Source organism: Neltuma alba, unplaced genomic scaffold, assembly GCF_004799145.2.
Source record: "Neltuma alba isolate B1F8T4 unplaced genomic scaffold, ASM479914v2 tig00012581_pilon, whole genome shotgun sequence".
Classification (NCBI taxonomy): Eukaryota; Viridiplantae; Streptophyta; class Magnoliopsida; order Fabales; family Fabaceae; genus Neltuma; species Neltuma alba.
Genome location: NW_021637033.1, coordinates 90,879 through 151,371, shown reverse-complemented (window position 1 = coordinate 151,371; position 60,493 = coordinate 90,879). Strand labels below are relative to the sequence as shown.

At 32.1% G+C, this 60,493-nt stretch overlaps 3 protein-coding genes, 1 long non-coding RNA gene and 1 pseudogene across 4 annotated transcripts in view; 1 reads left to right on the top strand and 4 right to left on the bottom strand.

Annotated features, from left to right (window-relative positions):
* Positions 1 to 11,721: 11,721 nt before the first annotated feature.
* LOC114728910 (MADS-box protein AGL24-like) lies at positions 11,722 to 15,249 on the bottom strand. Its single transcript, XM_028915865.1, has 3 exons — positions 15,147 to 15,249; positions 12,277 to 12,339; positions 11,722 to 11,975 (listed from the first exon to the last, which is right to left on the bottom strand). The coding sequence occupies exons 1-3, from the start codon at positions 15,247 to 15,249 to the stop codon at positions 11,722 to 11,724; spliced, it is 420 nt and encodes a 139-aa protein (XP_028771698.1).
* A 1,515-nt stretch (positions 15,250 to 16,764) lies between these two features.
* LOC114728902 (uncharacterized) lies at positions 16,765 to 28,788 on the top strand. Its single transcript, XR_003738692.1, has 3 exons — positions 16,765 to 16,775; positions 21,773 to 21,781; positions 28,657 to 28,788. It is a non-coding gene; the product is annotated as an uncharacterized LOC114728902 (long non-coding RNA).
* LOC114728901 (MADS-box protein SVP-like) lies at positions 21,021 to 28,851 on the bottom strand. Its single transcript, XM_028915859.1, has 8 exons — positions 28,670 to 28,851; positions 23,590 to 23,665; positions 23,093 to 23,120; positions 22,833 to 22,872; positions 22,637 to 22,736; positions 22,079 to 22,120; positions 21,241 to 21,279; positions 21,021 to 21,154 (listed from the first exon to the last, which is right to left on the bottom strand). Exons 1-8 carry the CDS (start codon positions 28,849 to 28,851, stop codon positions 21,041 to 21,043), a joined length of 621 nt encoding a protein of 206 aa, XP_028771692.1. The 3' UTR covers positions 21,021 to 21,040.
* Positions 28,852 to 36,197: 7,346 nt separating this feature from the next.
* LOC114728909 (U3 snoRNP-associated protein-like YAO) lies at positions 36,198 to 40,763 on the bottom strand (annotated as a pseudogene).
* An 18,344-nt stretch (positions 40,764 to 59,107) lies between these two features.
* Positions 59,108 to 60,493, bottom strand: part of LOC114728908 (MADS-box protein AGL24-like) — an 8,010-nt gene continuing 6,624 nt past the window's right edge. Inside the window, exons 3-4 of the mRNA XM_028915864.1 lie at positions 60,121 to 60,162; positions 59,108 to 59,221 (exon numbers count right to left, since the gene is read on the bottom strand). Of these exons, the coding sequence (XP_028771697.1) occupies positions 59,108 to 59,221; positions 60,121 to 60,162 (156 nt within the window). The remainder of the gene's footprint in view (positions 59,222 to 60,120; positions 60,163 to 60,493) is intronic.

Genomic DNA, 60,493 nt, shown 5'->3' with positions numbered 1-60,493 from the left:
GATGAATTTGGGGTTCAGATAGATGTTTTTCGACATAATTTGTGCATTTATAGAGTTTCGTAATCACATATGGCAGTGGTGGAAAGCATACACTAGGTTTGGGGAAGAAGTAAGCGAGCTGAAAGTTGGTAAAGTGAGTTCGTTGCAATGAAGGCCATTATCAATTATCCATTGGTACGAATTCCAAAGACTTGGTTCACTGTGAACAATGGCACAATTTTGCACAAAGTAAAATTTGAATTTTTTGGCTTATATGATGACTCTAAACGTCATTTTTCATTATTCTAAATCTCTGAGATGGCTTGCGCTCAAATGAAGGAGCATGAAGGTTTTATAATGTGAAAGTTTGGTGAAGGTTTTATAAGTTTGGTGTTAGAGGGGAAAATTGGGCTATTACTAGTTTTCACTCTCCTTCCTCTTCCTTTTCATTTACTATTTTTTTTAATGCGTGGCTTGTTATGTGCCTTGATCATTGGAATGCTTATCATGTATAACTAAATCTATGCTTTGGATGATTATAGCTTGATATGGGTTAGTGATTGATTATTTTCATATTTGTTTGCGTTAATGTTATTTTTGTTTATTTAGTTGTGTGTTAGACCATCAACTGAACCATATTGGATGAAGTATGTTTTGTAACTAGACAGCTTAATTGGCTTGTGATTGACAAGTTTGATTAAGTAATCACCTAAGGAGATGGAAGTTAATATAACTGGAAAGTTCTTGGTGATTTGTAAGAATCTAATGAATAATTAAGAGACATAAGCTAATTAGCTTTGATTACAATTTAGAGGGGATAAATGGACTTCTAGAAGTAATTGAAGCTAAAAGAATGTAAGCCACTGCTTCATATCCGGGATCACCACTAACATTGACAACAATTTAGATTTGTTTTCTGCTTATAGGTTAGATTTTATTTTTGTTTAAATTTGTGTTGTGTGTGATTTGCTTGTGTGTGTTAAAGAGTACTAATAATTACTAAGATATCAGATTTCATCCTTTTATATTACCATTTTCAAGTGAGCGATCGAGTGTGAGGTGATGGAAAGCATTGCATGAGTGAGCTTGAAGGCTCTATTGTGTTGCTCGAGCATATGCCAAATTATATTTGCTCGTCATGACCCTAGTATCGTTTTATGTTTTTTTCCAGCATTTTGAGAATTCAATCCGTATTCTAATGGTTTCTCATTTATTCTAAAGTAATTGTGACTTAAAGGAGGCCTTGATTATTCTCCAGTTAGTTAGCAACAATTCTAAACTATTTCTCCCATCGCATTTTATAAAATATTTCAGTTTTGATAAATGCTTGATTAAAGTCATAAATGAAGTCTCACGTGCATTGGAATTACTTATTTATGATAAGTTGTAAATGTTTACTTGATGCTGAGCTTTCAAGTTAATATTATTTATAACTGTTAGGTAATTGTGTTGATTGGACTTTGTATAGTTTGGGAGGAAATGTCTATTTCAAGTTAATATTATTTATCACTGTTAGGTAATTGTGTTGATTGGACTTTGAATGGTTTGGGAGGAAATGTCTAAGCCCCTGTGTGTCGTTTAATTAGGATCCTTAAACTTTTATTGACAAGTAGTAATTGACTGTTAAGTATATAGGTCTTATGGTTGAGTACGCTTTTTATATCAAAGTCACGATGCTCCATGGCTATTTGACTGTTCCAAAAGATATTTTCCAAAAAGATTTTTTTAAAAATTTTTTTTTTACAGAGATCATGACAATTTAAACATAACAATATGTGCAGTTTCTTTTATTTAAGTTTAGAATTTGTTTTAGTATTTTATTGGGTTCATTTAATCTTTGGTCTTTTAAGTTTGCACGAATTTAATTGATAGTCCTTCGAGTTTGAAACTATAGGTTTTTGTTTCTTAGAATGATCCAGCTTTTTATTAACTCAAGTGGACCAATTTTTTAAATAAAAAGAAACTTGAAAGGCCAAAACCTGTAGTTTGAAATTTGAGGGACTAGCACTAAAATGAAGGCAAATTTAAGGGATGATTTTGGATACTTATCAAGGTGATGAGTACTCTAAGCTTGTCAAATTTGGACCGTCTAAATCTGATTTGGATAGTTCAGATCTGATAACTTTTTTATTCTTATTTTTAAAAGATAATTATTTTAATTGTTATAAAATTTAAAATAAAGATAATCTCTTAACAATATTTTTTCAAATAATAGTAATTTCTATTTAAAAATAAATAATTAAATATTTTAAGTTTGGACGATTCATATTAGATCTGGACGGTCCAGGTCTGATGAGCATCCAAATTGGTTCCAAAAATTGCATTAACCTTGTATATTTAATTCAACTAGTGTCCTTGTAGTATTCTACATTAGAGTGAAAAATAACAAACACACGAAGGGCTACCTCAAACCCATGTCACCTAAAAGCAATTTTGCTATCTTGAGGGAGTTGCAGAAGTTTGTCTTAAATGTTAACGAGGGAATAAAACAGCATGAGGATGAGCTACTGACAATCAGAGATCAAGAGTCATCAGCATACAAGAATGGCCCCTCTAATGAGGAAGCTCTTAGTGACCAACAGTTTAAAGGTGGCAACCATATAAGCAATGTAATAGGAGATAGTAACAATGCATGTTCTTAGCACCACTTTACACTTATTACTCAAGTGAAGGAGACCTTTAGAAAGTTCAATCCTCCTGTGCTCAAAGGTGAATTGAATTTGTTTGAGGCTTAAGAGTAAGTGGATAGGTTAGAGATTATATTCTAAGTGGTAATTTGTATCTCCCAAAAAAAAAAGTGCACACTAATAAGCAATTACTATAGGATGCAGAAAAGAAATGGTGGGGGTGATGTCAGGCCTATTAGTGAGGCAAATATTACTTAGGAGTTCAAATAGAATTTTTTCTTAACATTAATTCACTAACGCCTTAAAGGCTAACATGGCAATTAAGTTCTTTGCATTCAAGCTTGGAAATTTGAATAAGGAAGACTTTATAGCTTGTTTACTAAAGTTGGCCAAGTATACCTGTGCCTACCTCTAGAAGCACCATGATGCCAGGTGGATGCTTGAGAGATTAATTGTTAGAGAAAGCTAGGTCAGAGACGAAAACAACATTCTCTTGAATTTAGAACTTAGAAAAGATGTTCACTAAAAGGATGAAGGCATAGGAAACTGAGAAGAGAAAGGGTTCTAGTGTCATGGTCCATTTATGAGACTTATTTGAGGCATCAGTAATAAGAACAATCATGTCTCTAGTGGTTCAAGGAAGTAGTTTGATCAATTCTTGAGAAATCAATCTAATGGACTTCTAAGAAGTCATTATAATGAACCTCTAAGGAGTCAATTCAGTGGGAGATAAAGCTAGGGGCTATATGGCTCCTATCATAAGCTAGCACAACAAACAACTGAAAGTGTGCTAAGTGTGGAAGAATATATCAAGGGAAATGTCTAATCTGCTATAATTGTGGGAAAGCAAGTCACATTTTTAGATTATATGAGAATGGCTTACAAGAGGCCAATGATGCTAAAGTTATAATTTTAGGTAAAGTGTTCATGCAGTCATAGTAGGAAGCTAATATTGTACCCAATCTAATTGAAATTATTTTCAAACTCCAAGACTATGAAATTAAAGTTCTATTTGACTCTAGTAAAATGCACTCATTTGGGTCTAGTGCTCATATGCCTTGATTAAATTTTTGTGTATGGGTTAATGAAAACTTTTAAAGTTTACTTGAATTATTCATTTGAATTTGATAGTAGGATCTTCACACTATATTTGGTTTGTCTACACATGAAGGGTATTGATCTAATAGTGGGAATGGATTAGTTGTTTATGGATGATGTAATTTGATTATAAAAGAAACATTGTTTCTCTATCGGTCTCTTTTGGAAGTATTGGTGGGCCCCAAAAATTGTCTTTAATGTAGATTGGAAGGTGTATCTAAAAGAGCACTCAAGCCTATTCGGAGTTATTCTCTATTCAAACAGAAATAGAAGAAAGAGTGGAAGAGATTGCAGTGGTGAATGAATTTTTGAGATGACAAGTTTACCTCCAGAGAAAGAAGTGATGTTCTTTATTTAGCTCATACTCAGGATGGAGCTTATCTCAAAAGCTCCTTATTAGATATCTCTATCGAAGTTAGGAGACCTAAAGAAGCAAATTGAGAAGTTAATAGAGAAGGGATTCACTAGGTTCAGTGTATCACATTGAGAATCACTTGTGTTGTTTGTTAAAAAGAAAGATGCAGGAGTATGGGGTGGTGTATTGACGACAACCAATTAAATAAGGTTACCATAAAAAAAACACAAGTACCTTTTACTTAGCATTGATTACTTCGCTTGTTGACTCGAGCATCCATATTTTTTAAGATTGATATGAGATTAGGTTACCACAGGCTAAGTGTCTACGTTGAAGATATCCCAAAAATTACATTTAGAAATGAATATGAGCATTATAAATTCCTTATTATGCCATTTAGGTTAACCAATGCCCTAATTGTCTCTATGGGTTACATGAACAAAATCTTCATGAAAAGGAAATATTTGCTTAAGTAAATGACATTCTATTGAGTCATATCTTGTGTGCCATTATTTTAGGTGGAATCTGAACATCACAAGAACATTCATTTACATATTTTGGCTGATTCTTGTGTTGAAATATATATAAGTTTGTAGTAGGTAATATAGCATTGCATTTTACACTGAAATTTGGGTGTGGGTAACCAGCTGAAGTTTGTTTGCTACATCTAAGCCAAGCCATCACTATTAGAAGCATTAATTTGAGCATTATTTTGGTTAAAGATCGGTTGCTGTACATGTCGCTTAATGAAGTGGTTTCAAATCGATATGCTTGGCAAAAGTTTTATTCCATTGTTTTGTCAAGCTTGAAAACATAATTGGATAAGAAATACCTTGATTTCAAGACTTCTACTAAAAAGAATTTTGATTCCCAAGTGAAATTGTTGCTCAGAGTATGTAGATGTCTTTTTTACCACAACAATAAAACACTTGACCAGATTTTATTGCACCTTATTTTGTGCATTAATCATAGATTTGTGAATTTGAGTTTGTGCATTTGCATTTTGTTGGCCCTGGCAAACTCGTAGTGACATAAACAGGGGCTATCACAAATTGTATTTTGAAATTTGTTCTAAACAACGCAAGAAAAAAAATTCTAATGCTTAGCAAACTTTTTTGGTGACATTTATTGCACAACCATCTTGTTGCACTTTGATTCATATGTGATGCACACATTGTTTAGTTGTTGAACTAAGTATCTTACTGAGCTTCCATTGCTTCTCAATTGTGCCTTGCTGAGAAGCACCCACTTTTGGGTTAATTAAGTGTTCTTGCATAATATTTTATTTTCACCTGTAATTTGCATATTTGAACACACTTACTAAAGTAGGTATCTATTTCAGTTGCATAATCACCTTGAAGATCATTTAATTGTCTATGTTTGTTGTGAATTGAGGTTGAAAATTTAAGCTTTGCAAATTAGAACATGTGTGCTAACAAAAAAAATTTGGCACTTCTCCTATGACTTGCACACACTCATGGCTGTTCCTTGTTTTTTCTGAGTATGAAAAGGTACTCCACAATAGAAATTCACTTATTGCTTGCATTAGTTGATATCCATCCATATAAGCATGATTTGGTTTAATGCTTGAAATGAAGTTAATCATGACTCACCAATATGCCTTTGCTTTTTTGCAGGACATCACATACTACCTGCTGAATCCTTTGGAAGGTATTGTGAGTCATATCTTTCTCTAATGGTTCCCCAAGAACCACACATGATAGCATAATTGTAGGACACCCTTCAAGCTTAATTGAATGAAATGGAAAGACAATCACATTCCTCGATACCTCAACCCCAAATGCAATGACTTAGTATACCTCAACCATATAGGGAGTCCCACTATTTAGATTGCAATTCCATATCTTATGAAGCATATGAGTGCCCTCATAGGTGTGACAATGAGAGATCCCACGCAAGAAACTTTCAAGACCATCACATGCATCATTCATACCTTAACCATTATAGTACCAACTAGATGAATCACCGACTTTTTGAGCCACACTTTAACTCTTCATCCTATGAGTAAACTCTAATGAATTGACTCTCACATGGTGTGCACTAACTTAAGGGTACTCCAATGATGAGTCTAATGGAATAATGGATCAAATAAAGAACCAATTGCATACCCTCATGAAAAAGACAAACAAGGATATGGTGGATGATCAATTGGAATCCTAAGTGAGGGACAAAGTAATTAAAGAAAATGAGGGGTTGGAGGAAGTGATTGAGGAGTTTTCACGAAGGTTTTCTAAGTGAAATACTCCATAAGACATTCATCCTTCATGGCCTACATGTTCCACAAGCTTAGAAAGTAAATAGAGTCTGGTTCCAAACTTCTAGAGGATTCTCTTATAGGTAATAACTTTTCACTCTCTTGGAGTTTATCCCACTCTTTTATATGCTGATTTAAGTAATGATATGCATGATAATTCTAGTGTTAGAATTACTAGTTGTTCTGATTTGAACAACTCCAGATCATGGTTATGTCTTTAGTATTATATATGTGTGGAATATTTTGATAAGAAACACCACTTTGTTATTGAAATGCATAAAAAAGAAATTAGTGAGTTGTATAACTCAAATATTGACCATGGTGTATCCTTCTGTTGAAAATGATAACATGAATGTTCATGAGAATTGTGTTGACCCTAATCCTTTGAGCACTAATATTTGCTAAGAAATTGAGCATGTTTTACTTGTATTATCTTAGATAACATTCTCACCATGAATTGTCTCTAAGACCTAGTTATATGTATAATATATCATCTTCCTCTTCTTTGCCTACCCATACATGAGAAGATGATGTGTTGTGCTCAAATTTTACATTGGATTTCACACTTTCCACTTCACATAAGAATGAAGATAAAGATGTTGATTTAAATTTTCTTGCTAATCTGGATGATGATGAATACTTTCCTAATGAGCCCATAAAAAATGCATTTAGGATAGATAGTCACATCTAATTAAACTCCCTCTCATCTTCTTCCACCCTCTTTAAGGTGTTTGTGAAGTCCTAGTTGTGGCGAATGGTGCTCGTAGTCCCCCTCATCCTTTTGTATCCCTTTATTTATATGGTTTTTTTTAGTCTAGTCTTGAGCTTTTAAGTACTTAAATTGCATGAAATCATGCTAATTAAGTTTAATTGTGCTAAACGAATTAATTAATTAATTGGTGGGTTTAATCACTTTTAATCTTCCCAAGTGTTTTATCTATTTGATAACATGATATTACCCTTATATGGTTTATTTTGTAGGTGACATTTAGAGGAAAAAGACATGAGATTATCAATAGACCGCTTAAAATGCATTAGGCATAGGAGTTACAATATTATTTATGAAGCTGTAATTCTGCCAGTTTTCCATTTTCTAAAGGATCTGACTTTCCATTTCAACTCTCTCTAATAAGGGATCACAATTCCTTTCCATCCCATCTTACTTCAGCACCCAAACAACTCTTTTTTAGCCCTAATTCCTCTCTACCCATCAAGATTCATCCATCTTGGCCTTCGTTTTCATTTCTTCCTCATTCATGAGCACATCTGTCTCCTCTACATACTCTAATTCCTCCATCCACCCAACATCACCATTCACCATCACCTCTGTCACTCACTTTCGCCTATCACTGACATTTGATTCCTCTACCTCCATTGGTTATCCATCCTCTTTGCATCTAGATCCACCTTCGATTCCTCCATTTACAACTTTATCTCTATTTGTGACCTTCACCTCTCATTTTTTCCTTCTATTACTTCTATTTGCATTGCTGCCATGGTCAAGTAGAGCTTGAGGTTTGGTGAAGCTGACTTTTCTGTTATGCATGGCTAACCTTTCTTCTCTTAGGAGTGACTCTCGAGCCGGAGTTCAAGAGCTATATTAAAGAGTTCTCTCATCTTCCTCTCATTTTTATAGTTTTATAGTTCTCACCAGCTTAGGTCTAAGTGGTTGAGACTTTATTATGCAATGATATGCAATGATGAGTATACAATTAAGTATTTCATAGTTGAGAGGTTACGCTTGTAGTGAAGATTGATTTGTGATTTGGTTGAGGATTTTGTTGTAGACTTGTTTGTCCCTGGGCTTTTTGGATGATTTTGGTTATATGATTCAATGATTTATATTTTTAGGTTTTGCTTTGGATTTGATTGGATGATTTTAGATTGATAAGTGTTCTAGTTGGCAGCTTCTAGAGGGTCCAAATTATGAACTAATATTCATTACATCCAAGTGGTATTTTTTAAGAGCATCATGTTATAGCTAAGATTGGTTCTATGGTACTATGATTGATTGGTGTTCCGTTATCCTTGAGTTCAGATGGTGCTGAGGATGTTAGCAATTAGACTTGGTTAAGTGTATTCCACATCCTCCCTATTCCTGGACCTTACTACCTTTCCACTGTCATTGTTGCCTCCTCCCCACGTCCTTGTTGTCTTCATATAAGAAAGAAGTTTTGGAGGAGGCCACCATCATTGATGAGGCTTATTCGTATCATCCTCAATTGAATCTAGATTACCACTATGTAGGATAGGGTAGACTTGGTTGCTCTCTTTGTAGAGCTCAAATGAGTAAGGATTAGGATTCAATTAAGTGTCTCTTGTTCGTTGTAAAGGTAAGAAGAGGATTATCTAGGATGTACCTAAGTAGAATTGCATTAAAATGAATCCCAAGTCACTAATTTTTTTTTCTGGATTTCATTTGTTTTATAATTGAAGAATGTTTGTAATGAAAGGACAGACGCAAAGGTGCTCCTAGAGATAGTATCTCAAGCTCTCATAGCTCACTAATGGGTCGGAGTTCACTAAGACCAACTCAAGCTCTAAAACACTCAAATTACTAATTGAGTTCAACATGAGAGGGCATCTACCAATCCTAAAACCACAGAATTAACATCAACCACAAAAACACCCTTGAACATGCTTGGTTTAGTTATGGCAGCGAAGAAATCTGAATTAAAACTCAATTTCTAACAACCATTAGAAGAGGAAGGTCAAGTAGGTAATGGGAAGGAGGATAGATGGAGACAATGATGGAAAGAAAGCGGGCGAAGATGGGGAGGGCTGGGGATGGGTTGTCATCGCTAGAGGTGGGGTGGATGATGTGAAGCTTGAAGGTTAGCAGAGCTAGTGATATAGCTAGATGCACATCGAATTGAAATCTTTGGAATGTAGATTGGAATTGAATTCCATCAATCTTGATAGAAATTCCATTATAGCAAGCAAACTTCTTGATGGAAATGAATTCGATTTTCATTTTCATACCCCTAATTCCATCATACCAAAGAGGGTATAAGTTGTTAAGTTGGGAATTCATATTTCCAAGGGAATATTGGCTTGGAAACTTGGATTATATGTTATGAGTAACCTTAAATTGATTATTGGATTAAGAAGTTTTGGTTGGATTGTAAGTTATATGGACTTTTAATTTGAATTTATGGGACTTGTTGTACGAATTTTTGAAGTATTTTTAGTACAAGTAATATAGACCTTATTTAGTTAGAGTTTAATTTATCATTTTGAATCCTTGGATAAAATTGGTATAGTGTCTAAAATTTCATGGCGTTAGGATATGGCTACGAGTATTTTTAAGTTTGGTTGAAATTCTTACTCATGAGAAACTTTTTGATAAATTGTGAAATGGGTACTTGTGATCTTTGCGTGAATTTCAAGGTTGTTATCAGACACTTGTCTAGCTTATTAAGTGTGACGTTGTATAATTTTCATTGCATATTATACTTGTTTCTTTGGCGTGGATTTGGTTTGAAACTTACATTGTTGGATTGGCGGTGGTATTTCGTTGGCTTGCCCTTTCTCCGTTCTAATTTAAAGGCCGAGGTAAGTGGGATTTTCTTTTCTATCCTTAATATCTTTTCTTTGCATAATGACAAATATTTGGAATGGATTGATATGATGATGAGTAATGAATTTATAATCAGTAATGTCTTGATTACTGATTTTAGCTGGATATGTCAGTTTCTATATCACCACGTGGTAATGATCCATTAATTCTAAACTACTATCTCATAGCTGGGAACTAGAAGGAGAGTGTGACCGATTGTAACCCTTTACTAAATTAAATCATATCCGATCGACACGAAAAAGACTGGTAATTGTGTAATGCGGAAGGTGAAAGGCAAGCCCAAACATAAATCCCCAACCATAAAGGGCAATGGTATGAGATGCTCCTCAGCCATTATGGATTCATGGAAGGAAGAGTTGTAGGTGAATGCTTTAATTTACTCGTCACAAAAGGACAGTGAATTAGTAACAAAATCTAAGGATGAAATTTATAAATTCCACCTAAAAGCCTTCACTAACTAATTAACGAGAAAAATTTATTTTTCTAATTTACTGCCTTTTTGTAGTGACTTTTGATTGAAAAGTTTATATTAGAAGTTTTCCCGGTCATTAGGATATTTGTATCTTATCTTATTTCAACAATTTCAGGTGGTGCCTCTTGTGATGCTGGGAGAGCATAGTGATCTTTCCCTTTTTTATCCGCAAAGCCCTTTGTTGTATGAGTTTTTCAAGGCAGGATCCTGAGTGATTGATGTAAACTTCTTGATTTTTAATTATATTTAGTTGTGTTATGTTGTTTGATCAAGATTTTTTAGAGGATGCATGTCTCTATAATTAGTTATTTTTTCGCGCTTTATGTTTGAATTTTTCAGGGGTGTTTCATTAATTACATTTGCTTAAGAGTCAAGACTTGTATTTACCTCTTTTTTTAATTTTATAAAACATTTATCACTTTTTATCTTGAATTTTCAATCATGCATTTTAATTTCTTCTTTTTGTGCCATCCAATCATGCATTTTTTCCCATTAATATAAAGTTTTCAAACATTTATGTTTCAAAAATTATACTATGTTTAGATGTCTCTTCTTCTAACGTGGACTATGGAAAAATATTTCGATCAATCATCATTATATATATGAAAAAGAATTAAAATCTTATTGACTGACAATTTTTCTAATTAAAATATAGCAACATTCTAACAAGAAGTTTGATTGCCAAATCAAGCATCAGGTATCATTCCTATATCCTGTAACCTTCCCCTCTTTTTTCTTATTTTTCTTGCAATCATAATATAACAAAGCCTTGAAAATTCAAAAATGTGCTTAATACAACATATCCATTCAACTTGAAACTCTCCATCACGATAAGGTTCATTGGCATGAAGAAGATAAAAGAAAGAGAATGAAAAGTTTTAATGAGTTTGATTTAAAAACTTAAAAAAATAGAGCTAAAAACTTTTAACTAATTTTGTTTGTTATTTTATTTTACATCTTCTCTTTATTAAAATTTTACGCTCTTTTTTTTAAATTTTTTTACATTGAGTTTATAAAATGTTTTACTTCTCTTCATTTTTTTTAATAATAAATATAACAAACATTTGTTATATTTTCCTAATTTATTCATTTTCATTTTCATTTTACAGAGGTTAAAAAAAGCTACATCAGACATTTGTTATCACATGGTTTCGTACAACATTTGACTGATCAATTATGTCCTTCATAATTATATGAGAATCCTCACAAGTTTTCTCAGAATCTATAGTATATTCGTATGATTCGACGGAATAAATATTTTCCTCTTCTCTTTCTAAAATAACCAAGGAAAACATTCGAGAAAATAATTTATTAAATCAAGAATTTGGGCCAGTTTCACCTAAAAAAACTAATCCTGGTTTTTATAGATGAAGCAAATTTGGAGAGAGAAGGAAGTGACCTTGTGCTTGCATAGTCATGGAGTTTTCCAGTAGAAGAAAAGACGATGAGACCAATCTCAGCATCACAGAGCGTAGCAAGTTCCTTAGCTTTCTTGAAAAGCCCTCTTCTTCTCTTTGAGAATGTCACTTGCCTCGCTGTTATGTTATCGATCTTCCTTATCTCTATCTTCTTTCTCGTCATTTCCCTCTCTGCATAACAACATCAAATTATTCACAGCATCATCAAAGATCAATCCGTGAGCATTAACTAAAGAAACCAGAGAAAAAGCATCAGATCGAATCGAGAACAGACAATTTGCTTGCGGGGAAGGAAGGTATCAACATTGTTGCTGGTTCTTGATGATTAAATTAACCAACGAGAAAACTAGGAGTAGGAAAGTCTTGTTATTTATCAGAATCAAAAGCTGCAGATAGTTATGAAAGATGCGGAAAGAACAATTACAAGAAAGAGGGGAAAGAAAAGTGGGATGAAGCGAGGTAAGGGTTTTACTGGGTTCGGCCTTTGACAATGCAGGAAGACGGAAAAGCCAGGGCTTTGCCGAGAATCTGAAATCTGAAAGATATATCAGTTAACTGAGTTATACTGTAACATGAAATGGGAAATAAAAAATGAAAGATAGATCAGAAACATGGCCAGAAGAATTCTGGTTTCCTTTTTCGTCACTTACTTTTTTCAGATTCTCTTTCCTTTTGTGTGCCTGAATGTTGGAGCTTAAAAATCAGAACAAAATCGCCCACTGGAATTCAGAGAGAGAAGGAAGAAAGGCGCGAGAGAGAGAGAGAGAGAGAGAGAGAGAGAGAGAGAGAGAAGGGCAGATGATAAGATAGTATACGAAAAAAATCACTAGATTAGATAAAGATGTGACTTAATGCAATAGGTTCAGAATTTCCATTTATGGGCAAGCGAGAAAGCTGGTGTCTTGTCTGAAAATTTTCTCTTAAAATACTAATAACTTTTTTTTTTTTTAAAAAAAGGGTCAAGCTTCGAACTGAACTTTATTTTATTACTGGAATACGTGGGTAGCCACAACCTAGGCTCTCTTGTTTTTGGCCAAAAAAAGAAAATCTGGGCTCTCTTAATTATTTACCGTCATGTTTGCTTTACAGTGTACATAGACATGCCTATTGGTTACCTTAGACTGTGACATTTTCTACCCTCGTACTCTTCGAAACTCCGGTATCTGCAATACATACTTTATTTTTCTTATTAGTTTCATTTTAATTAAAATACAAATGCAACTAGTAATATATTTATTGCCATCAATTCATCTATTCTAATCACTTCTGGCTAGTCTCTGTTGCTTTCAAAGACATCTATGCTTTCACAATTACCCACGTAAGTATAATTTTAGTTTATAAGTATTAATCAATGCATCGTAAAGAGAGAATTGGTAAAAAAAAAATATTTCTGTTTAAAAATTTAATTAGCTAAAAGGATCTAAATTTGAATATGTGTAAATATGATCTGTGTGTATAACATATCTTTCGCTGTGTGTAAATAACTTCTGTATTGATGATTATTACATATCATTGATGATATGTTGTACTCTACGAAGGATATGTTGCATTTACAGACCATAATTACATTCGCTCAAATTTAGATTTTTTTAGCTAATTAAATTTTCAAACAAGAACTTTTCTTTGCTAATTTTTTCTACAATAAATATATTTTGAGAAAACAATTAATTTTTTTAGTTCTTATAGCATTGAATCGATTTCTTAAATTTCGACTTGGTGCAATTCAATTCCTTTTCCTATCACTAATACTTGAGAATCTCTCACCATTGTATTTACTACAAGTCTCATTCTTTAATTAATTTGTCAAATAAATATTTTAAACCAATTTTCTTAATCTATAAAGACCTATAGGCTAATTTTCTCAAAGATTCAATAATAAAATACCAAGAACTTTTTTTTTACCAGAATAAAGAACTAACGTTAATATTATCAACATAAGATATATAATAAATCATGCGTATTATAAATTAGTTAAAAAAAATGTTCATCCATCAAATTTCACGCACTACATTGTTTTTTTTTAAAAAAAAAAAAAACTTAGACTATTCTCAAGTAACTTTGGACTTTAGACTAATCTCTGTCGAGCTGAAAATGTTAAGGTTAAAATCCTCCCAACAAGTGTACTTTTTTAGATCATGGATTACATTGGTAATTACATATGAGAATGCTTAATTGAATATAATAGAACCTCATTTGTATGTGATGAATCCTTACTTATATATGATTGCATATAATGAATCCTCACTTGCATGTGACTAATCACATATGACAGATGCTCACTTGTATTGTATATGATAGACGCCTATTTGTGTATGGGTTTATTGCTTAATACAGATCCTGATTACATATGATAAATGTCTACTTGCATATGGTTTTACTGCGTAATATGGATACTCACTTGTATATAACAGATGTGTTCACTTACATATGATGAATACCTATTTACATAAGAGTTCTCATTGCATGTTACTCCTCTAGTCTAATTTATAAGACAAAGAGAAGGTTTTTCTTAATCTTACTTATAAGTTATCTTATTAAATTTTTAGTATTAATGTACTATTTTTATCCTTTATTTATTGCAATGCATATGTTTTTTTTTTAAGATGTACATATTAAATAGGAATAAAATTAAAAAAACTATTATACCCCTCCGGTCCTTAATATAGGACCCAATTCTTGAGTTGGTTTTGGTCCTAAATATAAGACTCATTTCTCATATTTATCAATTTTCTCTAAATTACCCCTATAGATACTCCTTCAACCATAATTAAGTAAAAGAGAGAGGGGGTATTAAGTGTAACACCCCGAATTTTCTGACTCAGGATGAGCAGAAAAGAGAGAAATTCATTAAAATTATTTATTTGCAAAATAAAGTGGGGAAAATTATGGAATATTGATTTTTAAGATTTAGAGACATATTGGAAAAGGTATTTCCCCAAAAATAGCTTAAATAATTTTAATAGATAATTTTAAGAGAAAAATGGTTTATTTTCTCTGAAAATTATGGAAAAATACTTAGAGATTTATATTTAATCTGAAATTTTTAGGGAAGTTATTTTATGGGTCAAAGAAGCTAATGGATAAGAAAAATCCATTTATAATATTTTAGTTTAATTTCTGGATATATCTTATATTTCAGAAAAATAGGAGAGGGATAAGATTGGAGGAATAAATATGTTGGAGGGCAAAATGGTCCAAGAACTTTACAACACACGTGCTGCCTTCTCTTTTAGCCACCTGATTCACTCCTCCACTTAATAGCTGATCACCCATGCGGTTAATTCACTTCAGACGGTGTCCAGAGAAAAAGAGATAGAGACGGAGAGCGAGAGAGGAGAGCACGGGAGAAATAGCGTTCAGCGAAACCGGAAGAGCGATCGGAGGCTGTTTTACTACATGCAGTCTTGGATTCTGAGTAAGGTGGGTCTCCTAAACCTCCTCCCATCTTTGTTTACTTGGATTGGTGACTGGTTGGAGCGTTAATGAGGAACGAAGCTTAAGTTTCAGTGGGAGAAACTTTCGATTAAAACTGGAACTTGATGATGATGATAGCTTAATGCTTGTTGACGATGATGGTTCATGGTTTCTAGCTTGCATGTTGATTTTTGTTGCTCCAAGTAAAGGGTGCTCTGTTTTGGGTTTAATCGAATAGGGATTATGTTTTTGAGCTAGGAGGGTTTTTCTTTTGTTCTTGCCGAACTGAGGAAACGTGGTTGATATATGCGGTTGCATGTGTGCTTACTGGTTGTGTGTTGGAATGGCAGAACCCAACCCCCTGTTTTGATGAGTTTAGCGTTAGAACTCTAGGTGAAAATGGAAAGACGGTATAGGTGATTAAATGTGTTGGTAGATAAATATATATATATATGTATGTATATATAAACATGGCTGTGCTGGGCGCTTACTGGTTGATGCTCCTAAATGACTAATGAGTAATATAGAATGTTTTGCAGCTCAAGTTGAAGTTGCTGTTTCGGGGGTTCAGTCTTGGGTTCTAGAGGAAGAATGAGTGGAAGTTCGGATATTTAAAAGGAAGTGTATGAGGAATAAAGGTGAATAGAAGCATGTGTATATGTGTGTGATAAAGTGACGAGAGGCTCATGGGAAAAGTAGAGGAGACCGAACTGACACGCACACACACACACATATATAGTTTCGGTACATGTGTATATATATAGAGATATATGGAAAGTATTTTCGGGCAAGTGGGTTTCAAGAGGAACTGTAATTTTAAACTGGGGACTTTCAAATGGTGGATAGAATGATGTTTATGAAGCTGGAATTTCATATCAGTAAGAAAGGAATGTTGTTATTATAAATTATAAGCACGCTGAAAACATTCAAGGGTGCTAATTCATTGTTGGAAGAATTTGAACTTGCTCGATTTGAATTCAAATGATTAAAATTAGAAGTCAAAGATAGAGGACATATAGTTAAGTTTTCAAATGTAGAGAGATATTAGTGGGTTGAATTATGAATGTTCAAGTATGTTCGTAAATTTGGAAAATATTTCCAGATTAAGTGCAAGGTTATGTGAATCATTGGAGATATAAACATACATGTGTATAGGGATGTGCTGTAATGAAAACTCAATATATAGTTACTGTTTAGTATCTCCAGATGTTGAACAAGTATTGTAGGTTATTAAATTGAGTTTAGAAACTTCAAATGAAGTGGTGCTGGTATGTTTTAGGGACGTGGCATAGTTTGATTGAGATGCTAGTTACTAAGTAAGGTAATACTATGGGTTGAGATAAGGAAGGAAGCGTTCCAAAGATAATAGTTCAAATAAGAAAAATTGTCCAGGATGACCAACTATTAAGTAAGGGTAGAGATTGAAAGAGATTGGGATTTAAAGAGAGTTATTTAATTTATAAATTATGTTGGATCAAGTATTAACCAACCCTTACTAATATGATAGGTTTATATATCTGCTAAAGCCTACCGAAGAAGCTAAGAGAAAGGAAACAAGTAAGGTTTGATTTTGAAGCAGAAGGTTCAGGTAGTAGTTCTTTCCTCCCTTACACTTGTGTATGATTGTTGCATGTCTGTTTGTGCCATATTACTTTTCTAAAGCATGAGAACATGTAATCCTTAATTCCTTGCATAGATTTTTAACCGTGACCACGTGCAGCTGATAAACGTGGGGCAGTGATTGCCAATTATATGTGCGGCAGTGATTGCCAATTATATGCGCGGCAGTGATTGCCAATTATTTGCGCGGCAGTGATTGCCAATTATATGCGCGGCAGTGATTGCCAATTATTTGCGCGGCAGTGATTGCCAATTATATGCGCGGCAGTGATTGCCAATTATTAGCGCATTATTTATTCAGCTTGTCTAATAGACATGGGGCAGTGATTGCCAGGTATGTGCGCATTATTTATTCAGCTTTTATATCTGTCATTGTGCATAAATGCTTAATTGCATTAGCTTGCAAGGTTATGTTCCACTTTGGCTTGTTTTGCATTCTTTATGTAATCTGCACATTTGTTTGATGGAAATTACTACTACGGGGATTCTTCGGAATCTCACCCCCCAATTTATGATGAACAGTGAAAGCTAGTAGCCTGAAGGACAAGGAGGTTGTTTAAGAAGAAGGTGGGCTGGTTGAAGAGCAGAGATACCTGTTTTAATTCTGTAAATTGTATAGCAAAATATATGGGCAAGTAACTTTACTTGCTCTATGGAAATATTATTTTGTATCCTTTAGAAGAAGGAAGTGAGCATTGCCAGGTGCACGTATATGCTGTCAACCAAGAGCGTTGCTTTATTTTAAATATAATATTATAAGATTGTATAGTATGAAATTATTTTAGATGATAATAGATTAAGTTGAAAGCAGGGTTGATATTGGATCACTCATCAGTTATCTGAAGCTTTGAAATATTTGATCAACGGATTCTAATGTTAAAGGATAAAAAAAAAAAAAAATCCCTGTCTTTTCTCAGGACAGAAACCTGGCGTTAGTGATTCACAGACGTTAAAATGATCCTATTAGTATATAAAAGTGAGGTGTTGCATTAAGAAAGATGATTATGGTGTTTTAGGAAAAATGAATCAATTTTCTTATAATTAACTAACTTACCTAACTTCCTTAATCTAATCAAATTAGTTAAATGGGTCTTATATTAAGGACCGGAGGAGTATTTTAAATGAGAATTAATGTGGTTTAAGATTTTTTCTGTCTATGTAAAACATACTAAAAATTAGATGTCCTATAAGTATAGGACCAAAGGAGTAATTACGTACCAAAGGTGCTAATTGCATATCAAGAATACTCACTTATATATAACAAATATTTGCTTACATATGACAGATACCTACTTGCATATGAGTTCTTATGTTATTTCGTTATATATATACTAATTACATATACAAGTAAGCATTCATCATATGCAAATTAATCGTATGCAATTAGCATTCATCGTATGCAAGTGATGATATGTTATATACAAGTGAAGGTCCATTATATATAAATGAGAATCTGTCATATACAATTAACATTCGTCAAGGCAACGTGGTTTTTTCCTATCACACTCACGACATTTAAGGACCACACAACTTTACATTTATTCTAGACCCCATTTCTCAATTAATTTGTCAAAAGGGAATTTTAACTAATTTTTCCACATAGAATACCTCAATTTTGAATCAATGATTGTAGTTATTTTGTTGAAATTGGGCCCTTATAATTTGATCCATTAATTCTCCAGCGTAAAACCCATTATAAGTTTAATTTATAGGATTTAATGGATTTTTTTTTGAAAAAAACTCATTTAATTTAACGCCATTTTATTATCCGTGCATAATCATCATTAAAAAGCAAGTATAATTCGGGATTTAGTTGAGCGGTCTTGAGCTTCAGTATACGAAGTCCTTAGTCAATATTAAAGTCTTCATACTTTTCGCGCATGCAATTAGTCAACTTTAGTTGAATTCACGACGTTTGTTGCTTGACTCTTTTTTTTTTTAAATACAAGTCTATGTGAGAATTACATCTCTTGTCACTTTACTATTATGACAATCCGCATTTTTGTCGTATAAACAATTAGAAATAAATAACTTCTTTAATTAGGTTTTTAATAAGAAGATATTTGTACTTACAAGAAAATAACTACTCTAATAAGATTAAGAAAAGTTTCTAAATAAGGGTATAATTAGAATAATATCATGATCTGTACAAATAAGGAATGGTCTAGTTTGCCTTAACTCATAATCTTTTCCCTAATCTGTACAAATAATTGCTATCCATTTTATGTATACAAAGCCTGGTTAATTTAGAATGTGTTTCTTTGTATCATCTGAGTATGAAAAGCGCTCTTCATTTGAGGGTTTTTCTTTTATAAAAGAATTTTTTTTTTCTTTTATAAAACTGAAGGGTTTTTCATTTAAGGGCTTTACTTAATATCATTTTGTTCTGTTTATGAAAAACGCTTTTTCTTTTTGGAAAAGAATAGAAGAAGTTTGACTGAACAATCTTTTCATAAGAAAGATCTATAATGGTTGGACTATGGCAGTGGGGGTTTTACCTTGCTTGACGTCTAACACATTTAGTTAATGGATTAAGATGTGAACTACGAAACTTTTCTTACTGGATTAAGAGACATCAAATCGTTTGTACTATAAACTGGCCCAACCAAACTTTGTTTCACTTTCGTGAGTAGTGGGCCGTATGGTCTCAACATTGATCTTAGGGGGCTCATGTATTGTAGGCCCTATCTACCATTTATATTGATAATTTTTTCCCTAAATCCTTTGATACTACCTCCGATTTTTAATATAAAAATTATTTTAACTTTTAACTTAATTTTAAATATAAAATTTTAATATATTTTATCTCGTATATTTATTTATTTATTTTTTAGTTAATCTTTGTAATGGTCGCATATATTAAATATTTTGTCAAATGATATTTTGAGGTTTCTATCTAATATATATTATTAATAAAGGTATTTTAGGGAAGATAATACTTATTTATAACATGGCTAATTTTCTTAATGTACTTAAATTAGTCAACTAACTCTTATATTAAGAATTAGAGGTAGTATTAAAGAAAGTTAACTTACAAATTTTGATACTTTTAACTTATTTTTAACTAGGTTCTGGTAGTTTTATTTAATCATATCCTTATAAGTCATGGTTTTCTATAGTTTTTTTTATTAGTAACATGAAATTCTAGGAACTTAGTTAAAAATTCCCTGAAACTATGACCATATGATAAAACACTTTAAAAGAAACAACGATTAAAATCATATAAAATTATAAAGAATTGTTTAAAAACATACAGGGATTCAATTAAAATTCAAGTTGAATTATATACAAATTTCAGAAAGATATAACATCAAAATCTAATTATCAACTTAGGTGTCCTATAGATAACAGTATGGTGTGAACAATGAAATAGAAAAATAAATAGCATAAAAAATAGTCTTTTTAGATAAAAACTGTTATTTGTGGGTTGGCGTAATAAAATAATTAAAAGACACATTGTTACTATTATTGAATAATTATAATAAGAGTTAATACATTTTTTTATTTTATTAATAAGGTTATAATATGATTAGAAGTGAATTTGCTATAATAAAATTGTGATCTTTTAAAAAATTTATAATATTATTATAGCAAATTTACAACTAATTTCTTCAATTTTAAAATTTCACTAGCATAAGAAGATTTTTTTTTTTGTTTTTGTCAAATAAGAAACTCCATTGATGATTGTTTTATTAAGATTTGTAAATTTATTATAGATAAACCATAACCAATTTCATTTAAGATATACAATATATTTGCATTTAATTTGAAGAAGAATCTTTTATTTTTGGAAACTGAGCAATTTTGGGAGAATGGCATTTAAATCCTAAAAGAATGAATTAATGACAATTAGGTGTTTTAAATTTTTTTCTGAAAAATTTGTTGTAAATGTCAATTCAGATAATTTACAAATAGGAATTGTAAATGGAGAGTTAAATTTAAAACTAAAATAGCTTATTTGTAATTACGACTTCTGAATTCACATAATTATGCTTGAATCAATGTTCATATTTTTTGCTTTCAAAACTGTTTGTTGATAACACGATTATTGTTAATTCAATCATTTGGGACCTTATTATCATTCTCTCAATAATTTTATTTCGCTGTTACGGACCAAAATAATTGACTTTCTCAATTGATTTTGATCCAATCATTTTCTTCTAGATGCTCTTCAATCATATATAATTAAATATTGTATAAGATCAAGAAAACCCCAACTTGAGAGAGGTATCAAAATCATTGAAGTGTTGAGGAATATTAGAGGATGAGCTGGACAAATCCACTGAGTCAAATGATTGCCCTTGTTCATGTGTAACCTGAAAACACAGATATTCTTATCATCTAAGCCATTCCAATGAATCCTATCGTTTGCAATGATCTGGAAAACATAGTTATATGTCACCTGTTTCAATCTCTTGTTCTCTCCCATCAGTTTCTTTCCCTGAATCATATGTTGAAACTTGAGGAAGAGATTAAGGTAATAAATAGCATATATTGCCATACTAATAACAACACATAATTGGGATAATACCAAAAAACTTTCATTCATTAAGTCTATTTTTTTGGGGAAAAAAATACTTTACCAGATGAAAATTAGGTATAGTGGAGATTGAACTGTTATATCAAACCTTCTAAGGTGAGGCGCGTTATTGGGACGCAAGACATATTTTTTCTAAACCTTTCAATATACATATATATAATGTACTAATTATATTATATATATTAATTAATGAGACTTCTGAATCATGTACATTTTAGAAGAAAAGATTCAGGTCAATGTCCCTTACATTCACATTAAATGCAAATTCTAAAAAGTTGTGGGGGTCAAGCAGCAAACTTAACTTCAGTGTTTATGTTAAGCACATACAAATTAATTTATAATCAAACTTCTCTAGTTAATAAAAACACAATTAGGAACCACTAATTGATGGTAGAATGAAGAGGTCCTCTCACTGCCAAACCAAGCAACTTGCTTAAAAATATGAATGTTCACACTCCAAGTTTGATCAATTCTGGTTTTAAGAATCATGAAAAGTAAGCTTGATTGCTTCCTCTTATTTTCTCTATAAATTAATTTAGTGTCTTTAGTTTTAATTGAAGCACTGTCACTCTAATTTATCCAACGGATCAACTTAGATCTTTAATTTAGTATCAATTAAAGATTTTGTTTCTCAATTAATTAAGTTAGAGCAATTAGAAAAGTATGGACGGATCAATGATTCAAATGGGATGACATATACCTTGCTCTTGAGTTCGAAGGTCTCATTTACAATTGCTTTATCCTGAAACATACAAGAAACTATATTCTTATAAGATGGAACTACACATAATAATTTAATACATTAGTAATTTGACTGTCAAGATTATTCATGCAGCAGTGGGGCCCAAATCACCTCAACATTCCTAAAGTGCATGTGAGTTATGCGGTCCAAGTCAAAGTTGATGGTCTAGATATTACAAAAAAAAAAAAAAGTTCAACTATTTTAGTTTAAGTCCTCCCATTTAATGGATTCTAGAAGATACAATTCTTGCAAACAAGAGAAAACAAATTATCAAAATTTGTTTTAGATAGGGGCAAAAATTGTTCAAAAATTCATTTTCATAGATTCAAAGCCCAATTCCATAGTCCCACAGGCGGGATCAGGTTTCACCAATTCCAATGGAATCAAAGCTTCCTTTAAAATCTCAGTGTCTGCATAACAAACATACGTATGCACACAGAATTCTTTTCCAACTCCTTTTTCCTAACCCTAGTTAATTCCTGCCTATTAATCGAGGTACAAGGGAAACAGATTGACCTTTGCCTTTGAAACACGCATCAAACCCCTTTCAAGCAGTTCCTCAAGTTTTTGTAATTCTTGAACTGTTGAATCTTGCAACTCTTCTCCATTCAACTGCCTGTTTAAGTGGAAGAACCCTGATTCTTTAATACAATATAGTAGCTATATATATGGTACATACACAGTACTTATCGTGCAGTATGAGCATATATACCTCAGTTCATGGGTCTTTATTGCTATTTCATGGCTCAGCCCTTTGAAGCTTTCACATCCAATCTGTAACAAAAATTTTCCATGGCAAACCCATCTACGATTTTACATCAGGTTAAGCATTGTCTGTGAAATATTACATTCCGTGATAAAAGAATCTCGTGTTGGATCTTTAAGTTTTAAAGAGATTTAAGTCTTGATTAACAGGCTACTTGGCATGCAATCCATAATATAGCAAAGAAAAACAGATACTTCTTCCTATACTATATATGTCGTCACTTCGTTCAATTAACTGGTTTTTACGTTCTATATTTTCTTTAATATTCAGAATTAGAGACAGCACTTCAAAATTGAAAGATTTAGCATCAGAGAATGCTCAGATGCATTGTTTCATCATCTGGTTGCTGCAAGAAAGTTGATACTTCTGTAGGGTATAGGTTCAGCATCATGCAGAATAATTAGGCTACTCTAAACCAAGCACAAAGAATTATGCACTTATTATAACTAACAATAACATTACAACGAACCCAACAACTTAAGGTGAAAACTAGTAATAACATTAAAGGCTATATGTTTGATAGAGGAGATAAGTACTATATATATGCGCATGTAACATTTATTTTCACTTCCATGCCAAATAGGCTTATGATAATTTTTAGTGACATATTTGCTTGTGGTAAAATATCCATTTTCGTTGTTTTAACTGATGCGACACCAAATCATCATTTGCGAAAATTGCTGGAAAAAAATTAATTACTTACCTGCAAATCAATACAAGGTTGATCTGATCTTTGCATGTCTAAATGGATACCATGTCTTTCAACTATCTTCTGCATACTTGAGATAGGGGGAAAAAAAAAAATCTCAGAATTCCTTTGGTAGATTATTAACTCATTTTTGTTTAAATGAAACATATGTCTCATTGAATGATCTTTCTCCATAATCATATGCGCTTTCTGCACCCATTTTTACGCTAATATGATTATGTTTATATATGTATGAATATCATTTAAAGACATGTTTATGTACATATAAAGGCATGTTACTGCGCTCAACAATTCAAACATTGCGTCTATTTGGTGATCTCGTTATGTGTTCTCTTTTATGTTAAAGTACTTTTAGGCTTTTTCTTTCAGCCGAGTTTTTCAATCTTTTAACAACAATAAATGATGATTTAATTTAAATTTTTTTACTCCCAAAGATTTATTGTGAGAAGATTTTCAACTTTTCAAAATGCTTATCTACTTCGACATGCTTGGTTTGATCATGTTGAATTTGATCGAGAGAAATGTTAATAACAACTTTATTACCACTATAATTTTATCAACATCTAAACCTCCTCATTAAATTCCTTCAGTCATTGTTGAAACTAACGCCCTTCAAGTTAAATATGCTTTGAGCTACTATAAACTCATCTTTAGCGCTAGTTCTTATCACCACCTTCTGTTCCTTACTCCTACAAGTCACTAGATTTTCTCTAACAAGGGTAATATAGCTATAGTTAGATCTATTATCTTTGTGAAGATCTTTCTTACTCTATATCTGTGAATGCTTCTGTATATTCATATACTCTCCCCCTTTGAAGAGGAGGCCTCTTCTTGGAGACTATTTCAAGTATCTCAGGATTTCATAAAGTACTGCTTCCAAGTGACCTTCTCTAGATTGATGCATATGCTGGCTAGCAAAACTTAGTTATCAAAAGCTAGCATGCAAGGGACAAATAGATCAGTTTTCCAACCAATCTCTGACACCATTCTTTATCAACAACTTTCACCTTCACCTCTCTTTCTAGCCTGTGTGAGAATGTCACTTGGTTTGCAATCAAGCATTCCTGTTTTTTTCAACAGTTCTGATATGTGTGGGTGTGTGTGTGTATGTATATATATATATATATGTATGTATTTCCTCTAAAATACATTGATTCTTAGACTTAAACTCAATAGCCTTTACTTCTATTAGTTGGTTCATTTCTAATGTATTATCTCCTGTCAGCATAATATCATCCATATGTTCATAACGAGAATAGGATCTTGTTCCCTTTTTATGCTCAAAAAACATAGTGTGGTATGGATGTCCCCGCTTGTAGCCTCCCCTTTTCAAAACTTTTGTAAACACCTCAAACCAAGCCCTAGGAGAATGTTTCAACCCATCCAAAGGCTTCTTGTAATGTCATGTGAACATCAATCAATTCTGAATAAGAACAGTAATAGTTAATTGTTGAAGTGGCCGGCCAGTGATAATTAGTAGCTAAAGATAGAAGAACTAGGATTGTATTTAATTTAGCCACAGGAGCGAAAATTTTTGCACAATCAATTCCATGTCTAAGGAAAATCATTGGCCATTGAACTAGTTCGGTACCTTTTAATTTTCACATCAACATGAAATGTCACAATAAAAACCCATTTGCAGTAAACTGGCTTCTTAACTATTGGAAGTTATATAACTTCTCCATTCCCATTCTTTTCTAAGGCTTTCATTTCCTCTCTAATTGCCTCTTTCCATTTTGGCGCATTTAGGGTCTCCTGAATATTATTTGGTGTCTTGATCTTATCAAGGCTGCTAGTAATAACTGTCAAATACCTTGACAACAAAGAATCACTTGAACCAAATTGTTCAAGAGGATGAGCAATGAAAGAACTAGGCTTCTTGCTGCTAAGAGAAATAGGTGCATCAAAATTATTGAATTCATTAACTTCGATACTTGCTCATATGGCTCAGTTTCCGGATGTACCCCATTTCAGATACTCTTGGTGCTTCAGGAACAAGGCTTGGCTTCTAAATTTCGTTTCCTTCATGAGTAGGCAATAAGAAGATCTTATTTCTTTGTTTTTCCTCTTCTCCTTTCTACAAGTTTCATATGGTTTTAGTCATTTGATTATGGGTAGAAGTGTCACAACTAATAGGTTAGGTCAAGTATATCAAGTATGAGATTCACTCATCTCCCTAGAGACTTGGGGAATGGGTTTCATAAAAAGTGACATTCATACTTTGAATGATACTATAAGAAATGTGATCGTAGAGCTTATACACTTTTTCTGGTTAGTGACCAATTGGAGGGAAGACACTGAAGACTAAGTTCAGCCTACTAAGATGATCAGCCTGACCGCATGTGACTCCCCTCACAGTTGTTTCCTTCTTACTAGCATTGCCCCCAATGAATTTAACAGATTCAACTCTAGATAATAGATCCCTGATATCATGAGAGCGATTGAAAATTTCATTTTGTTGTGTGTTTTAGAGAGTCCAAGGTAAAGGAGATATATACACTAGAGAGAGAATCTGGAATCAATTCTAGTGTGAGAGATCCTGATATAGCAATAACGCCCATGAACCGGCTATTCATTCCCTGAAAATTTTGCAAAGCGTTGACATCAACTACACTATGATTACTATGCTAATTCTAGGATGTGAAAACAACAAAAGTTGAAGTAGAGTTAAATACATAAATAAGCTTTCCTATGACATGGATTTTTGGGACTTGTCTATCCATTAGTTATGCAACTGGCTCAAGGGTTGCAAAAGGGAAGTTGAGCCACGGTCTCTATCCACATAAATATGTGGGTTTATCTATAAAAGGTTGATAGTGAGCTTAGTGGACTCCCTAACACGATCTTAGCCAATCAATTTAAATAGGGGCCGCTTATCAGGCTTAGGGATGAGAAAAGGCTAGCCACATGATATAAGACTAAACTCTACGATTAGATCTAATGTTAATTATATGTGTGTTTTCTTGCTTCCCCAAATAAACAAGTATCATCCAAATCCCTCACATATCAACAGTAAGGAAGGTACTCCCTCCATCTCTAATTATAAGACATAATTAACTAATTCACAGATATTGAGAAATTAGTTGACTTCTAAAAATTTATTCCTTCTTTCCAATTTTGTCCTCAATGGTCATCATTTTCCTTTATTAATAGCAGGTGCGCCAACTCATTTTATTTATTGCCCAGGGGCATTATTAGGAAAAATTATCTCATTAATTTGTCCTAGAACTTTGTGAATTAACTTATATAGAGGGACATCAAAGCCTTAAAAATCATGTCATATAAGTAGGGACAGAGGAAGTAGTTTGGAGCCCCCCCCCCCCAAAAAAAAAGAGGGAATCGGAGAGTTGACAGATAAGATGAGACGGATGTATATAAATAAACATGTGTCATATTACATGAGTTTTATAGATCAAAATCAAACAAGTGAGAAACAATTAGATGTGTACTTGCTAATTTAAGGGTGATTCTTTCATAGGGTGATCCCCTGAGAGACACAACCATGTAGGAATAGATAAAAGACGAAAGGTTCCTCTATATCGTCATTTTGAGATAAACGTTGCAGTGTTAATAGTAATTGCAAGATGACGAATCGCTTAATTAAAGCAAAAGAAGCCCTTTCATGTGCAACTAAGGAAAAATGGATTAAAGTAATGGAAGAAGAGATAGAATCAACCAAGACAAACCATGTTTAGAAATTCGTTGATCTTTTATTTGGTCAACAAACCATAAGGAAACAAGTGAATCCTCAAGACAGCAACGAGGGTGTGGTTCTATTGAGAGATATAATATCGGTTTAGTTGACAAGTAGTATACATCAAAAGAAGGCACTGAGTATGAGAGTATCTTCTCGATCGCCCATGATGATGAAATTCAATTATCAGTTAGTCTTATTTTAATTTATGATAGTTGTGAGTTTAAACTTGAAGGCACATCGTATTGATGTGAAGACTAGCTAATTAATGGCTTTTATCCAAAATGGTAGAAAGCCACAAAGTTTGTAGGCTCCCTAAGGTATTTGATATAGGCAATGACATGTCCATGACCTGATTTCTTATTTATTTTAGGTGTCATGAGTGGTTTTCAGTTCAATATATCCACAACAAAATAAATCATTTTCAAATGGCCAATAGGATTATTGTGAGATACATAAGGTGTTTTGCAAATTATTTATAGATTATGCTAATCAATGCAAAGATACATGTAATTAATTAGCAGGATACAGATTCTAATTGGGCTGTGAGTCCTTGGGCAAAGCTATAAGTTCTTGGATAATAGATTTCGATACATTATGGATGAAGGACCCTATGAGTACGATGGTAAAATGACGCACACAAGTATAACTATTTGAAACTTTTTAGTCTGAATAAGTTTTTTGGCCAATTTTAGTCTAAATAATTAAAGACAACTATTTATTGTTGATGCTTACTAATCCTGTATATATTATTTCAAAACTTTGAAATTGAAAGAGAAAGAGTAACGTCCTATTCGATATTATCTGGATCGTCTTTATTTTTATACATTTATCCAGAAATAATTGTTTTCCGATGCATTTTGAAATCGGATATGCACACACACACACACATTCACCCAAAAAACATGGATACATAGATAATACATAAAAATGTTAGTCTTACTATCCATCACTACAATCCATACTGATATACTAGGTAGGATGTTAAAATATTAATAATTATTCATAAACAACTTGTCTATCAAATGTGTAAATATTCCAAAATTTTTGTAGCTGAAAAAGGTTTTGCAATCACATTGTAAACAAATTACAATATTTCCCTTTTTTTCCATTTTATATTTCTTGCTCCTTTTGCTCTTTTATGCTAATACGATGTTTCTTCTCTAAAGGTACAATAGTACTCGGGAATTTATTCCCCGATTGAGAATTGTTTAAATTGAAATCAAGATTTTGTACAGGATTTGACTGATCAATATGAAGAAGGATGGATCTATAGAGATAGAAATATAATTGAAATCTATATACATATAAAAGGAAAGCTACGCGCGCACACATGATAATGAAGGGCTATATATATACAAGTCAAGAGAAGAAAGAGACCTTGAGCTAGCATAGTCGTAGAGCTTGCCAGTGGAAGAAAAGACAATGAGACCAATCTCAGCATCACAGAGCGTAGCAAGTTCCCTAGTTTTCTTGAAAAGCCCTCTTCTTCTCTTTGAGAATGTCACTTGCCTTGCTGATATGTTATCGATCTTCTTTATCTCTATCTTCTTTCTTGTCATCTCCCCTTTAATTTCTAAATTAACACAAACCAAAGCATCGAAAATCAATTCATCAGTAAAAATTAATTTCTGGGCTTGCATAGTTTTACACAGAAGAAAAATACTAACTCCAAAAAAAAGAAAAAAGAATCAGTAAGCTGCAGATAGCTAGTTGATGTACCAAGGAAGATGAAGATCAAAAGTGAAAAGGAAGAAATCAAAGGAAATTTTGTTTCATTAAAGAAAAGAATCGAGTGATGAAGAGAAATTAGGGTTTTCCTGGGTCTGGCTGTTGACTACGCAGAAAACGAAAAAAACCAGAACTTCCACAAATTAATCTGATGAAAGTGAAAGAAAGGAACCGTGTAATGGACAAAAAATCAGTTAACATAATTACTGTGGGTTGGAATTGGAGACCAAACTTGAGGGAGAGATCAGAAAATAATCAGATAATTATAATGTCCCTTATCGTCCCCTACCTTTTTCCGATCTCCTATTTTCTGAGCCTGAGTGATATTAGAACCTAAAATTCTGAACAAAATAGCCCAATAGAAGAAGGGAATAAGATGGAAATAAGCAGATTAGATTGGGAGTGACTGACTTCGGAATTTCCAATTATGGGCCGGCGATAAAGCTGGGGTTTTGTCTGCAGTTTTGTTTTGTTCTGTTTTTTTTTTTTCCTCAAAGAAAGGTTAAATGGGTAGCCATCCCAGGCTGTCTTAATTTTGAAGTTTAGTTTGCTTTACGGTACAAAGAGACATGTCTGGTGGCTCCCTCCGACAGTGACAGCCCTCACCCTCGTACTCCTCGAATCTCCAATATCTTTACTGTTTTACTTTGGTTTTTTTAATCGCGGAAATTACAAGTTGGACTAGTTTATTTATATTTATTCCTTCAATCTTCTGATTCTCATTGCTTTTTCTTATTCCCTGTTGTTTTTAAATGCAACTTTGGCTTTCACAACCACCCAAGTAAATATATTTTATAATGAACAATTATGCTAAATTTCTTAGTTTAATAAAGTAAAACGGGAGAATATTTAAATTTTACAGAGTTTGAAAAGTACATAACATTATTGTGCATTCTGGCATGTGGTTCATTGATTCTTTACTATAAATGTATATCTTGTGTAGTTGTATTAATATTTATACTCCTCCGATCCTTAATATAGGATCCAATTAGAAGGTTGATCTTGGTCCTAAATATAGGACTAATTTCTCATATTTTTCTATTTTTTCCTAAATTACCCCTATTAAATAATTAAATACCACAATAATGCCTATATATATATATATATATATATATATAAACTAGCATCAAACCTATAAGAGATATTCTGACCACAAAAAAAAAACCTATAAAAGATAATTATGTAGGCTGTGTGAATTTGTGAATCCCAAAAACAAAGATGACTGTAATATGGTGGATTTCATTCAATCAGAGGCCAAAACAGTGTTCCTATACATATGAAGCTTGGACGATGTTGGACCGAAGGAGGTGAGTTAGCCAGACTCTGAATTTTTTTTCTTCAAATGTTTGTTTTTTAAAAGAAGTTCTAATGAGGGCATTTTGGGAAATATATGTCATATTTATGATTGTTACCTAACTTAACTAACATCCTTAATTTAATCAAAGTAGTTAAATGGGTCCTATATTAAGGACCGAAAGAGTATTATCGAAGTTCTTTAGACTCAGATATATTATTTATATGTACTTTTAATTTTATTATTGATATTCTGTGAAGCTAAATGGCTAATAACTTGTAAAGAACATTTCAACGCATTATCCAATTAAAGGGTGTCGAACATGATTTTAACACAATCTTTTCTTCTAAAATCATTTTTCATGAAACTATATCTATCTAATTGAAAGAAAATACAAATAAGTAAAATATAAGTCTCTTTCTTTTGATTGGACTTAATACCGCAAGTAAATTTTGAGTTTATGAGATTGAGAATTTGAGCTATAGGAGTTACAGAGTTTCAACTTTCAAGTATATGTAATAGTATTCAGGCAAAAACAAAAAGTATATGTAATAATATAATAGTACAATTAAAAATCTGCGGTAAGTGAAATAGGACAAGCAACTAAGAAACTCAGCCCAAGTAGCTATCAATTTGGTGTCCTTGACAGACGTAAAAAGCACTATGCGCGAAGGAATTTTGACGATGGGGAAAGGGAATATAGATGGAAATGAGAATAGGAATGGAGCATTAATTGGTGTGTTTGGCTCAAAAGAAAAAAGAAAAGGAGAGGGATTTTAACAGAGGGGAAGGAAAGAGAAAGGAGGCAAGGGATTTTAATATTATATTATTTGAATTAATGAGGGGAGATGGGAGAGAAGGGAATTTTTATCATTTGATATATGATCTAATAAGTGCAACAGTTATCATCTATTTGCCATGCGATGTAAGATCAGAAGGGTAATATGAGATATTAAAAACTAGTTATAGGTATATTAGTCAAAATAAGCTAAAATATTACTATTTTCTTCCAAATCCCGTGAATTTGGGAGGAGAGGCTATGAGGAAGAGGAGGAAAAATCTTAAAAAATTTAACCAACCCAAACAAGGAGAGGGAAGCAAAATCCATCCTACCCTTCCCCTCCCCTCCTTTCCCCTCATACCAAACAAGCCTTTAGTTGGGAGTAAAATTTAAATGGAATGCTTGTGATGGAAATATTAAAATGTCATTAGTTAATTAATGACTCATGGACTTTATAAATAAGAGTCTTAGTATGTGATTAGATGTGTGTCAGGATGTGAATTTTTTTATAAGTAGGGGATGTTAACTTGGGTCTCTTTCATGAGTCCCCAAAATTTTTTGGGTTGTTTGTCATCCTTCAAAAAAGGAATTAGATTTCTTCAAAATGATTGATCATAGGGGTGTTTAACTGCATCCTGGCCTGTCTCAAGTTCCATCATTTCCAGACAAAGCAATCGCATTTATAAAATTTTTGGAATGGGATGAGACGCAGGATCAAAGTTCATGATATATCATCTTTTTTTTAGAAAAGTTATAAATTTATTTCACTTCTCAATAGTTATTTTAGTTTTGTTTGCCAAATTTTAATTATTGCCGATTATTTTGACCAATTTTTATCTATTTTCTCTATTTCTCTATGGTTTTTATCATGAGTTCTTATGCTTGAGGTATAGTTAGTCTTTAAATAAAAAATTAAAAAAAAATAGATGGAATGTCGGAAGGGATGCCATTGAATTGTAACAATGGAACACGGGAAGATTTGCCCTTGTGATTTCTCTAGGTACAAGGAGGCAGAACACTTGATCTCCATCGAGCTTATCGGATCTAGACGTTGCGGACCTCTCCTCCAAATCCAACTTAGAAAATGATTTATAGTGGTTGCATTTACATTTGATACGATCCATATGTAGGGCTCTTAAGCGTATGTATACTTTTTGAGATTCATGTGTTGATATGTTCTCATAACCTTATTATCAAAATCATGGATTTAGTAACTCATATATCACTAAGAAAAATGTTTTGCAGAATCACATTTAAACATTCATTATTTTGTTAAATTCCTTTTTTTGTTTATAGTGAATAGAGAGCATAAGGAGAGGACGATATTGCTCTTCATAAAAAGAAGCACCAACTGTCAATAATCCTGGTGTGTGTGTGTGTGTGTGAATCAAGTAAATTCACAGTACCATTATTATCAAAAGCGAACTCTCTCTTATTACTCATGAATGCCCAGAAACACTCTATTGCCTTCCCATAACTTTTGCAATAGGCACTCCACTCTTTAGTGGGAGGATTGTTTCCTTTCTAATATAGTTAATGGATTGAAACTGACAAACGAACTCAAACTTATTGCTTTGATATGGTGCGCATGCATCCCACTCACCATTGCCTTTCTGGGTCACCTTCTTCATAAGGCCCTCTTACTACTACTACTACTACTGAAGATAATTAATTCAGTCATTGTGGTTAGACTTTATTATGGATTTCTAACCACATTCTCCATAGGGCCCTCTTATCTAATCCTTCTCTGACCTTGGGTTATGGAAGAAGGAACCGAGAAGAAAGTATCAGTAATAACTGGTTTCATCTTATTCAAAAAGATAAGAATTCTTTTGGTAGTTTTTGATTCCGAATCATTAATTTGTTTGGGCACTAATTTTTGATTTTCCATTCCAAGAAAAAGACATATATCTTTGGAAAAAGTTTGTAAAAAAGGTTATGATATTCAACAGTTTACTTTAGATAGAAAAAAGGAATTAAGATAAAATGAAAATTTAATATATTTTATTTATTTAAAGAAATCCATGATTTTATAAGATTCTATAAAAAATAGAGGAGAGGGTCAAGATATATACTACTGCTGCTGTTGTTACTACTATTAATACTACTGCTACTGCTGCTGCTGCTGCTACTTGTCACATCCCATAAAATTTAACATTGATAAGAGAGATGAAAAATTAAGTTAAGGGCCAATAAGGAAAGAAGCCCAGCTAAGGAAGCCAGGTATGACACAAGACCTAGAAAGGGTCTGGATCGATATTTTCAAAATTATCGGTCTAGGAAGGGTAAAATGAAAAAATTTGAGAAAAATCCTAAAAAATAAAAAATCAGTGAATTAGAGGTTTTGAACCTCAATGGAGGCCCTGAAGGTAAAAATGGAGTAAAAATAGCTTATTACAGAATTTCCCAAAATGAAGGTTTTTCAAGAAAAATAGTAAAAATAGGATAAAAATAATTATTTTAAATATGTAGAGGCCTCAATAATTCTTGAAAAAATATGAAAAAACTATTTAAGAGTTTTTTTTGAATTTATAAAATTTATTTCAGGCCCTGAAAGTACAGGAATTTATTTTAGAAAATTTATTTCCAAAATCTTATCAGTAAAGCCCTATTTCGGAGAAAATTCAAAACAAATGGCTAGGGGTTGAGATAAATTCCAAAATTTTTTAGAGAGCTTTCCTATCCTAGATAGGAGTTTTGAATGGAGAAAAATGAATTTTTGGAGGCCTAGAACTATTTTTGAAAATGATAATCAAATTAGTGAGTTTTAGTCAAAAATTGATATTTATATGTGGGCCCCACTTTTTCTTTCTTTTTAAATCAGATTTGAGATTCATATTGGGCCAAGAAGACCCAAAAAATTTGTTCAAATATTGGCCCAATGATTAAGTGGTCTTAAGCCCAATTTAGGTCAAAATATCCATGGAAAAATCATGAAACAAGACACTTAGCAAGATCATAAAATTTGGAGCACTTGATGGCTGCCACATGGTCTCTTAGGTGGCCAAATCTGGCGCCACACTGGAGGGGAGGAAGGTCAGGTTTTTTGTCTACAAATACCCCCTCATTTTACATATAATTCAATCAAATTGGGAAAATTTGGAAAAAAATTCTGTCAAAATTAAAACTTACCTCCAAACAGCTCCAAATATCCTCTAAATCCAAGAAAAGTTGTCAAGCTTCCAGTTAGGATCCATTAAGGTATGTCTGAACTTGATTTTGGTTGGATTTAAGGGTTATTTTGTTGGATATTTTGTGACAAATCCTATGGTATGATGCTGCCAATTTTTAGTCAAGTCAAGAATGATTTAGGGGAGGATAGAAACTATGAATATGAGCTTCAGATTACATGTTTAATTGATGTTTGGATTGAATTTTAGAAGAAATCAAAGTTAGGGTTTTGTTAACCCTATTTGGTCACTATGCTATATTGGGGTAGGAGTTTGTTTTAATGTGATTTGATAATTCCAATGAGTTTAAATGGTGTTTTTATGTAGGGATGTACCAAGGAAAAGTGTTTAAAATCATTGGAATCAAAATTGAATATTTTGGAATGTGATGCTACCTATTTGGCCAAATTGAAATGGAAGGGAAGGAACGTGATTTTGTAAAATCTAATTTGATATTTAGATTCTACATGAAAAATTGTGTAGGATTGACCAAGAGATTGATTGAAACAAAGAGGGATTAATTAGGTCAAAAATCAAAGAAAAAGGAGTTTAATTGAGCTTAACGTCAAGCAATTTGTTTATGCTTGAATTATTAGTAATTTAGAATGTATTTGTGCTTGGAATAATAGGCACACTACAAGAGATGAAAGAGGAACATCATTCCCTAAAGAGGCCGAATTGAATTATCAACCAAGAGGCAACATTGAACTCATAATTTGATTGCTTTCTTGCTTATTTAAATGTATATGTGGTATGTGATTTATGTTGCCATGATGTGATTGAGAAAATTATATGATTATCTATGGGATTATATGTTAAATATGCCTTGGCAATATATATGAGGAATGGCTTGATTTATTGCTCTCTTTTCAGAGCAAATGGTATGCACATAAAATGTTGCATAATGATGTTGATTTTATGTACACATGTCACATTTCCATGTAGCATGAATTGCATGGTGATTATGGTTCTTTGCTATTGAGATTTCTATGAAATCTCACTCTTTATGTTCAAAATCCACCATTTAGGAGTTGGACCAAGGAAGGACAAAGGGAAGGAAGTTATTTTGGGAGAAAATTGATTATTGTGCCTCTTTGACCAATGTTTGTAATTAATGTGGATTATTGTGAATTATCTTGAATATTTGTATTAATGACTAAAGGCAGAATGTATGTGAATATTTGACCAAAAGTTCTATTTTAGTATTGAATTGTTGAGTGGATCAATGATTTAAATTGAGAAGGAAAGGAAAAATCAAGAATGATAACTTAAGGGATAAAAGTTGACTTTTTAGGGGTCAAGTTTGACCAACAAGATTTTGAGCAATTGACTGAGTCTGGAGTTGAAATTTGGCAAGCTTATAGATCTCATTTTTATCTTTAAAAAAAGTGATGATTCATCAAATTTGGAGTTTTGTATAGAAAGTTATGCCCTTCTAAAGTTGGGTATAAATTCTAAAAAATTGAAAATTTACCAAACAAAAGTACTACTTTGAACAAAATCTGGAATTTATGGATGAGTTCTGGATGCCAATGATATTTTTCCTTTAAAGAGCATGTCAAGAAATTTCCATAGAACTTGGAACCATCTCATTTTGATTTTTTTAGAATTAGTTATGAATTTTCAAAGTTTAGCCTAAATAAAGGTTACAATGAATAGTAATCCGAATTTCAAGAAATTCAAAGTTTAAATCTTTCCAACTTTGAGCAATAAGAAATGGTTCTAAATGGTTCAAATGAAGTCTAAAAGTAAGGTATGACACTGCTACTGCTACTACTGCTGCCGCCACCGCTACTATTGCTATTACCGTCGCCGCTGCTGCTAACCCCACCACTACCAAACTAGATGAGAGGGTCAAGATATATACTACTACTGCTACTACTGCTACTGTTACTATTGCTACTACCACTATTGTTACTACTGCTGCTATTGCTAACCACCACCACCACCACCACCACCACCACCACCACTGTTACTACTGCTCTTGTTGCTACCACTACTGCCACTACCACTGCTACTACTACTGCTGCTACTCTTACTACTCCTACTATTGCTACTGCTACTGCTGCTGCTATTGCTGCCACTGCTCTCACTACTACCACTGCCACTACTACCACCACCACCACTAGTAGTGCGATTTGTCTCAAACTTTGTGTGAAACATGAGATATATATTAGTTTAAACAATAATAGAAAAGAAGATGGTTACCATTTGGGATTGTTCCATTTTCGTTTGGCTTAGATTCGAACTCTTTTGTGAGTTTGGCATGAGCATTTTTCACAATGCTTCCATCATCCGACCCAGACAAGAACTCATCATTATTCGCAAAGCAACAACATTCTATGGATGATGCTGAAGGTCAAAAAATTAATTGTGACTCTTCATGAACCTAACAAAAGATTAATTAATCGATGTTAAAGATCACTGTACATCTGAAAATTAAGGACATAAAGCCCTTAAAAACGAAGGGGAAAAAGCATTTTTTTTTATGTCCATTTCTATCTTTTCCATTTCCAATTCACGATAGAGGCTTCGAATGAAAGAACAAAATGAGAGATTTGAATACACATTTGTTTAAAGTGTGAAACAATATGTGCGTTATATAATATACGAGGTTAATTACCTTAAACAACCGCATGGTACGATCACGTCCAGCTGTTAGTGCCCTTTCTTTTCGTAAGCAATCAATGGTTCGTACTTCACTTTGGTGGCCAAGCAACTCAACCGTAAAAGTTCTGTCTTCAACATTCCATATCTTAACTGTTCGATCAAGTGAACCGGAAAAAAGTTCTGAAGTTCCTTGCCTAAAAAGTTAGACATGAAACAGGTCCTTTATGGCCTGAAAAAGCCTGTAAAATTTACACATAATTGAGAGCTATAAGCATAGAAATTAACAACATGCATGTGTGATACGGTTAAAAGTGAAAGGCTAGAATGCCACATCAGGCTAATGGGTCTCTAAAATAGTGGATGTCCTAGTGAAGCAAGGAGCTAATTAACTAAAATAGGAAATTTCGTTAAAAATGTGCCGTATAATAAAATTCATGATATATCGTCTAAGGCTTTTGGTTGAAACATACGAATCATTTTAAAGGTCAGAATAAGATATGATTTTACTTGAAAGCTTACATTACCAAACATGCAGCAAATTGTTATAAGTTCTAAGAGAAAGCTCATTCCAAAAACACTAGCACATTAGTACGGAGAGCTTCTTAAACTTATAATATGGGACTCAATGATTCTTTATTTGAAAGTTGAGGCTAGCCCTCTCCATGACATCAACCTCTCAATGAAAGCACAAATAATGTTATGAGTACTCACTAAATAAAAAAATAAAAAAAATCTTATAAATACAAGTCTAAAAGAAAAGGCCTATTCAAAAGACTATTCTACTAAGAAGAAGAGTCCCCTATTCATAACACAAATTACAAATCAGAAATCTTCCTTGGTCTTAAGACCATATAAACAATAAATAAATTCTTCCGTTGCAGAAAGAGCTAATGAATCTCCAACTGTAAATGATTTAACACTCTAGCTAGCTAGCTTATTGTTTTATGCTTAAACCTAGAAATGCATGGAGACAATAATCACATTATAATCTAGAAAGATCAAAGTGATACCTGAACATGCTCTCTTGTACGCGTATCCCATAGATGAACCTGGCGGTTGAGGCCTCTGATAGCCCAACATCAGCCATCAGAGCTCACGGCCGATGCTAGTACTTGTTTATTGTCCCTTCCAGGCTGACCTTGTGGTTGTTTCATCCCATGAGACCTCAGTACTTCATCACTAGGCCATTTATACTTTTCACTTTTCCCACTGTTTACATCCCACTACACGATAATCCCATCCTTTGAAGCTGAAAATCCCTTCATGTCATCCTTTGATGAGGCCACAGCAGTAGCAAACTATAGGTGCTTCAATAATAGGCGAAATTCTCCACTTGTTCCTTCTTGTTTAAGCCCATATTAAATTCATCATATATTATATAAGTATCACACTGCTCTGATAATATAAGGGCTACTTAATTAATTTGGGTAAATTAAAAAAGTTAAATAAATTACTTACTTATAATAAATGTGATATGATTTCTCTAAAATACTCATATGCAATATTAGATTATATATTAGTTTATAGGTCAGATAAATTATTATAAAATAGATTAGCTTCTTATATTTAATCAAAATAAACTCCTAATTAGCTTTTACATTACAAGTCCCTAGTTAATGCAATTGCAAACACATAAAATAAAGTTGATGAAAAAGGGAAGAGTTACAGATAAGTCAAATTAATTATTTAATTACTGATAACTCCCTAAACTTGACATATTATTATTAATGATTGAACTTCTCAAATTTTTTCAAATTTGACTAGTCAATGTCGAGTGTCGCAAGAGGACTTCTCATAAATTCTGAGTTAGATTTATTATAAGTCCTCTTGCAATATTTATGAGTTAAAATTAAAGATTTAAGATCTATATTATGTCTTTCCACAAGTTTTCAGAAATCTTATTAGTATTTAGTGAAACTGAGCAAACTTATCAGTAATTAGTTTCTTTTATTGGACTTACCCATAATTTATTTCCTTAAAAAAGTTGCAGAAATCAATATATAATTAATGAGTTCAATTCTAAACAAGAAAATTAGTTAAGTTAGTTATTTGTAATAAATAGATGTTGTCTTTTCTAAAATATACTTGCTAATTATATGTATTAGCTAAAACTAAATATTTAACATATGCAACTACTACAAAAGTTACTTCAAAAAAAAAAGATAAATATAAGAGAAAAAGTGGATTGGTGTATTATATTTAGGACCAAATTGAATGTTAAACTAACTCTCATATTAAAGACTGGAGGTAGTATATATTTAGAGGTCTTTTGTTAGGTCTAACCAATTTGTTGAATTGAAAATGCATGTAGTGTTATACACTTATATATAGGTCGGTTGGTGATTAATTAACTAGAAACTCTCAAACATCGGATAGGCTATTCATATATTGAAATGTGGTACTTTTGGAATAATAGAGTAGGTTGTATATATAATTACACATGATTATGTTAAAGTTAACCCGCCAAGTCGGTGGATTTAAACAAATTGATGTCATGATAGATTCAACCTATTTTGGAAACTTTAAATTTATATCTGGTTAACGATGATGTAAACACGTATATAGTTTTCTTTTTTTAAAGATGTTCTCTCCTAATTATTCAAGTATAAGGTTGAAAAACATGGTCTTTTGACTTTTTTTTTTTTCCTTTTCTCCATTTCTTTCATTCAATTTTCTTTTTCTTTTCATTCATTTCTTCTCCTCATCCAAACAAAGCATAAGGAACTTTCGGAGATCTACCATCTCAAGTTGTTATGAATTGTGTAAGTGTTCTTGCCTCTTTAATAGGCAATTGGACGTTTCGTTTTCAATTTTTGTATATAAGATTAGTCTTGTTTGAAGGAGTCTCTCGATTCCCTTCATCAATAACCACATAAAGTTTCGTCCATATTGTTTGGGGAAAAAAAACTCCTAGTATTTAAAATTCGCCAAAAAAAACTTTATGCAGAGATCTTTTGTCAGGTCTCACCCATTTGTTAATGTGATTGAAAAATCATCTTGTGCTATAGGCTATTAGGTAGGTTTTGGTCTTTAACTTGAAGATCTCATATATAAACATGCACACATTTATATATAGAGGATGGCCAATGTGGTACTTTTAGAATCGTAGGATATGTGCGTGTGTGTAGGTTATTTACTAAGGTTGTGTGTATATATTATTCAATTTGGAAATTAAATTATATATATAGGTTACTCAGCAGGATTGTGTGTGTCTATATCTATACATAGGTGGCATCCTGCTGGCGCTGAATCTCTCTCTTTTTTTGTAGATCGTTCTTATTCTTTTTCAAAGTTTCTCTAATTAAATTCTTTTCCTTAAATTTTTGGTAACGACTGTATATTAATGTTAGTTTAATTTTTCATTGTGGATTTGTTCTAAAAGGGTAGTGAGAATATTTTGAATGCTCTAATTAATTGAGATAATTTATAAATTGCTTTGTTATATATATACATTTTTTTTATCCTCATAATTTAGATCTTTTAATATCTATTTGAGGCTAATTGATATTAATCGAGAAATATTTCATTTTATTAGCCAAGTTTCAATAATTTATGAATTTGAAGTGCTTATAAATTCTCAAATTTTAAAGTACAATATTTTTTTAAAAAAAATATAGTTTTTCACGTGTGCTGCTTAATTTTTTGTTTGTTTATTTGTACAGATTTCTTAGAGCTAATGAAGTCAAGAATTGATTTTAGAACTTTTGATTAGTTACAGCTTACTTGTGGTCTTTTTATGTAGTTTTCAATTAGGCTTAATTGGGTAGTATTTTTGTTTTTTGTTTTTTTTCTTCAAATTATTGCTTTTTTTCCAATCATATTTGAATGACCAAATACTTGGTAGAATTTCTCATCCCGTTTAATGGACCAATGCTTGGCAAAAACCATGCCGCCTATAATGACAATGCCTCAAGCCTCAGGCAGCTTGTAGCCTTTAATGGACAGACATTAAAAGCTGATCTCGCACAACAAGAGACAGGTATTAGGGTTCAGCAAATAGCTTAAGAGAGAAATTGATAACTCTTTATTGTGAGCATATTTAAAGACTATTTTGAATATATTTGGGAAAGTCATTAATAGTATTTTGAGTGATTTTTAAGAGCTAATTTGAGAAATTAATTTGGAGCATTATTTGGTAGATTTTCTTGTAAATATCCTAGTTTTAAATAAATAAAAGTAATTAATAGTAATTCCAAGTTTTATTCTATTTTATTTTCTTTCAGTTTCTCTTATTTTAACCCATTTCCTTTTATTTTATTTTCTAGTTACTTCTTTCTTCCCCCCCTAACCTTGTACCACATTCGTTTGGTGCTAGAACTTTGGAATCATTTGAAGCCAAAATGAAAGTCACGTGTTGCATAAGAGGAGAGGGAGTGAAGAGTTAGAAGGGCATAATATGGGACTTGAGGAGGAGGGTTTTGGCTCTAACTTATCACTATTTATCAGGAAGGAATTAGGGATAACTGTTCATGGAGGAGGAGAGGCGATAGAGCACTATTCAGCATCTGGATTTCTCATGCCAATCAAAAGCAAGGAAGGAGAAGAGACACCGACCTGGCTTGAAGAGAGAGCTAGAGAAGGATCATCATTTTTAGTAGATCTTGGAGGATGAGTTTGATGGAGCCAGAGCAGAGAGACTGGACATAGTGGTTTTCTTATCTGAAAAGAGAGAGACACCATCGATTATCAATTTGAGGAAGAAGAGTGACTATTCATCATCTTCATTCTGGAAACACGTGGGCTATAGCTGAGCAATATTTTGATTCCTAATAGCCTCTCAAAATTCCTACCAATTTAGCTTGTTTTAACACGCTTTTGTCGGTTTAGAAAGCTAAATGTGTAGGGTTATTCTCTTAAGCTGGAAAATATGACTTAAAAATGTGAAGCTTGATTTGTGCTAGCATTTGGGGACTATTTGTGAAATGCTTCTAAAATTCTTGGTGGAAGAAGTAGCAAGAGCTGGAAGATATTAACCTCTTTTGGCTTATTAGAGGAAGATCATGGATGCAGAGCAAGCAAGGATGGAAGAACTAAGTGGAGAAGGCCAAGAATGCATAATCCGTTGTGACCCTTGAAGCAATCCGCTAGAGCCTCTGAAACAAAAAAGAAGGAGAGGCATTCTATACAGGGCGCTGTGGAGCCTATCTAAATCCGCCACCGTACCTAATCCTTTCCAAAGAGCTTCCCTCTTTGTGTAATCCATCACGGCGCTTGTCCCTACATAGCTATGCATTTTGCATTGTAACTTAAAATTTAGGGCATAGTTTCTTGGCAGATTTCTACTTAAGGACCTGTTTAGAGGAGTTCTCTACCAGGGTTTAGAGGTTTTGGAGCTTGGGAGCTTTGGGTTTGAAGTTTAAAGGAGATTTGGAGCTTTTTTTCTTATTTTCTTGGTTTTCTTCTTCTCTTTTCCGTTGTTTCTATAATGGTTACAAAATACCCTTGTATTTATGGCTCTTTGCTAAACAAGTGTAGTTAGAGTAGTCGTTCTAGGATTATTTTGATCTATTGTATGGATTAAGACTTATTTCAACTCTCTCTTAGTGTTAATGATAATGTTATGTTATTTTTACCTTGAGCTTAGTGCTTCCTTGTGATTGGCCTCCACTTGGATGGTTTGTTTGGTTGGTTGAAGCCTGAGAAAGTTAAATTGGTCTTTGAACTTGGTTAAAAATATGCTAGTCCAAAAATTGATTCCATTAAATGAGTGGTTTATTAATAGAATAGAGATATATCTATTGACCTAGCATTAACCAAAAAGGGTTTTGGTTTGGAAAGTATAATCTTTTCAACAAAAATGAGAGATTGTGAAGGTTTATTAAGATTCCAAAACTTGATTTTGACTTGAGAAAGCTTAATCAATAGTTGTGAACCATGGATTGACCTATTTTATCATTAAAACACTAAATGAGAAGTTTCTAATTAAGTTTTATGAAGTACAATAGTGAGAAATAATTCCATATCCTTGTTTGTCTCAAAGTCAAGTTTTTAATTTCGATTTTAGCCTTTGCTTTTCAAAGTGCACATTCCTTAAACAACTTCATCTACACATTAATTTCACTTAACCTAATCATGAATACAATTACAATTTTTAACTCGTTTGGCCTTCGTCTCGGGTAAGCTAAACAGTGAACAATTCCCTATTTCTCTGTTTCGGTTCCTCTTTCTTTAGCTTTTGATTTTCATTAAGGTTTTTAGATTTGAGGTTGTTGCTTCAAAACTAAGACTAATTATATTCATATGCAGCTAATTTATCTTTTCAACCTAGAGCAACTACAAACTTGGTAGTAGATTGAGCTTTGTTTTTACTGAATTAAGGATGCTTAATATTAAATTTTGGTTACTTAATCTTGTTTTATTTGTCGATTTGATGACTGGCCATCGTTAACTGTGAATTTGAGAATTAAAGTTTTCTTTGACAAAGAGGATTTCAATTAAGCTCTTAGAATAAGTAATATGGGATTAGATTGTGATTTAATTTGTAATTAGGATAGAAATATACCTAATTACCTTGTATAGTTGTTGATGAGTGAGACCGAATTGTTTAGCCTCTTAGATAATTGTGTGAGAGATTACATAACCAATTTAAGAGAGGGTTATAAGTGGACTGATAGGTACTTGTAGCTAATCATACTTTAGATTAATAAAATTAATATTAAAGCTAATCAATTTAGTGAAAACAAAGTTTAAAAAGCTAGCAAGGGATTGGTAATTCTAGGTTGGTATTTTTAACATTTGCTTTAATTAATTTGATAAGCTTTATTTTGTTTTGTTTTATTTTTCTTTTCACTCAACTCAAATTCAAACTCGAATCATTATCAATTGAATTCTCTGTGGGATTGATCTTGATTTACTACTATCTATTTTACAGTCTATACACTTGCGATGCCTGTTAATATTTGGTAGCATCAAAAATAAAATAGCGACGATGTTACCTACGGTGACAATAGAACGGTGGAGACAACAAGGATGGATGGTGATGGTAATGGCAGGCAACGAAAGACAACTTGAGCACTCCACGCCATCTCCCCATAGCTCCAGAGGTGAGAGTGCACCTCTCTATATTTTGAGACTGCAAAACTGAGGATGGGAGGGACTTATTTATAGCTAGGGCAAAATTTTAACACCAGTTGACATAGAAGTTGGTGTCAAAAAATTATTTTACGTCAAACACAAGATAACTGGTGTTATTTTAAATATTAAATTGAACTTGACAAAACCTAGTGTAAAGACTCCTAGAAAATAACCAGTTACCAATTCTTCTCTTTCTTTAAACCCGAAATGATTTTTACCCCGGTTTTAGGGTTTGTTATTATTGATCGAGAAGAGAAAAATGCTTTAAAAGGAATAAAAACAAGAGTAGATCATCACAACATAAATAATATATTATATATAATTAGTGGGGGCATAATGGCCGCCTTTACAAGATATTTAAAAAAAGATTACCTTTTTATATTATTAAAAAAACACTAATAGTTGGAGGAGGAAGAGGCTTATTCATTAGATGAGGAGGAGAAGGTAGCAGAAGGGTCGTCCATTTCATCATAATCGATGTGCTTGTCATTGAATAGGAGGTTGACCTTGTTGTTGAGGGATGTAAAGTGAGACACCACATGGCGGAGGCTGCGATCAGTCACAGCTACTCTTGCAAGTAGATGGTCGACAGAAGGTGGAGGCAGGTGAGGAGGGGGAAGGCAGCAGGGGAGGGGGACGGGAATGATGGAGGATGCATTGGCACAGTTTTCTATCATTTCACCATTATGGGGTAGCCAGCAGTAGTAGACAAAGACGATGGCGGAGAAGAACAGTTGACTTCTAGCCTTATATAGATGGTGACAAGATATGGTAACCATTCGAGTTCAGACTATTTTAGGGTAACAAAAAGGTAGGAGATAAGCCGATGTAAAGATTAGTAACATCGTTTATTTCCAATAACTAATGTCATTAAGTATGTTTACATCGGTTGGGTTGACATTCGATGTAAAAAGTAGTAATGACACCAGATGTAATAATAACCAGTATAAAGATTGTATCGTTATTTACAAAAGGGAAAATGATATAAAAAGAAGTTGAAAATTGCAATATTCTAATTCAGGCACTTAAGGGGGTCAAAATCCCAGGGAAGGAAGTAATGCATAATTTGGTACTTTACAAATATAGTTAAATAAAAAAAATACTATTGTATCAAAAAGTTCATTAACAAGTTGTGAATTGGAGTTAAATTACAAAAATATCCTTGTATCAAAAAGTTTATTAACAAGTTGTGAATTGACAATGACTAATATTGAATAGCAAATAACAAGAAATGTACTGGCAATGATTAGTTATTTACTAATAAAATGTGAATTGACAATAACAAGTGTTGAACAAACATTAACAAGATATATATTGACAATGATAAGTTTGACAACTTTTTTCAAAAAATCTAATACAAGGGTATTTTAGTCATTTGGTTAATTGTATTTGCAAAATATTAGATCAGGCACCACTCCCTTTTCTGGGATTTTGACCTCTTAGATGCCTAAATTGCAATATTGCAATTTTCAACTTATTTTTATGTCATTTTCCTTTACAAAAATGACGCCGCCTCATTCATTATGTCGTTGGCGCAATACTTGAGGTAGATAAAAAGTGGTATAAAAGGGTGTTTTTCTAGTAGTGTGAGGAAAACACTTGATAAGGTCAGGAACTTATTTAAGAAATTTGTTGTTGATAGAGTGTAATAATGTGTGATCTATGCAGTCGACTTTACTTAATAGAATAAGACTAGTCGTTATTATAACAATTTGAGAATGATATTTTTAATAATATATATCGATTTGAAAATCTTACCGACAAACACATAGATTTTATGATATAATTTTTTGTTAATGATCTTGAACGATGTTTCGATTCTTTTTTTTTTTTTTAACAACAGCGTGTGTAGTACTGCAGTCTGTGTGTGTGTTTTATAACACATTTCGTGAACCCATTTGGTGAAAGCTTTGACCGCCCTCTCTCCAATTGCGGACTGAAACGACATGCTGAACAAAAGGATGTTTTTGTTCAACCCCAAAAAAAAAAAAAGCCTTTTTGAAGACCCATGGGCATTTTCGTCTTTTAATTTTACTCCATTTGATGACTTGATGGAATTATCATTCCCATTAGTGCTGGAATGCGCATCAAAAGATGGATTAAAATTGGATTAACTGTTGTAGTGGGATTATATGACACCGGCATTTTCATCTTTAATTTTAAATAATCATGCAATTATTAATTAATAGTAACTTATTGATTTCCTTTTTTTAATTAATATTTTTCAAAATAAAAGGAATAACATCTAGATGGAAAAAAAATAAAAAGGATAAAAAATCATAAAAAATAAATTATGCGAACTAAAAACAAAACACTAATAAATTATAAGGACTTGGATTCCTGGAGTGATGTTTTTATTTTCAAAAAAATTAATAACTACACATTTTTTCATAGTGATAAAAAAATTAATGGGAATTAAGACATATCTCAGGTTGAGCCATGCAATGTCAATCCTTTTAGTTTCATCCTTATATTTTGATCGAATTTTGGGTTTAATTCCTATAGTTTCAAATTGTTAGTTCTATTCCCATAGTTTCATTATTTTTTTGCGTACTCATGTTTTTAATAGGTTGTAATTTTGATCTCTATGCTTAAACTTATATTAAGTTCTTATGAAATTATATGGAGTAAAACCAACGATTTGAAGTGTTATAAAAAAAAACCAAGGATTTAAAATCATAAGAATCAAGACCACATTAAAACTGGATCTAGCTGCAAAGACCAATGATGATATTAACCTTATTTTAAACATGTCTGACTAATGACTTCTTAAAACAGTAACCACGACATAGACACATAACAATGTTTATTAATTGTCACCCCAAACAAAACATGAAAAGTACCGTTGATAGCATTGCTCCAAATCCTCCTAAGTAGGACATAGAAAAGAGATCAATGGAAGACTACCACATCAATCTATTACAACCATATACTACTTCCAGTCATTAATATAAGAATTAGTTAACTAATTTGAGTAGATTAAGAAAGTTTGTTAAGTTAGTTGTTTGTAATAAAAAAAAAGTGTTATCTTCCCTCTAATGCTATTACTAATCATATGTATTAGCTAGAACTACCATTTAATAGAATCCTAGCTTTGACATGCTCAACTACTATAAGAATTACTTTAAAAAAATGAATAAATATAAGAGACAAAATAGATTTGGGTCTTATATTGAGGATCAAAAGTAATATTGAAGAGATGAGGTAGTATATAATTAGGGAGATTTGGCATGATGTGGCAGTGGCAGGGGTGGAGTTGGAATGGGACGAATAGTTAGAGGAGGTGCGTTAGAATTGCCTCTAGTTATAACTGGGGAAATATTAATGGTAATCTCACGAGCTGTTACGATACTTGAACTCATCATCATGCTTGAAACTGTGAGGACTGAGGAGGGCCACAAGCAAAGTTATGACCATGGATTCCCCTGCAGAAGAAGAAGAAGCCATGGCTGATGTAGAAGCTGGTTTGATATCAGTTTCCATGAAAATTCGGTTATATATACGTACATTCTTTAATTAATTTGTCAAATAAATATTTTGAACCAATTTTCTCAATCTATAAAGACCTATCGGCTAGTTCGTCAAAGATTTAATAATAAAATATCATGAACTTACATTAATATTATCAACATAAAATAAACAATAAATCATGCGTATTATATATTAGTAAAAAATAACAGTGTTCATCCATCAAATTTCATGTATTACATTTTTGTATCAATAATTTAGACTATCCTCAAGTCACTTTGGACTTTAGACTAATCTCTGTTAGGCCAAAAGCATTAAAGTTAAAACTCTCTGAATAAGTGTGCTTTCCCAGATGATGTATTACATTGTTAATTACATATGAGAATGCTCACTCGCATATGACGAAGCCTCATTTGCATATGATGAATCCTCACTTGTATATGACTAATTACATATAACGGATGTTCACTTGTATTGTAAATGACATATGCCTACTTGTATATGGGTTTATTGTGTAATATGGATGCTCACATGTATATGACAGACGTTTTCACTTACATATCATGAATACCTATTTATATATGAGTTCTTATTGCATGTTGCTCTTCAAGTCCAATTTATAAGATAGAGAGAAGGTTTTTCTTAGTCTTGCTTACAAGTCATTTCATTAAATTTTTAACATTAATGTACTATTTTTGTCCTTTATTTATTGCAATACATATGGCTTTTTTTTAAAGGTATATATATCAAATAGGGATAAAGTTAAAAAGTTATTATATTTTAAACAATAATTAATGTAGTTTAAGGTTTTTTTTTAGGGAAAATGACAGATAAAGAAGGTGAAATTCATGAAATTCTAATTTGGGAAGCTAAGGAAATGTAATGACAGAGAGGGAAGTCCTTCCCAAATTGGAATTTTGAAATTCAGTGAAATGACAAAAATGCCCTTTGTCTTTTTTTTTTTTAAAAAAAACTCAGCCCCTCACCGGCGGCCGGCCGCTGGTGTGATGGCTGCCAGTGGAGTTTTTTTTTTCTGTAACAGTGTTTTTTTTTTGTATGGGAGAATATTACAAGATATGGTAGGGGTGGGATTTGATCCCACAACCCCTTGGCCATTTAGGCCAACAAAAGAGTAGATAACCATTGGGCCATCAAAGACTTGTTAACTTTATAATGCAAACAAAAATATAAGTTGACTCTTTCATTGTGATTCCAGTCCGTGATAACAATTTACTTAAGGATGACAAGTCTTAACTGAGAAATAACAAGTCTAAATTTGATATTAACAAAACAACTTTTCCTAATATAAAACAAGAAGTAGCATGTACATTAATTAAAAATGGAAATAATTTATTTGAAAATGACACGTCTTTACTGGAAAATGACACGTCTAAACGTGAGATTAACAATATGCCTTTTCCTGATACATAACAAGAAGTAGCATGTACATTAATTAAAAATAATTATAATTTATTTGAAAATGACACGTCTTTACTGGAAAATGACAAGTCTAAACTTGAGATTAACAATGTGTCTTTTCCTGATACATAATCTAAACGTGAGATTATGTAATCTAAACTTGAGATTAACAATGTGTCTTTACTGGAAAATGACACGTCTAAACGTGAGATTAGACTTGTTAATTGTATATAAAATATAAACTAGAGCCTTATTTTAATATAAAATAAAGCTCTATCCTTGTAATTGTAATTAAGTAATTAAGGCAAGAATGAGCCTTTTGAGTGTAATACAAGAACAACAATGCACGTGCCGCGGATATTAATCTTCTTAAAAAAAATGGAATTATTTGGTATTTTTCTGTCATTAAATACTATCTAGTACTGCTATTATTGTTACTTTTTATTGGACAACTAACCCATTTTTTTAATTAAAAAAAAGAGGGGGTTCCAACAAAAAGACGTGTCATTTTCCAGTAAAGACACATTGTTAATCTCAAATTTAGATTATGTATTCTCATGTTTAGATTATGTATCAGGAGAAGACACATTATTAATCTCAAGTTTAGACTTGTCATTTCCCAGTAAAGACGTGTCATTTTCAAATAAATTATTGTCATTTTTAATTAATGTACATGCTACTTCTTGTTATGTATCAGGAAAAGGCATATTGTTAATTTCACGTTTAGACGTGTCATTTTCCAGTAAAAACGTGTCATTTTCAAATAAATTATTGTCATTTTAAATTAATGTACATGCTACTTCTTGTTATGTATCAGGAAAAGTTGCTTTGTTAATATCAAATTTAGACTTGTTATTTCTCAGTTAAGACTTGTAATCCTCAGGTAAATTGTTGTCACGGGCTGAAGTCACAGTAAAAGAGTCAACTTATATTTTTGTTTGCATTATAAAGTTAACAAGTCTTTGATGGCCCAATGGTTATCTACTTTTTTGTTGGCCCAAATGACTAAGGGGTTGTGGGATCAAATCCCACCCCCACCATTTCTTGCAATATTCTCCCATACAAAAAAAAAACACTGTTACAAAAAAAAACTCCACTGGCAGCCACCACATTGGTGGTTGGCGCTGGCGCCTGGTGGCGGCTGCCAACCGCTGCGGCCAGTCGCCGGCGATGGCTGCCGGCGGCTAGCCACCGGTGAGTAGAGCCGGGAATCAGGGCCGGCCCGGCCCTCCAGGGCTGGCCCTTCAGGGCTGGCGGGCTTAAAAGGGCCGGCCCTCCAGGGCTGAAATTTTAAAAATACCCCAATTTGCTAAGCCCGGCCCTTAAGCTACAGGGCCAGGGCCGGCCCGCGGGCTTTTGGCCCGTTTAAGAAAAAATACTATTTTTTATATTTATCATATTTTTTATAAAAATATAAAAATAAACCAATGAAATTATTAATAAAAGACATAAATATGAATAAAATTAAGTCACAAATATAAAATATTATCATATATAAATATTCATCAACATCTAAGAACATCTAAAACATTCATTAACAAGATAACAACATCTAAAATTTTTATCTATAATGCAATTATACAATAAATAAACACTATCATTAATCTTTTGAAACTTCATCATCACTATAATTAATTATTTTTCTTCATAAGTATGCTTTTCTTTCGTAACAAAAATATCAAGTTTTTCTTCTTTATAAGAATTTTATTTTTAAATTTTGCAATCTAACTATTATTTTACTTTAATGTGAGAAACATTGTTGTTGAAACTCATGAATTTCTAATTCAAATTATAGAATCACAAGTTATATAAGTATAAAAATATTCTATTATCAAATATATATATAGTTTAAAAATATCAACACATATAATATAAATCAAATCATTATTAAAGTCCAAATTAACCCATTTTTTAAAAATTTAATTGGATAAATTATTGTCTAAAACTAAATTTAATTTTAAAATGATAATAATAACTAAATATTTGAAATATTATTAACAATGTAAAAATTAATAACATTAATATTATATAAAAAAATTTAAAAAATAAAAAAAATTATAAAAGAGCTTAAAAGGGCCGACCCGCGGCCCTCCAGGGCCGGCCCTTTTAAGCCCTCGGCCCTCCAGGGCCAGCCCTCCAAGGCTTATTTTTCATTTTAAAAGAAAAATATCAAGCCCGGCCCTCATAATTTCAGGGCCTAAAAGGGCCGGCCCGACGAGCTCGGCCCGTTTTCCCGGCTCTACCGGTGAGGGGCTGAGTTTTTTTTTAAAAAAAAAAGACAAAGGGCATTTTTGTCATTTCACTGAATTTTAAAATTCCAATTTGGGAAGGACTTCCCTCTCTGTCATTACATTTCCTTAGCTTTCCAAATTGGAATTTCATGAATTCCACCTTCTTTATCTGTCATTTTCCCTTTTTTTATCTGTGTAAAACATACTAAAATTTAAATGTCCCATAAATATAGGACCAAAGGAATAATTACGTAATACGGATGCTAATTACATATGAAGTGTCACATCTTGATTTTTGGGTCTAGAAATACCAAAATTAACCCAAATTGAGTAGACTACCAGACCCCTTATGGTAGGAGTCCTAGAGGTTTTTTGGAAGGATAGAGGGATTCCCAAAGACTTAATCACAAAAACAAAGTTTTTTGAGACTAAGAAAAGAGGAAGTTAGAGACTCAGATGAAGTCTTGGGGTCTAGAAATGAGAAATAGAGATAAATGTAGGCCAAAGGTTATGTTAGAAGTCAATGAGGTGAATTTTGTGGTTAAGCCAAATCAAGGACAAAATCGTAATTTTGTAAAGTTTTAGGCTGGTAAGGGCAAAAAATGAAAATTATGCCTGAAAATCCTAGAAAAATCCCAAAAAATGGCAAATGGCAGGTTAAAGCCTGAACACTTTAGAAAAATTTTAGAAAAATGGGAATAAGGTTTAGAGGCTTGTATGAGGCCAAAAATGATGAAAATGCCCTTGGAAGGAATTTGTGAAATCCCCAAGGTTTTGACTGATTTTGAATATTATCGAAAATAAATTATTTAAAGTACAGGAAGGCCTCATATAATTGGAAGAAAATGGGAGAAAATACTTAAAGAATTATCACAGGTTTTAAAAATAATTCCATCCCTAGAAAGTGAAGAGGTTGGTTTTAATATAATTTAAAGCCTATTTATACACTATCCGGAGAAAGTCAAAGTCAAATATCTAGAGGTTGACTTTTGACTCAAGAAAAATTAGAGAAATTCCCTATGATGAATAGATAGTATTGGTACACGGAAATAGATTCTCGGAGTTGTGGACCGGTAGAAAGAATTCGGTCAAGATCACTCCGAAATAAATATTATTAATTATTTTAATGGAAGAACAAGGGAATAGCATCACTCTCTCTTTGGGCATATTATATAATGCCATGTGGATTTATTTGAGGTGAGAAAATAGTTCCATAACATGTCCCAGTGGTCTCGAGAAGCTTAGGACTCGAAAAAGTACCATATACGGTGCAGAATGGCAAGATAGATGGAGAAATACCTAAGGGTGATATTTTGCACGAATTTTATATTAATTTCCTCCTTATTTTAATGCCTTAATGATAAAGGAAAATGGAAGAGACAAGTATACGGTTAGATGGGAAAAGAAGATATTACGTGTACGGTTGGGTGCAAGACACGTGTACGGTTGGATTAAAAGCAGGTGGATTGATGATGTAAGCATGATGTCATCATGATGAGATAAGCATGATGTCATAGGACACTTGTCACCATAAGATTAAAAGAAAAAATGGGTGGTCCAGATCAAACCACATATTTTTAAGATTAACGGCTCAAATTCATTCTTGTTTTCTATAAATACCCCCTCCCTACCCCTTATTTCGTCCAACCTCATGGAAACCTTGGGGAAGCTCTGGAAAAATGATTTCTAGAGAGAGAAAGAAGAGGGAGAAAGAAAGGTCAAGTGGTCTCATGAAAGATCAAGCTCTAAAACAACGTATGTTTATGGTTTTTGACGTAGTTTTCACTACCCTTGTTGTTATTGAGCTTGGTTATGGGTTTTAATGATTTTTGGGAACTTGAAACCTTAAGGGGTTATACTGCACAAAATTCTTAAGAGTAGGGGAAGATGAAATTGATATTAGAATAATGTTCAACAGCTTGAAAGGAACACGAATTAAGTGGTTTTATACTAAAATTGGTTGACTTTCATGATTGTGTAACTAGAGAAAATGTTTCGGCCAAGTCTGGTTCTTGTGCCTAAGATGTGATTTTGATAATTTTGATGCTTCTAATGTGTTTAAAACAAAAAATTATGTAGGGATAAGATGAAAGAATGAAATTTGAAGCATTGGAATCAAAACTTAAAATTACGTGACAGATTTTGGTTTTGGCCTAGAACCACGGGAAGAAGTTAGATTTTTAATGAATTTAAGTTTATATTTGGATTCCTTGGGCAAAATTGTATAGGATTGGCCTAAGGAAACAATTTTTACAAAGCTAGAACACTACATTATAAATTAAGGAAAAAAGGGGTTAAGTTTCAGGACATGAGTCTTTCATATTATGTAATTCTTGATCATAATAAGTAATGTGACCCTTGTGGCTGTGATTAGGATCATAAGGCATCCAAGAGAAGGTTTGGATGTGGTTGAGCAAGCAACGTTAATGGTTGGTGTAACACCTCACATAATTATATCAATATACGCAACAAAATATTTAATTTAAAAGTCCATACATATTTCTAATACTTCAAACAACTCATAATTTCAAAATATTTCTAACATAACAACAAAATAAACTATTAAAGTCTTATAGTCATGGTAAATAAAAATATAACATAGCATGTGTTGAGGAGTACAAAAGCCTTCACGGCTCACTCCATTGGTGCCTTCTCTTGATTCCTACTAGATCCTTCGCCTGAAAATTGTTAAGATAGGGGATGAGATCAAACATCTCAGTAACTACTGAAATTCTAACCTATACAAGCAAACCATATATGATAAACCAAAAATCTATTTATAGGTCTGTATATATGTATATATTAAAAATCACAGATTTGATATATTCAATTCAATTTCATTTTTTATCAGTATATCAAAAAATAATGCAATATGATGCCTCCCTTATATCACCGTCCACCCTTATACCACTAACTGGAGCCATAGGCTAACACATAGTCCGATAGGAACTAATCCATTTTACTGAATTATTCCAAGCTCACCGATACAAGAAATATATCCGGCCAAAGATATACAGCTCAAGCTCGGACTATGGCTCCCCTCCTTTGTGAATAGAGAGGTGTCACATGTCCCATAGCTCCAATGAATTCCCAGCCAAAGGAAAACATGGAAGAAGGGGCCTTGACAAGTGCCATCCACTGTGCACCGAGTGATGGCATACCACGTGGTAATTTTATATACATGCAATCTCCTTCTATCCTTAGCCCAACAATGCATGTCAGATGCTAATAATGTTACATCATAAATACGTTCTCAAATATATTATTAAAAATAAGACAGCAATAAAACTTATATACCATTTAATAGCAACTCATGATAATTTCATAACTATTAATATATTTAAATATTGATCATAATTACTAGCAACAAATCTTAATAAAATCAGGTAACATACCAAAACATTTATTTTACAAAAATCATAATATTATATTTCAGTAATATAATAATTAGTAAATCCACAATATAATCATACACAATTCACATGTACAAGAAAGAATTTTCAGAGTTACCTGGTACTCTTTAGCTTACAAATATTCACACAAAGATTACTCCAAAATTCTCAAGAGTCTACAAAATTGCACATAAATATTTATTAATATAAACTCAAAACTACTCCAAAACTACTCTAAAATTTTAAGACTATTCTCTAAACCAAAATTACATAAATATATTAACTCTCCCAAATCTAGCCATTTATAATAGATATAATATTATTTTGAAAAATATAATTTACATATAAGGCTATTTAAAGTTAACAACTTAAGTAAATATATTTTTGTTACCCAAAATATGAATATTTTATATTAGAATTCTGAATTATTTATTATAGTCTCCTTTAAAATTTTTCCTCAAACCAAACAACTTCTTTTTAAATTATAAACAAACTGTAGTTTTATCTAATTTTACAAAGTTCTCAATTTATAATTTTTCAAGCTTCCAAAAATTATTTCAAAAAAATATATATCTTTAACTTATTCAATATTTAAACCGATTAAAACCTCAATAATATATTAAATAACTGAAATAAATTATTTAACTTGAATTTAATCGGTAAAAATATTCTATATCTTCGAATAAAATTTTTTGCAACTAACCTTAATTTAAAATTCTCAAAACAGTCATTGAGTAAATATAAACCGATTAAAATTTCTTAATAATGTATCTTTAAATTTATACGGTCATATATTGTCAAAACTTTATATTTACACCATACCCAAACGGTAAAATTTTCTCTAAACATGATAATGAAACTAATAATACAAAGATCTAAATATATAGAAAATATTCATAAAGGAAATTTGATAGAAAGAAGTAGTTTTGTGTACCTAAATTATCCCCAAAACTGTCAAGTACTCCACAACTCGGCTCTCTCTCTCTTTTTCTCTGCTTCTCACTCTCTTCTCTCTTCTTTTTCTCTCTCTTCCTCTTTCGTCTCCTCCCTCGACTTGAAAATTATCTGGGGTGAAGGTATTTAATAACCTCATGTTCAAATTTTTCCACCGCCCCTTACCCATTTTTCTACGTCCATCTGCTCCTTCCCCATTTTTTCCTTCTTCGGCAATTAATACCTCCCCCCTATTTTCTTTGTTCCATTAAATGATGCCCAGCTTTTCCACCGAATTCGGTGGAAAGATGGGTAGTTTTTTTTTAAATAATATAATATTATTTTAATTAATTGATTTTGATTTTTTTATTATATATATTTTTTAACAGTACATTACAATTGGAAGCAAAAGGGAGTAAGAAGAAAGTTTAAGGACACAAGGTAGTAAACTTTACCCTACTCTTATGTGCTTAGTATTTGCTTGCATGTATAACATGTTCTGTGTTTATATGGTTTTATGAACTCATGCATTGTAATTGTGAATATATTTGAAATGTGTCATAGGCCTACGTGTTTTATGGTTAATTCGTGATGATTTCCAAATATGTCACTATGTTATAGAAATATCAAGTTGCAAGCATGTTATGAAGCTTGCCATGTATGTTTGGGTAGTTATTGTTTGCTACTGAAATTCTCCTGAATCTCACCCTCCCTTAACCAACCATAATAGGTCAAATGATAAAGAGAAAACATACATGAAGAAGGGCAGGAAGATGGAGGCAAAGAAATTGGAGAATTTACATGCTTTTCAATGTAATGATTGACGTCGCTAGTAATGTAATTAATTGTGCATATGTCAAGCATGAAATGTAAGGTAATGTTTGATGTATAATGTAATGGCATGCAACTTAAAGTATATGAATGAATGAAAATTCATAAGGCTAATTATTGCATATTCGAATGAAGGGAGAATTAAAGTAAGAATTGTTTAATGGATAAAACGTAGGTCCTGAAGCAGTCTGTTTTCAACTCCAGTTTAACCTATCAAATAAATGAGTTAAGGCATGAAATTTGACATGATTAAAGTACACATCCTGAGCTTTAAAACAAGTGTTAGATCACTTAAAACGGATGTGTGTTCTAAGAGTTATAATTGCTCAAAATTAGATTGAAAATCTGAAATTTAATCAGTAAACAGTAACCCGAGAATCAATCACAAATTTTCAATCTACGGGTTTGTTTCATGAATTGCTTAAATCATAACGCTTCCAAATACGTACTCTGAGGGGTTAAAAGTAGGATATTTCATGAAGGATACTTATTTGCATATAATAAATGCTCACTTGCACATGACAAATACCTATTTGCATATGAGTTCTTGTGTTATTTTGTTATATGTAAGCTAATTACATGTACAAGTGAGCAATTGTTAGATACAAATTAGTCATATGCAATTAGCATTCATCATATACAAGTGAAAATCCGTTATATACAATCTGTCATATGCAATTAATCTTTGTTAAGGCAACGTGATCTTTTTCCTGTCACACTCACTGATATTTAAAAGCCCCACACCTTTACATTTATTCCAAACCCTATTTCTCAGTTAATTTGTCAAATGGGAATTTTAACCAAGTTTGGCATCTAGTACCTCAATTTTGAATCAATGCTTATAGTTATTTTGTTGAAATTGAGCCCTTATAATTTGATCCATTAATTCTCCAGCGTAAAACCCATTAATTTTAATTTATAGGATTTTATGGATTTTTTTAAAAAAATACTCATTTCATTTAACACCATTTTATTATTCGTGCATAATCATCATTAAAAAGCAAGTATAACCGGGGATTTAGTTGAGTGTTCTAGAGTTTCAATATACCAAGTCCTTAGTCAAGATTAAAGTCTTCATACTTTTCACTTATGTAATTGGTCAACTTTAGCTGAATTCATGGCGTTTGTTGTTTGACTGTACTTAAAAAAAAAAAAAAATACAAGTCTATGTGAGACTTACATTTCTGACCACTTTACTATTTATGACAATCCGTACTTTTGCTGTATAAACAATTAGAAATAAAGAACTTTTTTAGGTTTTTAATAAGAAGATATTTGTACTCATAAGAAAATAACTACTTTAATAATATCAAGAAAAATTTCTAAATAAGGGTATAATTAGAATAATATCATGATCTGTACAAATAAGGAATGGTCTCGTTTGCCTTAACTCATCGTCTTTTCCATAATCTGTACAAATAATTGCTATCCATTTTATGTGTGCAAACTCTGGTTAATTTAAAAGGCGTTTCTTTGTATCACCTGAGTTTGAAAAGCGTTCTTCGTTTAAGGGCTTTTCTTTTATAAAATAATTTTTTTCTTCTTTTATAAAAATGAGGGGTTTTTCATTTGAGGGCTTCACGTACTATCATTTTGTTCTGTTTATAACTTTTTTTCTTTTGGAAAAAAAAATGAAGTTTGACTGAACAACCTTTTCATAAGAAAGATCTACGCTGGTTGGACCATGGTAGTGGGGGTTTTACCTTGTTTGACGTATAACATATTTAGTTAATGGATTAAGAACTAAGAAGTGAACTACGAAACTTTTCTTATTAGATTAGCAGACATAAAATCGCCTATATTAATAAAACTGGCCCCACCAAACTTTGTTTCACTTTCTTTAGTAGTGGGCCTTATGGTTTCAAGATTGATCTAAAGCAAGTTAAAAGAAACTACGATTAAAATCATATAAAATTATGAAGATTTGTTAAAAAAAATACAGGGATTCAATCAAAATTCAAGTTGAAGTATATAAAAATTTCGGAAAAGATATAAGGTCAAAATCTAATTATCAACTTAGGTGTCCTGTTGATAACCGTATGGTGTGAAAAATGAAATAGAAAAATAAATAGCATAAAAAAAATAGTCTTTTTAGATAAAAACTGTTATTTATGGGTTGGCATGAAAAAATAATTAAAAGGCACATAGTTCTATTATTGAAAAATTATAATAAGAGTTAATAAATTTTGTTCTTTTATTAATAAGGCTACAAGTTTCATAAGGTCATGATTAGAGGTGAATTTGCTATAATAAGATTGTGATTTTTAAAAATTTATAATATTATTATAGCAAATTTACAACAAATGTGTTGAATCTTAAAATTTCACAAGCATAAGGAGATTTTTTTTTGGTTCTGTCAAATAAGAAACTCCATTGATGATTGTTTTATTAAAATTTATAAATTTATTATAGCTAAATCATAACAAATTTCATTTAAGATATACAACTTAGTTGCATTTGAAGAGGAATCTTTATTTTTGGAAACTGAACAATAATGGGAGAATGGCATTTAGAATGAATTAATGATAATTAGGTGTTTGAAATTTTTTTCTGAAAAATTTGTTGTAAATGTCAATTCAGACAATTTACAAATAGGAATTGTAAATTGAGAGTTAAATTTAAAACTTAAATGCCTTATTTGTAATTAAGACTTCTGAATTTACAAAATTATGTTTTGATCAATGTTTGCATTTAATGTTTTTGAAACTTTTGTTGATAACACGATTATCGTTAATTCAATCATTTGGGACCTCATTGCCATTCTCCCAACAATTTATTTTTTTTGCTGTTCTGGACCAAAATAATTGACTTTCTCAATTGATTTTGATCCAATCATTTTCTTCTAGGTGCTCTCCAATCATATATAATTAAATATTGTATATGATCAAGGAAACCCCAACTTGAGAGAGGTATCAAAATCATTAAACTGTTGAGGAATATTAGAGGATGAGCTGGACAAATTCACTGAGTCAAATGATTGCCCTTGTTCATGTGTAACCTGAAAACACAGCCATTCTTATCATCTAACTCATTTCAATTAATCCTATCATTTGCAGTGATCTGGAAAACATAGCTATATGTCACCTGTTTCAATCTCTTGTTCTTTTCCATCAGTTTTTTTCCCTGAATCATATGTTGAAACTTGAGGGGGAGATTAAGGTAATAAATAGCATATATTGCCATACTAACAACAACACATAATTGGGATAACACCACACACAAAATTTCTTTACCTAATGAAAATGAAAATTAGGTAGTGGGGATTGAACTGTTATATTAAACCTTCTAAGATGAGGGACGTTATTGGCATGCAAGACATCTTTTCTAAGCCTTTCAATATACATATATATAATGTACTAATTAGATATTATATATATATATTAATTAATGAGACTTCTGAATCATGTATATTTTAGAAGAAAGATTCAGGTCAATGTCCCCTACATTCATAGTAAATGCAAATTCTAAAAAGTTGTGGGGGTCAAGCAGCAGACTTAACTGCAGTGTTTATGTTAAGCACATACAAATTAATTTATGATCATACTTTTCTAGTAAATAAAAACACAACAGGAATCACTAATTGATGGTAGAATGAAGAGATCCTCTTACTGCCAAACCAAGCAACTTGCTTAAAAATATGAACGTTCACACTCCAAGTGTGATGAATTCTGGTTTAAGAATCATGAAAAGTAAGCTTGATTGCTTCCTCTTATTTTCTCTGTAAATTAATTTAGTGTCTTTAGTTTTAATTGAACCACTGTTTGTCACTCTAATTTACCCAATCGATCAACTTAGATCTTTAATTTAGTATCAATTAAAGATTTTGTTTCTCAATTAATTAAATTAAAGCAATTAGAAAAGTATGCACAGATCAATGATTCAAATGAGTTGACATACCTTTCTCTTGAATTCGAAGGCCTCATTTACAATTGCTTTATCCTGAAACACACAAGAAACTATATTCTTATAAGATGGAACTACACAAAATGATTTAATACACTAGTAATTTGACTGTCAGGATTATTCATGCAGCAGAGGAACCCAAATCACCTCAACATTCCTAGAGTGCGAGTTATGCTGTCCAAATCAAAGTTGATGGTCTAGATATTTTTTTTTTAAAAAAAGTTCAACTATTTTAGTTTAAGTCCTCCCATTTAATGGATTCTAGAAGATAAAATTCTTGCAAACAAGAGAAAACAAATTATCAAAATTTGTCTTAGATAAGGGCAAAAATTGTTCAAAAATTCATTTTCATAGATTCAAAGCCCAA

Excerpts from the sequence above, each read along its gene's own strand:
- LOC114728901 (XM_028915859.1), bottom strand. The coding sequence starts at position 28,851 with ATGACAAGAAAGAAGATAGAGATAAAGAAGATCGATAACATATCAGCA. Across the intron at positions 22,873-23,092 it reads ACGAAGTGACGACATATATA|GGCTGAGCCATGAAATAGCA; the intron begins GTATAGGAAGAA and ends AAAGCTTCAAAG. Across the intron at positions 22,737-22,832 it reads ATAAAGACCCATGAACTGAG|GCAGTTGAATGGAGAAGAGT; the intron begins GTATATATGCTC and ends CCACTTAAACAG.
- LOC114728910 (XM_028915865.1), bottom strand. The coding sequence starts at position 15,249 with ATGGGAGGAGGTTTAGGAGACCCACCTTACTCAGAATCCAAGACTGCA. Across the intron at positions 12,340-15,146 it reads CGCTGAACGCTATTTCTCCC|ATTTCAGATTCTCGGCAAAG; the intron begins GTGCTCTCCTCT and ends TATATCTTTCAG. Across the intron at positions 11,976-12,276 it reads ATTGTCAAAGGCCGAACCCA|AGAGGGAAATGACGAGAAAG; the intron begins GTAAAACCCTTA and ends GTTGTTATGCAG.